Source organism: Hyperoodon ampullatus (genome assembly GCF_949752795.1).
Source record: "Hyperoodon ampullatus genome assembly, chromosome: 18".
Classification (NCBI taxonomy): domain Eukaryota; kingdom Metazoa; phylum Chordata; class Mammalia; order Artiodactyla; family Ziphiidae; genus Hyperoodon; species Hyperoodon ampullatus.
The window spans coordinates 28,015,001-28,075,948 of NC_136931.1; the positions used below are offsets into that span (position 1 = coordinate 28,015,001).

The 60,948-nt window shown below is 49.6% G+C and overlaps 4 protein-coding genes across 6 annotated transcripts; 2 read left to right on the plus strand and 2 right to left on the minus strand.

Annotated features, from left to right (window-relative positions):
* The first annotated feature begins 8,976 nt into the window (after positions 1 to 8,976).
* DOK4 (docking protein 4) lies at positions 8,977 to 16,416 on the plus strand. Of its 2 annotated transcripts, XM_079723887.1 has the most exons (8): positions 8,977 to 9,110; positions 12,680 to 12,787; positions 12,945 to 13,059; positions 13,318 to 13,437; positions 13,532 to 13,721; positions 14,425 to 14,563; positions 14,729 to 14,852; positions 14,970 to 16,416. In XM_079723887.1, the coding sequence occupies exons 1-8, from the start codon at positions 9,045 to 9,047 to the stop codon at positions 15,086 to 15,088; spliced, it is 981 nt and encodes a 326-aa protein (XP_079580013.1). In that variant the 5' UTR covers positions 8,977 to 9,044; the 3' UTR covers positions 15,089 to 16,416. The 2 variants fall into 2 exon arrangements, with proteins under 2 accessions (XP_079580013.1, XP_079580012.1); XM_079723886.1 differs by having other exon boundaries at positions 14,729 to 16,416.
* A 120-nt stretch (positions 16,417 to 16,536) lies between these two features.
* Positions 16,537 to 24,440, minus strand: POLR2C (RNA polymerase II subunit C; the record flags this gene model as incomplete). Its single annotated transcript, XM_079723888.1, has 9 exons — positions 16,537 to 17,293; positions 17,899 to 17,973; positions 18,119 to 18,287; positions 18,413 to 18,464; positions 18,908 to 19,036; positions 21,698 to 21,750; positions 21,893 to 21,961; positions 24,122 to 24,171; positions 24,355 to 24,440. 9 exons carry the CDS (start codon positions 24,438 to 24,440, stop codon positions 17,149 to 17,151), a joined length of 828 nt encoding a protein of 275 aa, XP_079580014.1. The 3' UTR covers positions 16,537 to 17,148.
* A 2,924-nt stretch (positions 24,441 to 27,364) lies between these two features.
* Positions 27,365 to 39,392, minus strand: COQ9 (coenzyme Q9; the record flags this gene model as incomplete). Its single annotated transcript, XM_079722979.1, has 9 exons — positions 27,365 to 27,400; positions 27,708 to 27,761; positions 28,062 to 28,217; positions 29,489 to 29,593; positions 30,659 to 30,743; positions 31,004 to 31,146; positions 35,557 to 35,692; positions 36,863 to 37,031; positions 39,323 to 39,392. 9 exons carry the CDS (start codon positions 39,390 to 39,392, stop codon positions 27,365 to 27,367), a joined length of 954 nt encoding a protein of 317 aa, XP_079579105.1.
* Positions 39,393 to 45,659: 6,267 nt separating this feature from the next.
* Positions 45,660 to 54,249, plus strand: CIAPIN1 (cytokine induced apoptosis inhibitor 1; the record flags this gene model as incomplete). Of its 2 annotated transcripts, XM_079723173.1 has the most annotated exons (8): positions 45,660 to 45,816; positions 46,645 to 46,797; positions 48,196 to 48,272; positions 49,733 to 49,895; positions 51,338 to 51,411; positions 52,297 to 52,412; positions 52,915 to 52,996; positions 53,518 to 54,249. In XM_079723173.1, 8 exons carry the CDS (start codon positions 45,660 to 45,662, stop codon positions 53,626 to 53,628), a joined length of 933 nt encoding a protein of 310 aa, XP_079579299.1. In that variant the 3' UTR covers positions 53,629 to 54,249. The 2 variants fall into 2 exon arrangements, with proteins under 2 accessions (XP_079579299.1, XP_079579300.1); XM_079723174.1 differs by lacking the exon at positions 52,297 to 52,412.
* Positions 54,250 to 60,948: the final 6,699 nt, after the last annotated feature.

Sequence of the window (60,948 nt, forward strand, 5' to 3'; positions counted from 1 at the left end):
TATGTGCTATTAGCCGAGGAATAGACATATAGATCAATGGAACAGAACAGAAAACCCACAATGGATCCAGCTAATTTTTGATAAAGTTGCAAAAGCAATTCAATGGAAGAAAGAGAAGAAGCCTTTTCAAAACACGGTGCTGGAACAATTGGACATCCATAGGCCAAAGCAGGGGGGAAAACACCACATCAACCTGAGTCTCATACATTCTACAAAATTTAACTCAAAATGGTCCTCAGACTTAAATGTAAAACATAAAATGATCTAACTTTTAGAGTAAAACATAAGAAAGAGTCTTTATGATCAAGGTCTAAGCAAAGAGTTCTTAGACTTGGCACTGAAAGCACAATCCATAAAAGGAAAAATAATAATTTGGACTTCATTGAAATTAAATTTTACTTTGTGAAAGACCCTGCTAAGTGGATGAAAAGACAAGCTACAGACTGGGAGAAAATATTTGTAAACCACATATCCACAAAAGGACTAGTATCCAGAATATATAAAGAACTCTCAAAACTGAACAATAAAAAGGCAAATTATCAATTATCAAATTAGAGCATGGGTAAAAGACAGGAGCAAACATTTCACTGAAGAAGATACACAGATGGCAAATAAGCACATGAAAAGATGTTCAACATTAGCCAGCAGGGAAATGTGAATTAAAGCCACAATGAGATATCCCTACACACTTATCAGAATGGCTTGAAAAGAAAAAAAGAAAAGTGATAACAACAACAAATGCTGGCAGGGATGTGAAGAAATGAGGTCATCGTACATTGCTGGTGGGAATGTAAAATGATACAGCCACTCTGGAAAACAGAGTGGCAGTTTTTAAACTAAACATACAATTACCATATGACCCAGTAGTTGCACCCCTAGGCATTTATCCCAGAGCAATAAAGATTTATGTTCACACAAAAACCTGTACGTGAATGATTATAGCAGCTTTATTCATCACAGTCAAAAACTGGAAACAACCCAGACATCCTTCAGTGTGTGTGCAAAATAAACAAACTGTGGCACATACATTCCATGGAATACTATTCGGCAGTGAAAAGAACAAAGTATTGATACATGCAACAGCTTGGATGGATCTCCAAAGAATTATGCTGAGTAACAAAAAAGCCAGTCCCTGAAGATTATGTACTTATGATTCGAATTTTAAAACGTTCTGGATATGACCAAACTATAGAAATGGAGAACAGATTAGTGGTTGCCAGGCGTTAAGGAGGGCTGAGAGGGGGAGGGAAGTGAGTTTGGCTATAAAAGGGCAACAGGAGGGATCTTGTGTGGTGGAAATGCTCTGTATCTTGACTGTTTCAATGTCAAGTGCTCGTTGTGATATTGTACTCAGTTTTGCAAGATGTCACCATTGGGGAAACTGGGTAAAGGCTCATGGATTCTCTCCGTATTATAACTTACAACTGCATGTGAATCTTCAAATATCTCAAAATAAAAAGTTGAATTTAAAAAAATTGGGGTGACAATACTGCAGAGAGTGGATTGGGCAAAAGTTAGGAGAATGAGAGAATGAAGAAGTTTCAGAAACCCCACTCTAGACAAGATGCTTTTTTATTATGAACACTCTTTTGGTGCTTGCTGTTGGCCAAAACTCCTCCAAAGGTTACTGGTGGTGAAAAGACTTTGCTGTGATGGATCAAGTGCTGGGGGCTTTACGAGCTGTGGTTTGAAGCAAAGCAGGTGGGCTCAAATTTGGAAGATGCATGGGGGAGGTCAGAAGGTCAAGACCCAGGCCAGCTTGGCTGGCAGGGACAGGTCAAGCACGGCCACCTCCTCCCCTGGCCGCGTAAGACTGGTTAGCTCAGGCCCACGGCAGAGGCTGCTGGGAGTCCCTGGGACTCCCTTGGTGGCCACCGGCATGACAGTGACCTCTCTGGGAAATATTCAGGGGAAGAGAAACAGCCCCCTAAGAAGTTCCGTGGGCAAGACTAGGCCAGGCTGAGGCCCAGTGTCTAGGAGGCAGGGGCATGGACTCCATGGGTGAGTGCTGTGGTCCTTGGGCCCTAGATAGCTTGGAGGAAGCTTCTCTAGAGTGGGGTTTCCTTTGAGGAAACCTGGACAAGGGTTGGACTGGGAGGCATTTTCATTTTTTAGGATTTCAGTTGCTTAGGTGTGGCCTTTTGTTTAGTTTTGTATATTTGGTGTAACGCAGCGGTTAGGGTGCATTAGAATCACCTAGGGGCTTGTTAAAACGCAGATTTCTGGGCACTACTAGAGATTCTTATTTTGCAGGTCTGGGCTGGGGCGGGGAATTTGCATTTCTAACAAGTTTCAAAGTGATGCTGAGGCTGACCCTTCACTTTGCAAACCACTGGTGTAGAAGGGTGCAGACAAGTAGGGTGACACAGTCCCTCCTGTGGGGAGGCCCTAGGCAAAGTCCTCATCCCTGCCTGGCACAGCTGGGGCCTGTGGTTTGTGATTCCAGCAGGGCCGTGACAAGACACCTGCGCAGGACTGAGGGGCAGTGAGGAGAGTGTGTGTGCTGGGAGGTGATGGAGGGCAACGGGGCTGGCACTTGAGGGCAAAGTCTCGGGGGGAGGTAGGATGGGAGTACGGATGTTTTGAGGGCGGTGAGGAGGCCAGGGGAGGAAGGAGAGGCTGGCAGACTGCTAGGGGAGCTGACAGGCTAGGAGAGAGGCGCACACGAAGCTACTGGATTGTGCGGGGGTGGGTGGGGCGATAAGGAGGTCACTGGGGGTCCTGGCTAGGCTGTGGACGGCCCCGGACGTCCTGTAGGGGATAGGGGAGCAGTGGATGTGTGTATGATTCCTGTAGAAGTTGTCGGGGTGGTGGTTGAGATCTGGGGGCTGGGAGCTGATGTGGTGTTCAGCTTTCAGGGGCTGAGAGGCGAAGTGACATTGGAATCTGGGGCCCAGGGAGGGGCTGTGAGGCTGAGCCGGGGTACCGAGGGCTACCTGAAGGGGCCGCAGAGGCGAGCTGGGGATGGGGACGGGGGTTGGTTGGGGGACGGGGAGGGAAAGGAAGCCGGGACGGAAGTGCGTGTCCCTCGGCTCGGAGGAATACGGCGGGGGCGGGCCGCCGGGGGTGGGGGCGCCGCGCCGGAGGGGCGGGGCGGGGCGGAGTGGCTGGAGCCGGGCTGCTGGGCAGTGCCGCCGAGCCCCAGCCCGAACCGAGCTGGGCGGCTGCACCTCCCTCGCAGTCCCCACCCGGCGCCGGGCGCCGCCGCCGCCGCCCCGCCGCCCCCGCCGGCCGCGCCGTGACGCGGGCATGAGTCTGGCCCGCTGCCCGCCGAGCCAGCGCCCCCAGCAGGGGCCGCGGCGCCCAGGTAACTAGGGGGGCGCGAGGCGGGGAGGGGGCCTTAGGCCGCGCCGGAACTCTCGAGACCCTCGGCGACTCCAGCCTGAGAACTCTCCAAGCCCGTGGGACCTTCCTACCCTGTGGGGGGGCCTCAGGGGTCCACCTCCAAAAGCCAGCCCCGGCCCCTGAAAACTACCCCCTGAGCTCCACCTACCCCCAGCTCTCCTCTCCAGGGGAGCCCAGGTCGGGGCCTGACCTCACGCCTACCCAACACTCACTCATCGGAGGAGCCCAGGCCCCTGTACTCCCTGGCCCTGGGCCTGCCATCCCGAAGGGGCATAACCCAGCGCATCACAGCCCCCATCCTCCTCCCACCCTTCCTGCTCCCATGGCCCCTTGCTCTCTCAAACCCCACCCCCAAATTCCAACAGTTTCTCCATCTGCCCCCCTGCTGCCCACCCTACCTGCAAATGGTTCCTACCCTACAACTTAAAGGAGGAGCCAGCTGCCTCCTTTCCTTGATTCTTCTTACCTGGTTCTGGGGTCCTGTCCACTTTCTCTCCCAGGACACCCAAAGCCCTGCTTCCAGTTAAATGCTTTCTGTCACTGCAGAGGGGCACGAGCGGAGCCTGGGCACCTGGGTAATGTGGGCAGAGCAGGGCCTCTGTGCAGTCTCCCTGTCCCCAGCCGTGGGTGCGTGACAGTTGCCAGGAGACTTGGATGGGGCGTTTCGGGTGTAGGGGGCTGAGAGTCAAGGGCAGTGACAAGCCTGGCAGGATTCACAGCAGCAGTTCGAGGCTGGGCTTATTTATTTAGTGCAGATTCCTTTCTTGCCCCTTTCAGGGGATGTGGCTCCAGTGCAGGCCATTCCTGTCCCCCACCTGGGATGGGTCTCAGGAGCTGTGCCCCCTCCCGCCCAGTTGCCTGCCCCTCTGAGCCTGGGCACTGGCTACTTCTAGCTCTTCCCTCTCAGTCAGGGCAGCAGAGCTGGGCATGACCTCATCCAACAACCGGGGCCAAGGTGGGGCCACCTGGCCAGGCCTGGACACAGTGTCAGCAGTGCTGTCTCCTCCCCGGATCAGCTTTGAACCAAACTGTGGGTCTGGGGCCCAGGGAGATGGGAACCCACTGCTGCTCACACATCTCTGGAAGTTGAGCTGGGTCTGACCAGGTGGATATTGATGGTGGTGGGAGAAAGGATGAGGAGAACAAGTCCTGGAAATAATTATGTTTTCAGTCCCCAAATACCGAGCACCTATGCCACACTAGGCACCATTCTAGCTGCTGGGATGGAGCCATTAACTAGACAGACACGACCTAGCCATCAGGAAGCTGACATTCTAGGGCGCTGTAGGAGACAGGGAGTGGCCGAGTAGCAAATCAGCAGATGAAGAGGCAAACCCTATAGTGATATGTGGGGACAGTGAAACTGGGTGTTGCGATAGAGGCTGACTGGGGAGCTCCTTTGGCCAGCGTGGTCTGGGAAGACCTCTCTGAAGTGACGGTCTTTGAGCTGAAACCTGAATGATGCAGAATGATGCAGTAGAATGAACCTTGGACCATCTGAGGGAACAGAGTTTTAGGCAGGGAACAGCAAGTGCAGTGATCCTGCGTGGGTAGGAGTTAGGCATGTTGAAGAACAGAAAGAAGGCCAACCCCGGGGTAGATGAGGCTGGACGGGTGGGCAGGCATCCTGGAGAGAGCGGAGTGGCATTGGTGTGGAGACAGCACCACTTTCCTAACTGGAGGGCTGTTCAGATGTCCTCTCCTCCCGCCAGTCTTCTCCGCCCAGTTGGTTTTTTTTTTAAATAATTAATTAATTTATTATTTATTTTTGGGTGCATTGGGTCTTCATTGCTGTGTGCGGCTTTCTCTAGTTGCGTTGAGCGGGGGCTACTCTTCGTTGCGGTGCACGGGCTTCTCATTGCGGTGGCTTCTCTTATTGTGGAGCTCGGGCTCTAGAGCACAGGCTCAGTAATTATGGCTCATGGGCTTATTTGCTCCACAGCATGTGGGATCTTCCCGGACCAGGGCTCGAACCCGTTTACCCAGCATTGGCAGGCAGATTCTTAACCACTGCGCCACCAGGGAATCCACCCCCCGCCGTTGGTTTTTGATCTGTCTTTGCCACCCATCTTGGGACCTGCAGTGTTTCACGTGGTGGTTGCTTGTGGGGATTTGCATGGGTGGAGGTCAGGGGTGGGGCCGTCTGGGGAGGGGATGACCTCCTCCTGGCCCCTGATAATAATCACACAGGGGTAGAGAGGACCAGGCAGTTGATGGGAAATGTCCCTCATGCCGGAGAGAGTCCCGCCAATGGGATCTTTGCGGGGGGTGGAGACAGCGAGCCGTCAGTGAGACGGTGTCCAAGTGTCCAGGTAGGGCTGTCCCTGAAGCCCTGATAAGATCCGATCTGTCATGGGGTGGGGAGGCCCAGCCGGGCAGGCAGCCGCTCCCGCTCAGTCATTGGTTGCCAACAGCAGCGGGTAGCGTTTGTTCTGGAGCCAAAGCCTCCAGGCAGAATCGAGGTGCAGGGAGGGGTGTGCTTAGACGGCTGCCGCATGGGGCAGGTGAGCAGGGGGCCGCTCCCCGCCTCTCTGCTGGGCACCAGGGAGTCTCGTGCCCCTCCTCTTTCTGGAGGAGCCAGCGGTGACCTGGGCCAGGGCGGGACGACCTCTGGTTGAGCAGCTGCTTCGATGCCAGGTTGGGAGGAGGAACGGGGGTGCCTGCTCCCTACCGCAGTGCTGAGGGGGCTGCTGGGCGTCCTGTGTAGCCCCTCTGGGTGCTCAGAGCTGACCTTGCACACCTGAGACCACAGGCCCTCTCCAGTTAGCGGGGCCTTTTCCCCTGCTCTAGGCTCGTGAGAGGCAGAATTGGTGGGTGTTGAGGAGTGATGGGGAAAGTGGCCCCAGGTGCCGCAGGGCGGGGGCTGCCTTCCCAGTTCCTGGCCTGCTGAGCTCAGCTGCTCTCCATCCCTTGATGCCTCATTGGGTCCGCACAGGCTCAGCCTGGGGCCACTTCTGTTGCTTAACACAGTGCAGTCCCTTTGGGGCATGGGTTGGCTCGGGGTGCCCCCTCTCACCTGTTCCCATTGCCCATCAAATTTGTGAGTCTACCTGTTGGCTCTTCCCCCTCTCTCCCTCCTCCCCGGCTCCCCTTTGCCCTGCCACTTTGGGCCCCAGCGTGGGTCTTGCTCTTGCATATTCATTAGCGACTGAGTAAGATCAGCACCACCTGTGACTCCAGGCCAGTGTGGGCTGCCAGGCCCTTTGACACCCAGGCTTCCCCTGGAAGGTTGCTCTTCCCAGTGGTTTGTCTCTGTGGGTTTATTTCTAGGGCATGGGGTGTGGGACTGTGGACAGACATGGCACAGGTGCTCCTGAGAGCTTGGTGACGGCAGCCACTCAAGGGGTGCTGCTGAGAAGGTAACTGGTGGAGCCAGGAAGGAGCAGGCCTGCCCTGGGCAGCTGGAAGGTGGGTTAGGGTGCTTTCACAGCCCTCGGCTGGGCAGCAGCTCTCGCAATAAAAACAGCCCTTGGGGTTTTCAAAGCAGAAGCTCTGGGTCCAACGTGGGCAGGCAGGTGCCTCATAGATTCATTTCCTCATTTAAAATAGGTGGATTTATCCTCATTTTTTTTTTTAACTAATGGGGAAATTGAGGCGCTGAGGAGTTAAGTGGCTTACGCAGGACCACCTGCCAGTTCGATTCATGTTCCTGGCTGAGCCACATCTATGGCTGCCTTGGATGAACCCAGGGGCCCCGTGTTTGCTGTAGGTGTGTTCTGAAAGGGGCCTTCCATGCTGTGGACCCTCAGCCAGTAGCCAGCCAGCTGGCATCTTGGAGGGGGCTTTTACGGAGCTGGTCCTCGCTGTGGGGACAAGGCAGCCCCAGGCGGTAGAGACAGAGCTGGGAAAACTTACTCTTCTCTGAGTGCCAGCGCCCAGGTATGGCAAGGATGTTAGGGGTCAGTGCTAGGGAGGGGACCCCACGCTAGACCTTATAGGAGGAAAGCAGACCACTTGGGTGTGGAAGGGTCTTGGCCCCCAGGGAGCTGGGAGAGAGCGAGTGGATGGGCAGGGAGGCCACTGAGGGGTGCTGAAGAGGCTCTTGGGGTACAAGGGGCATAGGGAGCACTACCGTCTCTGTCCCTCTGCCTATTTTCGTGTGCTCACTGGGGTAGTCACATCTATTCCTTGTTAGGGACTCGACAGGCCTCCAGAAGATTAATTAATGCCAGGCTGCTGGCTGCTCCAGCAGGATACTTGCCCCAGGGCCCTGTCCTGGCAGCACAGATGCCCAGCTGACCCCAGAAATGCTGCTCCGTTCCCACCCAGCGATCCTGGAGACACGGGGGGCCATGTTGCTGGCACAGCCCTGCCTCTGAGCCTGGATGGCAGGGAAGGCTTAGGTGGTGGCAGGCAGCCAGAGCCATGTGGCAGGGCATTCCACCCCCAGGCCTGCCTCCATCACCCACTCCGGAACTTATTTGTCCCTGGCTGAACCATGGGCTTGCTGTGTGACCTTGGCCGTGCTGCTCATCCCTTCTGGGCAGCTTTCTTTTCCCCAACTGTAAAATGATGTAGAATGGATGTTGGACTGGGTCATCACTGAGACACCTCCCCACTAAGTCTGAGTCTTCGTTATCTGGTAATCTGCCTGATTCTGAGAGCAGCTGACGGCACCCCTTTTCCCGATGCATATTGACTGCCCCTCGGTGCCCCTCAGTGTGGTCCAGCTTTGTCCTCTGCCCCAAGCCCAGGTGATTGCTAGTTCTCCATGTAATTAACTCCTGCCTGTGCTCAGGATGTGGGGCACCGCAAGTCCTGGCCAGACCCAGTGCCCTCACAGACCAGCCCGACCTTCCCAGCGCCAGGGCGAGGTGACTGCTTCCACAGTGGCCACCTCCAGTCTGCCCAGCACATTCCTCAGGCTTATCTGAGAGCCCGCCCCACTGGACTCTGCCCTCCCACCCAGGAAGCAGCACCCAGACGAGCTGCTGAAGAGTTCCAGGGGCAGAGAGCAGGGCCTGAGTGGGCTTGAGGTGACGATTCTCAGCCTCTTGCCTGGAGCTGAGGAGAACCAGGTATAGAACGGGGTAGGGTAGAGGGATTGGGGAGTCTGCTGAGACTGACAAGGCAAGTTGTCTAACCTCGGGGAGCATGAGTCCCAGAATCTGTGCCATCTCCCAAGAGCCCCATCTCTGGGAAGGCTTTCCCGCATGGAGGCTCCTGTGCACGGGAGGGGGGCTTGCTCTAAGTTTACCCCTAAGTTGTAGCAGGAGATAGGGCCCGACAGCAGCTCGGGGCCACCTCCTTTCCTCTGCCCGCACCTCCACAGCAGGAGCCGGAGCCAGTCCTCCCAGGAAGGGGTTAACCGCCAGCCCCAGCCGTGAGGGAGGGGACTGGGCTGGACCATTTTCCTCGTAGCTGCCTCCACCTCGGTTTTCCTGAATGGTTCTGTCGTCCTGGGGTGGGGAGGGAAGGGAAGGAAGAAGGGCGGGCTGAGGGAGGCAGGGAGGGAGGAGTGTGGGAAGAGGAAGGAAGAAAGAGCGAGACAGCCAGGGGAAGAGAAAGATGTCACTGTGTAATCTCCCTGTCAGTTTTACTTCCAGCAGGCTCCGGGAGAAGGAGCTGCTAGAACAATGCTGAGGCAGCCCCGACGGAGTATCTCGAACAGGTGATCGGAGGAGCCAGGAAACCGAGGCCACCTGGGCATCCCTTCCCTCGCCTGGGCCGGCCAGAGCCTCAAAGACGGTGGAGAAACCATGGCGACCAATTTCAACGACATCGTCAAGCAGGGCTACGTGAAGATGAAGAGCAGGAAGCTTGGGGTGAGCCTCCTCCAGGGGGCCCTGCCAAGGAACTTGGTCTGGCACCTGGTGGCATGTCTGGGGTGCGCGGCTGCCCGCCTGTGGCCCGGCATCGTGCATTGCTGGTCTCGAGGCTCCTGGCCAGCGGGCTGCCCGGCATGTGCCTGGGCCCGGCTCTGCCTGCTGCAGCTCCCGCCCCAGCCGGGCTGGCTGGCTGGCTGGCATCCCAGCGGCTGGGCCAGCGGTGGCAGCCGCTGGGCAGGCGGCTCCCCTGCTGTTGCTGAAGTTGTCGCCAGGGCAGCGGCTGGAAATGCCGGGCTGTGTCCGAGCTGAGACGGGCTTCTCACTTCCCCCTGCCATCACCTCCTCGTTTCCTCCCTCCCCTCTCCTGGCCTCTTTGCTTTTAAGCACCTCATCTCCCCTGCTTCCCATTGCTTTCTGTGTAGGGGCGTTTATTTATTTATCTTTGGTGGTTGCTTTTCCAGTTAAAAAAAGCATTTGAGAAGGAGAGTGGTTGGTTGCTGGGGGGAGGGCAGTGGTGGGAGGGGTGCAGAAGCCGGCGTTTACGTGGTTTATGAGAGAGAACCTGGCTGGGCCGGATGGCCCGTGGCCCTGGGACAGGCTGCTTCCCTCCCAGGTGTTGGAGGTGGCTGGGGGCTTGGAGGGCCTGTGGAGATGAGGCCCCAGACACACCTCTGCTGCGTGTGCACCCTCTCCCCACCCCGTACTGCTGGAAACCCCCCAAAAGGCATGAGCAGGGGCCCCGGGGACCAATTTAATAATCTTGATGGGATTGTCCCGAGAGCGGCCTTTATTCCCGGACCCTCCTCCCTCCTCCAGTGAGGGGCCTCCCCGGGAGAAAGCAAACCCTGGTGACTGAGGTGGCCCAAGTCTCGTGTTTTACCTGGGTCCCCTGCCCTTCCGTTCCCCCCTCCCCCATGGCCTTGATGGGGTGGGGGGATCCCACCGCTCAAGGCTTCCTGGCTCAGCCGAGTGGGGTGGGGGCGGAGCAGGGCTCTGACACTCAGCTTCCCGGCCTGCGAACCAGACAGGGCAGGACTGGCCTTGGAAGAGGGCGGTTCCTGCACCTCCTTCCCCTCCTGTGCCCTCACCCCCAGGGCCCCTGCGGGAGGCTCTTCTGTCCGGGCAGGAGGCGGCCGCTTAGCTGGTGGGCATGTTTGGGATCTGAACTGGATTTGGACTGTATCCCAACCTGGGCCGTGGTGGCCATCGGCCACCTTGTTCTTGCCCTGAGAGAAGGATTGAGCCCACTTTGCGCACAGAACAAGGAGAAGAACTAAGGCTGAGGTGGGGAGGCAAGGGGGTGGGAGCCCAGGTTCTAGTGTGGCGACTCGTTCCTGAGGGTCCAGACCTGTCAGGTCCCCAGGGGCCAGCTGGGCTGCGGCCCTGTCCAGAGCAGAGCTTCCCAGGAAGGCAAGCCACTGGGGGCGGCCGCTTGGGCTCAGAACCAGGCCTGTTCCAGGGGCAGGCCTGGGAACCCATGGTGGGCACAGTCAGGGGGAGGGTTTAGGGGCTGGGGCGTGGCCAGGCCCAGTCTGGAATCGCCCGCACTCAGGGAAGTCAGCTTCCCCCTGCAGACCTGCTGTGAGGGGCTGCGGCCACCCAGCTGCTCTTGTCCCGGGTCAGCCATTCTTGCCTCAGCCCACAGAGGTGAGCGGGGAAGGGCTGGAAGAGATCAGGAGCAGATCGTCCTACCTGCCAGGGCTTTCCTCCCAAGGCAGAGCTCTGGCAGAGTGTTTCTGAAGCGCTGATCAAAGACCTATGAGAAGTGGGGAAGGAGGGCTCTTGAGCGCAGTGGCTCCCTGGGGCTCTGTGTGTGCGTGCTGCGTGTGTGTGTGTGTGTGTGTGTGTGTGTCCTGTAACCAGGCAACCGGAGTGCTCAGGCCCCCAGGACTTCTGCCCCTGCCTCTGCAGACGGCATGGAGCCCATCCTGGCAGGGCATATCTGGGTCGGCAGCATTCGTGCATTCATTCATCCATCCATCCATCCATTCATTCACGGTCCCTTCATATGATCATTCACTTGTTCAGCAGAGATCTGTTAACGAGGCGACTGGGATGTGAGGATTCTGAGAATAAAATATAGTCTCTGCCCTAAAGGAGCTCCCCAGCTGAGAGCTGAGGCCTGCTGGGGTTTAGGTGGATAGACCAGGGGCTGAGCCAGGGTCATGGGGGCAGGGACAGACGTGTCTCCTAGTCTCAGGGGCCAGAAATAGCCTGGTTGTGAGTAGCTTCTTGGGATGGGGACTGCCTGAGCCCACTGCACCCTGGGATCCTGCCTGCTGAGGACCTGGTACCCACACAGCAGGGCAGAGAAGGGGAGGGGGCTTGAGCCTGTGGCCCAGAGGCCCCTTCGCCTCCTCTGCTCTGGGCCCCTCAGTCTCCCCACTGTTTGCCAGTGAGAGGAGCACTGGAGATTCCTGGGGAATGGCTCTGCCAGGCTTCTGGAGTGCTTGCTGAAAGAGTAGGTACATCCCAGCCAGACTTTGGGCTGGAAGAGAGCCTAAGGTGGGAGGGAGGAGGCCATGGGAGGAAGAGTCAGCAGCCCAGGCAGGTGGCTAGGGCCACCCCTTTGTGGGGGGGTTGTCTGACAAGCCAGTTTGCCCCTTAGCCCCGGAGAGTGGTTGGCTTCCTGCTCCCTGGCTTTTGCCTCTTGGATGGAGTCCGTGAAGCTACAGAGAATTTGGGTGGATTTAGGTACGGGCAGCGGTTGGGACAAGGAAGGAACCTTGCCCGGGAAGGCACCGTGCTCTGGGGTAACCCCAGTTTCTTGGTTCTGCCCCTTGACCTCTGAGAGCCTCTGGTTTCCCAGCTGGAACAGGGAACTAACCCTGATTCCCTACACTCCAGGGTTGGTCAGAGAATGAAAAGAGAGGGTCAGTGAAAGGTCCTAGAGACAAGAGGGGGTGTTACCCACATCAAGAGCCCTCCCCCGGCTCTAAGAACAAGGGCCACGGTGCTGTGCTGGCTGGGACCGGGCCAGGGCCTAATCCCTGTCCCCGCAGCGCTCCTCTGTCGTGGCGGGTGCTCCTGGGGCCCTGGACAGAACCTTAGCGCAGCGGGGTCCCAGGACAGCCCTGGTTCTAGGCAGCCTGTTTTAAATACCAGCTCTACCATTCATTAGCTGTTACTCAATTTTTGGGTGCCTCATTCCCTGTCTATAAAGTGGAGATGATAAGAGAAGCGACCTCAAGAGTGACCCTGAGATTAAATGTGAAGAGTGCTAATAACAAAAAGTACAAATAGGAAGCACTCAATAAATGTCGGCTACTTACGTTAAACCCAGAGCTGAGCTCATAGGAAACAGTAACTCAGGAGCACCCTTTATGGAACAGCCTTTCAGAGCCAGCCACGAAATGACTGACTTCAATTCGGGGAGGGGCCTCTTCCCCAGGGCAGGGTGTCATGCTGGTGTCATGCTGGTGTCAGCTGTCCCCAGGTCTCCTGGGCCTGAGCTCCCTGGAAGGCTGTGCGGCCCTGCCCGCTGTGGTAGGCGGGGGTAACTCCAGGGTCACTGGCTGCTTTGGGAGTGGTCCGGGGTCTGATCCCCCTGCCATCTTGTCCCACAGATCTACCGGAGGTGCTGGCTGGTGTTCCGGAAATCCTCCAGCAAGGGGCCCCAGCGGCTGGAGAAGTATCCAGATGAGAAGTCAGTGTGCCTCCGAGGCTGCCCCAAGGTTAGGGGGCCTGGGCCCTAGCTCTCCCAACCTGTAAGCAGTGATGATTTATTCAGAGTCCTGAGGGCCAAGAGACCCTCCTGGGGGTGGCAGAGCCGTGGGGGATGCAGAGGGAGGTGCTTCAACCTGGCCGAGTACCTTGTGGATGCTGTTCCAGGTGACAGAGATCAGCAATGTCAAGTGTGTCACACGGCTCCCCAAGGAGACCAAGAGACAGGCAGTGGCCATCATATTCACCGACGACTCAGCACGCACCTTCACCTGCGACTCAGGTGAGGGGACGCGGCTGCAGGCTGTGGGCCGGTCAAGGTCCAGTTGGTAGGCAGAGCAAAGGCTCTGCCTGGGTATGATGTGTGTGGGTGGAGGGCACCTTTGAGGGAGCAGCCCCAGGATGAGGTGGGGCACGCACGCAGAACCCGCTGGCCTTGCCCTCTCTGCCTGGCGGGCTGGGATAACTCCGGCTGAAGCAGATGGGGTGGGTTGCTGCGGGCCCCTGAGCTGGCAGCACGATGAGGGACTATCTTCTCCAGAGCTGGAGGCAGAGGAGTGGTACAAGACTCTCTCTGTGGAGTGCCTGGGGTCGAGGCTCAACGACATCAGTCTGGGAGAGCCGGACCTCCTGGCCCCAGGAGTGCAGTGTGAGCAGACAGGTGAGGCCTGGCGCTGGCACGGGGTGGGGGTGAGAGGGAGACTCCCCCCCGGCCCCCTACAAAGCTCCAGGCCCACTTGTCCACTCCCATCCAGATCGCTTCAACGTCTTCCTGCTGCCCTGCCCCAACCTGGATGTGTATGGCGAGTGCAAGCTGCAGATCACCCACGAAAACATCTACCTCTGGGACATACACAACCCCCGCGTGAAGCTCGTCTCGTGGCCCCTCTGCTCACTGCGCCGCTATGGCCGGGATGCCACACGCTTTACCTTCGAGGCTGGCCGGTAGGACCCACTCGCCTCCCCGCCGTCCAACCGTGGTCATGATGGTAGCTGCCATTCACTTGTTCCGGGCACTGTGCTGGAAGCTTAAGTTATTTATCAGCATAGCATGCTGAAGGGGAACCCATTTTACAGATGAAGAAATTGAGACTCACAGCAGGTAGGTCAAGTGAAGCTGTTTACCAAGTCAGACTGCTCGGGCCCTAATCAGATGCTGGCACTGGCATTGACTAGCTCTGTGATTGTGGACCTGAGTCTCAGTTTCCTCCTCTGTCAAATAGGGGATAATAAAAGTACCTAACCTCGTAGACTGGGTTATGGTAAGGACTGGGTATAGCTTGAACCCTGGGGCAGCTTGCCTAGACTCAAATTCTGTATAATCCACCGTGTAACTTTCGTTGTTACCTTCTGAATGCCTCAGTTTCCTCATCTGTAAAATGGCTTGAGAAAAATTATAATAAAGAGGAAACTGTAGTAGCTAGCACACAGACCAGAGTGGGGGTGGTGGGGAAAATGGAATGGATTAATCCTTGTAAAGCGTTTAGACCCCCACCTGGCACATGGAAAATGTTCAGCATGTTTGAGCTGGGTGGTCAGACCCTCAGATGACAGCCCTGCCTGTTCCCGGACGAGAGCCTGACTGTGCGTGTGCACACACACGGGGGCATACCCACCGCCTGGCTCTCGGTGCTACTTGTGTCCCCAGGATGTGTGACGCCGGGGAAGGGCTCTACACCTTCCAGACGCAGGAGGGGGAACAGATTTACCAGCGGGTCCACAGTGCCACCCTGGCCATCGCCGAGCAGCACAAGAGGGTCCTGCTGGAAATGGAGAAGAATGTGAGGGTGAGGCAGTGCGTGTCTCGGTCCAGGGTAGGGGGAGGCTGGCGGGTGGGCGGGACGGGGGCCGGGGGAGTGGCAGCTATCTCCAGCTGGTGTGTCCGGGAGAGGCAGGCAGGGTCTTGGGCTGGCTGCTCTGGGCTTGGCCACTGACCCTTCTCTGCCCCACAGTTGCTGAACAAGGGCACGGAACATTACTCATACCCCTGCACGCCCACTACCATGCTGCCCCGCAGTGCCTACTGGCACCACATCACAGGTTCCCAGAACATCGCTGAGACCTCCAGCTATGCCGGTGAGTCACTGCTGGGCCCCACCCCCACCGGCCAGGAGGCTCTGTGGAGGACAAGGCATATTGGGCAGGGGCCTTCTGTCCCAGGCCCAAGGCCTCAGCCTGCCTCTGTGTCCACAGGTGAGGGGTATGGGACGGCCCAGGCCAGCTCAGAAACGGACCTCCTCAACAGATTCATCCTGCTAAAGCCAAAGCCCAGCCAGGGGGACAGCAGTGAGGCCAAGGCCCCTTCCCAGTGACGGCAGAGCTGGCACGCAGATGACCACTGGGGCTGCCTGCAGCGTACCGTGGACGGCATGGAGGGGCTGTGGGCCAAGAGCCTGGGGAAAGGGAGCAAGTGGTCCCTTCTTTGCCCCTGAGGGTGAGACTGGACCAAGGCAAAGGGCTGGCCATGCCACCTGAGCATGTGTGAGGGGCTGGAGCTACCATGGGACTATATACTGTTAATGATTTTAATATATATGGCTTATGATGTATTCTATATTAATAAGATTCCCCCTCTGACCCTCCCTGCCACCACATACACATTTTTTAATCCCATGACCAGGCCACAGTCAAGGCTGTTTTGAATGTGAGGGCAGCGGTTTCCCTGTCCCCCATGGTACCAGCCCTCCTGCTGCCAGGACCTGAGCTGCCAGGGCCAGAGGAGGGAGACACTAAACACTCCCGGTTGCTGCGCTGGCTGCTGGCTTTTCCCAAGCAGCCCAGGGGCGGAGACAGCAGGTGGCTTCTCAGTCCCTCTGGGCCTAGAGTGGCACAGGAAGGATCCGAACTTACACTGTGCCACTTGGTAGCCTTGCACTTGGAGTTTTCAGCAGAGGTGACATCTGGTTGACACCTCAGGTGAAAAATCTGGCTTGAAAATGGTTTCTGCCCAGACTCCTTCGTGCTTAGCAGGCTGAGGAGACGCCCTGGGGGTGGGGGGTGCTGGTAACCTCGGCCCGGGGAGGATAGCCAGTCCCGGGCACTTTCCTGCCCCCGGGCCAGGCCGGCCAAGCAGGAGGACTGCGTGGGCAGTGCTCCCACAGAGGGAGCCCCTCTGCCCTGTCTGGCCTCCCTCCGGCAGCCAATGTGCTCAGAAGCCAAGACAACCCCCACCCCCCATTTCCTCCTCCATATGGTGCTGGGCTCCCTGCTGAAATGCAATTAAAGCAACTGATTTTCTAGTGCTGGTATTTACTGACGACCGTGCAGAAGGGCTATCTTTTTACTCACATCAAACCTTTGGTTGCGTGTGTGTTGGGTTGTTTTTAATATTTTAGGGTTCTGATTTGAGGGAACAGACCTTCTTGTAAATAACCATTATTCAAGTCGTGGCAGGAGGATGATAAAGCAAGAGGCCCCCTCCGACAGAGCACCGGAGCCCGGGAGGTGGCCACAGCCCGCTCAGCTCTGACCCTGACCCAGGGAATGACCACCCAGAGGAATAAGCTAGCCTGAAGAAGGGAGCCCAAAGGCCACGGAGGGGAGGCAGAGCTGGCTGGCTTGGTTAGTGGCACGATGACGCATGAAGGCGATTACGTACGTTTTGCTCTTTATTGCCAAAAATAAAAACTTTAAAAGACAACTACTGTTAATAAATAACCCTTCCTTTTTGTACTAGATCTCTGGTTTTCTCCAGGCTGCCCCTGCCAGGCTGCCCCTGGCCACTGCTGGTGACGTTCAAAACTCATGGGTAGAGAACAAAATACAAGGCTTACTGGCGGGAAGAGGGGGATAGCCTGGGCCTAACACTACTCTCACAGGATTCTCAGATTAGGGACATCTGGGAATTTGAGTGAAGAACCAGTAGGCTGGCCGGGGCAGGGACTGGAAGGGCTGGCAGGAGCCTGAGTGAGGGTTCTAGATTCAGCGCTAACACAGAAGCCTAAGGTACAACAGTGAACATTCCAACTTGTGAACAGAAAGGATCTGAAGTAAAGAACTGAAATACCCAAAAGATGAGAGTTCAGCTCAGTGGTTCTCAACAGGGGAACGCCGTGGCCCCCTGAGGCACACTGAGATACAAGGCAGAAGGGATGTTCCCGGCAGCACTACTGCCCATCAGCAGGCAGGGCCGGGGATGCTAAATGTCTAGGAAGGGACCGTCCTGCCTCCAACAGCAGTGCTGGCCCTGGTAATCTGTGACTGCGCAAGGCTGGGATGGACCTACCCTTCCCCGCTGCTACCTTTCTAATTGGTACTGAAGGCTTGCCAGGAAGCTTGAGCAACAGCTGTCCAGTCCCCAGGAGCCAAAATCTGGAGTCTCAGGAGAGACCTAAAATTCAACTGCTGTGCTGCTGATACAGGTGAGCTGCAGCTAGTTTATGGTCAGGACATCACTCTGGATCTCGTGGCTTAACTGGGTCTGTAAATCACTCAGCTTCTTCTTTAATCCAGACAGGGCTGACAGGACAATGGTTTCAGGGCGCAGAGAGCCACAGGACTCCACGTTGTAGTAAAACCTGAGAGGCAAGAGTCTGGTGAGAGCCCTCCATGAGGCAGGCCGGCCTGAGCCATGGCCACAGGCCCGCCTCGCTCCTGGGTCCTGACTCCTTTCTCCCCATGAACTCGACCTTGCCCTAGGGTTGACCTCCATCCAACCTCTTACAAACAGTGGTCCCAGGGCACTTTGCAGGACCTCGAGGAGGCCACGGCTAACAAAAAAAAATCTCAAAACACCTGTGTATGGATGTATTCTACACTGAGGGGAAAGAGAAAGATAAGCAAGCAGTGTCACCTGCTCCACCATTTTCATGTTCGTCACTAGAAGGCTCTGGTCAGTTTTGGGCCCTAGGTTTGATCCTAGGTTTATCTTTCTTTGGGAGCTGAAAAATCAGACTAGGAACAGTCTGGATAACTGGAGGGCCCCCCTTCCCCCCAGCGACCAAAGGGGGGATGATAATCTGCCTGGATGTGCACATACCGTGGGTTCAGCAGTTACCAGCCCCTCCTCAGCTGAGGGGAACTGGGATGGGCGGGAAAGGGTCTCCCTAACTCAGAGGCTGCATCAGAACTGTACGTCCTTACACACGTTACCTTCAAGTCAAGTGCCAGACCAGGCTCTTACCTCTCTGGCTTGCCGTTGGGGTCGTACGGCGCCTGCGACTCATCCTCGTCCAGCTCTGAGTACTCACTCTTTGGCCTGAGGTCAAACACAGATCAGCCCAGGTTGCTACTGCCGCTTTGAGGGCACCCGTGTCTCATAGTGAGGCTGCCCCATCTCGGTCACCAGGAGCCATTTCCACACCCGCCCACCCTGCCTGCCTTCACTCCCAGCAGGAACATACCACTCCTCCGGCTTGGGGTACACCGTGTGCCTCAGGGCATTGTCGGGATCGTATTCAAAAGCCACGCCTGCAGTCGGGTTCCACTTGGCGTGTTCCTTGCCAAAGCCCTTTTTGGCATAAGCTCGAAGCCTCAGCTCCTGGCCCTTTCTCAGCTTGACGATGAGAATGTCTGTGGGGAGATGTGAGTCAGTCGAGGGCCAGCAGAGGCACGGCTCTCCGCGGTCTGACCTGCAGCGCCACTGGAGGGCCGGGCAGTGCGAGACTGGGTCTGGTCTCCGCCCCTCGGGCCCTTACCATCCTGCTCCACGTAGTCGTTGGGGTCATTATCTCGGCTCCGGGATGTCACCTGTAGGGGCCCAGACGGAGGCACTTATTAGCTGCTGCGCATCTCCCCACGCACCCCTTCTGCCACCCACCTCCCGGCACCTCCAGACCACAACCTGCCGAGCCGAGGAAAGGATACCTGAGGAGGTGGTGGTAGAAGTGCCTACTAGGACCCCGTCTGTGCTGGTTACTGGCCTCTAACCCCTACCTCATGGCTTTGTGACAACCTCCCCAGTCAAAACAGTACCATGGCCTTTAAAAGGGTCCTTAGGGGACAGGGCCCACAGCACCAATGCTTCTGCCCACGCTGGCAAGAGTCCAGAATTATTAGCACTTCTAGGCATCAGGCTTAGGTTAATGCAGAGGGTAACCCAGGGAAAATCGGTGTCTTATAAGAATCCACCCCAATCTGGCCCACTTGGAGCCAGAAGAGCAAAGGTCCTGAGTAGGGAGGGCGTTCCTGACCGGAATGACCCGGGGGCTGTTGGAGATGAGGTCTCGAGACGTGACGTGACGCGTCTGGTCTTCGTTGCACCGCACGTCGAGGGTGAACTCCACCGAGCACTCGGGGCAGAACTCTTCACACGTACAGTCCTGAGGCAGGAAGAGAGGCAGGAGTGAGTCTGCGGAGAGACAGCGAATCCTGGCTTGGCTCCCCACTTCTAATACCCTGTTCCTTAAGGTTCTTCATCTGGGAGAGGGTGGATCACAGCCTCCAGGCTCTCGTGGGCTGTGTCCAGCTGCACACCACTCTCAGGCTGCTCAACGGCAGGTGCGTCCCAGCTCAGAGACCACCTATACGCTGGCATCCACATGTCCTTCCCACCCCTCGCTGCCAGGCCACCACTGGGAGACACACTAACATCTCACCCTGCCCTCGGAGTGCTCTTTCTCAGAGAACCAAGGCGGTAAGAGGGAAGAGGCTTTCACACTGCATAGTTCAGCATCCCCTGAGCTAAGTGGACTAGCCTGGGAATGCAATTACCATTTAAAATAAAATAATCCAGGGAACAAGAGAAAAAAGTACATTTTAAATTCCAGACTACTGACCTTTTCTTAAAAAATTTCATACGGAAATTTTTTCACAAAAGCAGAGAAGAGTGTAAGAGACTGCCACGATGTAAGCATCACTTGGCTTCAGTAATTCTCAAGTTTGCCATTCTTTAAACTGATTCTTGAAACACTCCCGTATTAGAGATTAGCTGCTACCGTTTAACTTCAGGCAAGAAGAGAGTTACTAGAATGTAATCAAGCAAACTGTTCTCCCCCTCAGGCCAGTGAGGAAAATCCAACCTATTTTCGATGTTTTCAAGACAAGGAGGAAGATCTAGGGGCCATACCTGGATAGTCTGCAATCACACACAGGTGAGACGGGAAGGCATCCTAGACCCTTGAGACTGAATCACTCACAAATATGAAATTAAAGAATCAAAATGTAATGGAAGACAAAAATATGAAAAGGTACTTAACCTCAAAAAAAAAAATGAAAAGAGAGGAGTCTGTTCAAGAGATCAAGAGACTAAAGAGGTGTAACAACTGAATGCAATGCATGAATGACAGACGCACAAACAAAAAACAATTAAGGGGAATTCCCTGGCGGTCCAGTGCTTAGGACTCCTTGCTTTCACTGCCACGGGAGCGGGTTCAATCCCTGGTCAGGGAACTAAGATCCCGCAAGCCGCGTGGTGCAGCCAAGCAAAAAAACAGTTAAGGACATTTTGAGGATAACTAGGAAAATCTGAATTTAGACTGTAGATAGATGGTACAAATCACGGCTAATTTTCCTAGGCATGATAAGTGTTGCTATGTAGGAAAATATCCTTATTTTTAGGACATGCATGCTGATGTAGCTAGGGGGAGAAATGTCATGATTTCTGCAACGTTCTTTCAGATGGTTCAGCAAAAATCACATCTATATGAAACACAAAGCAAATATAGCAAAATATCAACAACTGGAAATTACAGGTGAAAAGACAATGAGTATTTATTCTACTTTTCACTTTTCTGAAGATTTTCAGAAAAAAAAACAAACAAAAAATTCCATACCATCTTTGTTCAGTAAATGCAATACTAGAAACAAACTTAATGGAAGGAACTGTTAGATCATGGGGGATGCATATAAGATACTGACTAACTGGTCTTCAACTGGTTGTACAACTGTCTTCACCAATACATGTGATGATTTATTTCTTAAAAACAGACTCTGGGGACTTCCCTGGTGGCACAGTGGTTGGGAGTCTGCCTGCCAATGCAGGGGACACGGGTTCGATCCCTGGTCTGGGAGGATACCACATGCCGCGGAGCAACCAAGCCCGTGCGCCACAACAAAGAGTAGCCCCAGCTCACTGCAACTACAGAAAGCCCGCACGCAGCAGCGAAGATCCACTGCAGCCAACATTAAAAAAAAAAACAAAACCAGACTCTGGAGATGTGAAGCAAAATGGTGAAATGTTAAAATGTGACAACTGGTTTGGCGGGAGCATGCCTATTTGTTATATTAGCTCCACACTTTGCTGTGTGCTTGAATAGTTCTTTTAAAAAACACAGAGAAATTTACAAAATATATCAAATTAGCCACCATAAAAATGATGTGCCCTCGGGAATATTAGAAAATGGACTGATTCAGGATCACCTAAAGCCATCAAGAAGGAACAGTCTCAAGCTGTTACCTAATGCAGCTCTGGTGAAAGGATGCAGGTAACCTAAACCTGTCCTACACTCTCCCTAGTTCTAAGCCTGTTAACATGTCATGGAAGTGCAAACCTGGCCCTAGAGGAAGGGAGCGGTGTTTAACTAGCAGAACTTACGGGGTGAGGCATAAAGCTGCAGACACCAGCACCCCAGTCACTCAGGCGCTGCTCGGTGGGACAGCTCTCACTCCCTCTGCTCCTCGTCCTCACCCCCTAACCTTCTGTTGACTTCCTTTAGCCTCCTAGGCCCCTGTCCCTGGGAAGAGATGCTCTGGAAAGCAGAGTCTGAAGAGGAACAGCCCCACATGTTCCATATAAATGGGCATCCAGGAGTATGCCCCCTCTTATGTGGCTGGCTAATGAGACTCCCCGATGCCCCTTGAGACTAACCGATCTGAGGTCCCATCAGAACCAAAGACCAATCAATGCCTGCTTTGGGCTCTAGATAACATCTCCACATTGTCTTTCTAAAAGCTGAAAGCAAGATGTCGGGAAAAATCCCTGTAAGAACTAAGGTTCCCTGCCTCCCCCCACTTCCGACCTTCCACCCAAGCACACAGCATACCCGCGAGTACTGCAGCTTGTCCACAATGTCGTCACTTGTGAGGGGAATTAATCCTGGAAGACAGAAAAGCGCATTAAAGAAGGCCAAGGGGCCAAGCCAAAAGGAGAACCCCGAAGTCCCCCTGGGAGTGAGGAGGCTTCCTCCTCTGACACCGGCACAGCCCCCTCCCTTTAACTCTCCAAACCCAGCACTCACCAAGCCTGTGAGCAATGAACTCGTCGTGAAGGACTGAGGAATTGGCATCAATCTGAACCCAGTCAATTGCTAAAGAATGAAGGAAGCAGAAAAGGAGACACGTAGTTTAGCCACCACATTCATCTAAAGACAAGAGGAATCGTTCTCCAGATTTAAAAATCATCTAATGCTTATGAAATTGCAGAGGCCTGGCCAGGCTGCCAGAGACTCAGATTCCACAGCTCTGGAGTGGGGACCAGGAAGCTGCGTTTCAACAAGAACCACACACACCCTACTTCCCTGCTCAGGTGGATCTGATGCAGAGAGTTCCCTGTACCACCCAAAAAACACTGACTTATTAGAGAATACCACGGGAGTGGGAACATGTTTCTTTGAGCTGAGTATTTCTGTGGGAAGCACTTAAATCTGCTATTCATGCCAACACCAAATCCAAGAGCACCTGAAAGTCAGACAAACCTCACAGAAGTAACACAGACTTATGGTCCACATCTCATTTTATGATATAGTGACCAGATTACTCAGATTACTCAATTTAATACTTTATTATCACTCAACCAACTAATGCTTACAGAATCCTTTAATGAGCGAGGCATACTAAGTATACAACCCAATCCCTACCAGCAATGAGCTAGTAGGCCGGTAAGAACTATACCTGTCACACACGCCTGACTTAAACACACACTCACTCATTCATTCATAAATAAACACCTGCACATAAACAATTAAATTCATTAATCAAATGGCACTGGAGCCCAATTGCCCAATGAGGGGCATGGACACTAGGTACGGAGGTCAGAAGAGGACCAGACATGACCTAGCCCCAACCTGCTTTGTCCTATGCTTCCTATTGCTTCCTCAACCCAAGCAAACAAGGACCATGAGCCAAGCTTTCCTCCCTCTGCGTCTTTCCTCCCACCGGCACGCCCTTAACCTCTCCCGTGCAGCTGAAAATCCTCTGAGCCTCTTATAAACCAAGGCTTGCCTGCCCTCCATGATACAGAGACGAACACTCTGTCCCTGTAAGCTCCTCCCTCCCAGAACTCTGACCAGACTTCTCTTAAAACACCTGTCATATTTTGCCTTGTGTTATATTTGTGTGTCTTGTCTCTATCTCATGCTTCAAAAATTCCTTGGGGCAGGGTCTTCAGATGTCTTAACTTCTGTATTCCTAGCTGGGGCCTGGAATGCAGCAGGTGCTCAATATTATTTGTGGGAAAAGTGGCACTTAGAATGTCAGGGCTGCATCCTAAAGCACAAGTCCCTCATTTTACTCATGATGGAACTAAGGCCCCGGGACATGAAGTGATTAGGCAGAGAAGGAGGACCAGCCCTCCAAGCTCTGAGTTGAAAAAGTCTCTGGGGGTGGTAATGGTGGAAAAACTATAACGTTCTCTTCTTTACCAATCATTTGGCCTGCTTATTTCCTTAGGAGTTTGCACACTAGATGCAGCAACTATGACTTCCATTTCTTTTTCCTAACCCAAACTCTCTGAGCTGACACTCAGAAGATATTTGTAGTTTATCTGTAAACGTGTAGAACACCTAGTGCGGAGTGGCTGGAACCAAAGCAGAAACAGATTCTCCCTCTTCTAGGCGCCGAGGGCCCGGTAGCTATGCTTCTCCTTAACTGATCCAAAAGTATGTCTTGCATTTGGGTTGTCTGTGAATTCATCTTTCCCCTGCAACTTCACTGTGAGCCTTTGGAGGGCAGGAACCCTGTACTTTACAGCTCTGCGTTCCCAGTGCCTAGCTCCACTGCCTGGGGCTTATATGCTCCCTAAATACAGCTGACGGAACAGATTCACATCTACCGGTACTAGACACTCACTGAACACCATGCACAGAGATTACCTCCTTAATACTTGACATCACCCTGATAACTACTATTAGTGTCCGAACGTTAGAGAGGAAACTGCAGCACACAGTTTAATAACTTGCCCAAATTTCACAGAGACAGTAAGTGAAAACAGGATTCAAACCCAAGTCCACAGACTCCTGAACCCGTGCTCTCCACCAACGCACGTGGAAGAGTGGAACTAAATAGCCCGTGGGAGCCAGGGAGGTGACCAGAGTGGCCAAGGGCAGAGGGACCAATCAAGTCTGCAGCATTACTGTTCTCTCAGCGCCCCCATCCCCGGCCCAAACCAAGGCTGGAGGCAGGAGCGCCAAGGTATGGGGAGGGTTGGGGGGAGATCTGGTGGCCCTGGCAACGAGGCGGGGGTCGCTTACCTATTATGGGCACCTCAGCGATGAAGACCCTCCGGATAGAATTTGCCACCCTGAGGAATGAAAACCAAGCGGCGTGTGGGCACCGCAGCCTCGACAGGCCGGCCCCGCGACCCACGGTTCCCAAAGCAAAAGCCCTGGCCCGGGGGCCAGTTCTGGAAAGATGACCCCCGCCCCACCTAGGCTGGGGCCCGCGGCTCTCCAGAGCCGCCAGCCTCTTCCCTCAGCAGCCTTACGCCAGGTCCGTATTCTCGATTATGAACTTGACATTCTCGTCGGTGAGCTCCGTGATCCGCACAGTAGGCTGGTTGGCATACGGCATCGCGACCCACCACTCGCTCGGCCTCCAGCGTCGGCTGTACTGCGCCTGCGCCAACGCCGCCACCGGAAGTCGGTCGGCGCGGCCTTGCCGCTTCGGCGGAGAGGCGCTCAGAACGCCACCTGCTGCTCGGAGGCCCAACGTTTTTCCCACCCCCGCCCCCTTCTCTAAAGGGCACCAGGTTCAACCATTTGGAGGGCGATTTGGCAAAACATGCACACGCGCTTGACTCAACAGTAACACTTCTAGGAATTCATACTGCAGAAGTACTTGCAGTTGTAAGCAAAGATACATCTACAAGGATGTTCACTGCAGCAGTCTGTAGCAGAAGATAAAACTACTTGCCCATTGACAGAGACCTGATTAAATATACAAACATAGGAATACAGTAACGTTTTTTAAAAGAATGAAGTCTATACATTTATGGAAGAATAAAAGTACAGTCGGTCCTCCGTATCCAAGGGTTTTGAATCCGTGTATTCAACCAACTGATGATCAAAAAAAAAAAAAAATTTCCATAAAGTTCCAAGAAAGCAAATTTGCTGTAGGCCCAGCAACTATTTATATAGCATTTACATTGTATTTACAACTATTTACATAGCATTAAACATTGTATTAGGTATTCTAAGTAATCTAGAAATAATTTAAATTATATGGGAGGACATGTGTAGGTCATATGCAAATACTACACCATTTCACATAAGGGACTTGAGCATTCACAGGTTTTGGTGGGGAGCAGGTGTCCTGGAACCAATCCCCATGGATACCGAGGGATGAACGTACACTTTAGCAAAGTATACTTGAACAATAGGTTTATACCCTTTCCCTTCCACCCCCCAAGTCTGGATCATGCACTTCTGAAACTGCAAGAAGATACAATGCTCTTTAATGTATTGATATCATCTACAGTTCTGTGTAGCTGCAGTGAGTAGGTATGAGTTCTTCGTGCCTGCATCTCCATTGCCTGGCAGTGTGCGTCTCATAGGTTGAACATTCAATAAAGAATTACCAAAGTCCCCTAAACAGCCTAGAGAGAGGTTAGAGTGGGCTTCAAAAAGGTGGCAGCAGCTTTTTTTTTTTTGGCCAAGCCGTGTGGCTTGTGGGATCTTAGTTCCCCAACCAGGGATCGAACCCATGCTCCCTGCAGTGGAAGCGCAGAGTCCTAACCACTGGACCGCCAGGGAATTCCCAGGTGACAGCAGCTTATACAGAGAAGCCCTAAAATAGAACTTGGCAGGGGACAACATTTAGGGGGCAGAAGAAGAGTAATCAGAGGAGATGAGGAGGAGTTTGCCTTAGCAAGGAGTGACACCTCTTCCTGAGACAGGGGGGAAGGGCACTGAGGGGGCCCTTGCTACACAGCCTGTGTCATCTCAGTAAATTAAGAATTAAAGTAGTCTTCTGAGTGTGAGACAGATCCTATAAAGGAGAGAATGGAGTGAAATTTGGAATAGCTACTGCAGGGAACTTGACAGGATGTCGAGGTAAAAGAATTAGAGAGGTGCAGAAAGGGCCCAGAGGAAGGTACACAAAAAGAGACTGGAAATTCCTACTAGCTTGTTACTCCCTCCATCATTCAGTCTACTTGGGTAGGAGACAGCAAAGCAGAAGACAGATGCTGTGGGATGCTGTATGTACCAAAATGTTGAAGCTCTAACCCCTAATGTGAGGATATTTGGAAATGGGGGTCTTTGTGAGGTCATGAGGGTAGGACTCGCATGATGAGATTAGTGCCCTTATAAGAACAGGGAGAGACATCAGAGCTTGTTCTCTCTCTGCCATGTGAGAATATAGGGAGAAGGCGGTCAACTGCAAGTCAGGAAGAAAGTTCTAAGAACCAAGTTGGCTGGCACCTTGATCTTGGACTTCCAGCTTCTAGAACTGTGCCATATTTCATCACAGCAGCCTGAGCAGACTAATAAAACAGAGTTAACCAGACTGAAAAAGGAAGCCCAGACAGTGTAGAGGCTGAGAAAATTAGTAAAGCTAAAGACTGTGTCACTGAAATAGTTAGTGACAGGAATCAAAGGAGCTAATGGTGAGGGGGAAAAGGCCCCTGCCACCCACATTTTACTGATGGGAAGCCTGGGCCCACAGATGCAGAGCTGTCCTAACTGCCCAGTAGTATCAGGCAGCACCAGGACCAGAACTCAGGTCTCCTGGCTGCTAGTTTCAAGCCTTTTCCACAACACTTGTCTCCCTCTGGCATCTTGGATACCTGCCATGGTCTATATGGAAACTACCTACACAACAGGAAATTGCTTCAAACATATTTATTATAATTTTTACAGACTCTAAGTTCATTAATAGTCCTGCAACGCGTGTTGGTGTAACTCGACACAGGGCCTGGAATCACACCTCTGGCCAGGCTGGGCAGCACCGTCCAGCACGCACCTGTCTCAGGTGAGGCAGCTTGCGAGGGCGTTTCCAGTGCAGCATCTCAGGACACCAGAGAAGGAAAGGGCAGCATGGTTCCCTCTGCGTGCACAAGCCTGTGCTGTGCTGTGGATGAGCTGCCACCTGGGGTGGCTTCAGACCCTGACTCTGGCCTGGGAGCCCCAGAGAGCATTTCTAGGCAGGTTAAGACATGATCAAGGTGCCTAAGAGACCAGGACAGGGGCGTGCTGGGTTTCTGTGGCTTGAATGCTTGACTGAGCGCTGCATTTTTAATCACACAGCTGCAATGCAGAAAGGCATCAGGAGGCCTGGCCCAGTGTTAGGAACTGAAAAAGTGGCCCAACCCTGGGCTACAACTGTATCTATCCTCCAGTGCCCTGTGGTTTCCAGGTGGTTGTGGTAGTGTGTAGAGTCCTTCGGTGTTCTCTCGTTAACACCCTGTTTCATGGATGGCACCTCATACGTTTCAAAGCCCTTTAAATATATCCTCAGGTTTTCTTCTGGGCACTCTAGCTTACACCCCTTCTTGCTCACCGGCGCTGGTTTAGACCTGTCAAATTCTTGAGCTGACAAAGGGATGGAAACAGAGTGATGAGACCTTGCCCTGACCCTAGGACTCCAATGGGAAAGATTGAGATTTCCAAGGCAGCATGTGTGGCTATGACGCAGAGATCTGACATACCAGGGTCCCGGGAGTGAGCACTGTTTCCTGATGCCAGTAAAAAATAGAAGTGGGGTACTTGGGATCTAGAGATTGGGACTGAACCACTGTCAGTCTTATTATTGGCTTTCCAGTTTAAGGCTACAAAACTACTTGGGGGTCAGTGACACACATGAGAATGGATGGGCAGGGATGAGCTGGGCAGTACTCACTGTCACCGCTGCGCCCATGAGTCCTTGCACCAGTGCCTCTCCGGTGGACTTTACCTAGAAGGAGTCAGAGTCAGGTTCTCTCAGGCCCCCACCACTAGCTCAAAGGTGAGACACGTAGGACAAATCAGTAGGCCTATTAGCCCCAACAGGTAGAGTCAAGAGGGCTCTGTGTACTGGAGGAAGAGCCTAGGGACAACACAATCACAAATGGGCCAAGTGTGGCTTTCAGGGAAGGCCCTGGGGACTGTCAGCTGAAGTCAAAGGGGAGCAAGAGAACAGACAAGTGACCAGTGTGGCCCAAGGAAGACAGCGTGCCTAGTGAGGAGGCTTCCCAAATGCCTAGCCCCCAGCTACCTGCTTGGCAGCGTGGCCCACGTTCATTGCATCGTTAATTCGGTTTTCCAGGAATTGCCAAGTGTCCTCAAAGTCTGGGGAGGAGTCCTGCAACATCACCAACTCTGTTGTGTTGTAGATTCCAGCCAACACTGCTCGGCGGGTGTACCAGTTAAACTGCAAAGAAACCCATCAGAGAGGTGGGTCACCACTACTGCTGCAGGTTGGGGGAAGTCTAGGTAGTTCCTACCCAAAGCCACTGGCACTCCTGGGCTTCCTCCTGATTTCTTTTCCTCACAGATACACATGGCCCTCTAGACAAGACTGCTGTTCCCAAACTAGGCTGGGTGTCAGAATCACCTGGGAGATTAAACATGCAAGAGCTACTGGGCCCAACCTCTTAGAGTTTAGAGTCAGGAGGTCTGAAATAAGTGCCAGAATCTGGATGTTTAATAAGCACCCCACGTGATTTTGCTACATCCACTCGGCTTTGGAAATGCCAGTGAAAAGCCTAAGTCTCAGGACATCTAAGTTCCAGGGAGGCTCTGTGGTCAGGCAGTTATGACCAAACCTTCGTGTGTTCATCAGTGAAGTGAGGGCTGAGACAGCATCACGGACAGACTGGAATACCTGGGAAGAGCTGAGAGTTCAAGTCCTTCAGCAACTTCTGACTGTCCTGCCGAGCCACTCTTTACAGCACTAGCTCAGCTGCTTTGTGTTTTATCCCTCTGATTTCTTAGCTTTCTAATTTCATTTTCCTATCATCTCTGTTGGTGGTATATTCTCACACGATGGAAGTTTATTAAAGCACTTTGTTAGAACTGTGGTGGGAGCATCTTTTTGCCTCCAATCCTGGATTCCATGAAGTACCATCACACATTAATTTCTTTTATGAAGGTATATATATATATATATATTTAATTTCCTACCAGAAATATGATAGCATTAACAAGTCAGATTCTTTCCTGGTGCCTGTTTAGAGGCTTATTGATCTCTTAGCAAAGCAGGCCAACATGGGCTACAGGGAGAGAGTTTCTTTTTAAAGCAATGAGTGTCTCCATGTCATTCTTTTTTTTTTTTAATCAGTCTCATAAAAGACACACACTGAGAAAGTCTGCTACAGAACCTAAATCATAGAAGACTGAGGGGGAAATGATTATAAAATGGCAATCCAATCACAAGGCCCTCTGATGCCTTGTCACCATTCTAGGGGGGAAAGGAATACCAATGGTTCATGGCTACAGTGCTGGTCCCTGAATGAAGATGACCTAGATCCCACTGTGGCTTGTTGAGGGACCCTCCTCATACCCTAGCCTCTCCTTTCCAAGATGGGAATGACACTGTAGTCCCGTGAAGGGATTTGTTATCAAAGAAATTTCACAAACTTCCTGAGGAAATGCTTAATCCAAGCGTTGCCAGTAGCCCGTGGGCCTGCAGAGAGCACTCACGTCAGTGGACTGGTCCCCGGCGTAATGCCACATGTCATCCACCATGCTGGTGAGCAGGCCCAGGCTGGGCGGGATGTTGTGAGGGAGCAGGAGGATGCTGAGCGCCTGTGGAGAGATGGCAGAGGAGTGGAACTGCACACGGGTGGCAGCGGCGGGCTCAGGTGGCGAGTGCCTCACCTCCCCCTGGAGGTACAGAACGGGGCCTGCCCAGCCCTCATCCTGAGACTCACCATCTCCACCCACACGTGTGAGCTCCTGGCGTCTAACGCTCCCGACTACAGCTCATGGGAGCCGGGGCAGGTCCGACCCTCGGCTGACCCAGTCAGATTCTCAATCCCTAGCATGTGGACTTGGGAATGCAGACAGCCAGCTCTAGACTGGTGGCTTTGAGTACTGAGAGCACCCCATTCTGTAACATGGAGGAAGAAGCAGGGACAGCTGGGGAGTCTGGGGGTGGAATTCGAGGTGGACTGGGTCAAGCTGGAGATCTGAAACCAAGCATGGTGAGCACGGGCAGGGGACGGGACTTGACTCTGGACTGTACTCCCTCACTCCCGGCCCACAACTGAAATTACATGCTCAACCGTCTCCCAGCCGGGCAGAGGACACTAGATGATCCGTGGGCCCTCTCAGTGCTGATGTGCTTTGAGTTTCTTAACTGAGAGAATGGCCTGCACTGTGACACACTTTGAAACAGGAAAAAAGGACCTTTAGAAAAGGGGTGTGGGAAGCCCTTGGAATGAATACTCCAATTCTCTAAGCATCACACTGACATACTGAAAGGAAGTCCCAGTTCCCTGAGATCTAGAACGCGACAGGCCTGTTAATGATGATGGCCAGTAAAATCTTCTGACTTTTCTAATCCCCTTCATGGATTCCTCCTCACTGAAGACCTGGTGGCAGACTCGGGCCACTAAGACCCCACCCAGGACATGATCTAGGACCCACGCCACCCACGTTTCCAGGAACTGAGACACAGATGGCTCAGAGGTCCTCTCTTTGGCTCTCGCAAATCTGAAACCTAGCTCTACCAATTGCACTGTGAATCCCTAGTTTTGTGGAGATTAATGAGCTCACTTCTGAACAGTGTGCCAGACCCTCCAAGTGAAGGTGCTGAGGATGATAATCATGAACACTTTATGCCCTGGGGCCTGGATATGGACTCTGTACCCGAGGCCAATGCTCAATGTACGGGATCAGCATTCTCAGTCTGGTTTCCACAGCGTCCCTCAGGAACTGGTCTGTTTTCCTCTTCCTGGAAGAGGGAAAAGAAAACAGTGTGTCTCTAGATCAAAGGCAAGGGCTCGGTGCTACACTGTTTACTCAGCCCTAGTGGGGAGGGCCCCACCAGCTCTTGATGAGACAGGCAGCTGCGTTTCAGTCCCATCAGAGCAGCAGGGCTGCTCAGTGCTACCCTCTTGGCTCTGCTTGGATTGGCCTCCTGGGGACAGCTGGTGGCGCCTAAGCTCCTTGAACCTCAGCTGCCACCCCGAGCAATGATGCCATGGGACTTACTCTGCCTGGCCCAGCTGTACCAGCTTCTGCTCCTCTTCCAGCACACGGGTGAGCCGGGCGTTGCACTGGGTCACAAAATGCAGTATCAGTTCACTGCCATCATTCCCAAACATGTTGGCAGCCGCACTGGAGAGACCCAGAGACTACAAAGGGGGAGAGGGAAAACAGGAAAGTGGCGGGCAGGTGGAGTGGACATTTGCCGCCTGTTCATCACTAGTGCCTCTTCTTCTAGTAACAGCAGCTTGGTTCTCAGTGGGACACCCCACTCTTCATTCTTGTCCGTGTGATCTGGGAGAAGCTGACCACCAAATCCCTCCACACTCCATCAAGCCCCTGGGTGTGATGCAAAGCAGGGGATCCAGACCTAGATGAGTGGAGTTCACAGCAACTAGTTCAGGAATGTGCACGTGACCAAATCCAGCCCTGCGAGGCCGCCTCCACACTTTTGCTAGTACCGATGGGAAAGAAGTACCCTCTTTCCTCTGGGGCTGCTGAGCCATTTTTAGTCCTGCATGGGAAGCCCCCGCTGAGAATGAAGCTCACAGAGAGGAAAGCAAAGCAGATATGCTGTAGAGACAGTTCCCAGCAGCAACAATCTAAGCCAGAGGTACTTCCAGACTTTTCTGTTATTAAATGAGCCAAACACTCCCTTTCTTGCTTGAGCCAGTTGAGTTCGAGTTCTGACACTTGTAACCTAGAGTTGTAACTATTATAAGAAGGGGCTTGGGAAGAGCGCTCCTCTCTTCCTCACCAACTCACTTAACCTAAGCCTCTTGGAAAGTAGGTCTCTCAGTTGTTTAAAAAAAAAAAAAGTCTCACAAACTTTTTTTTTTTTGCCACACCGCAGCATGTGGGATCTTAGTTCCCCGACCAGGGATCCAACCCACATCCCCTGCATTGGAAACGCGGAGTCTTAACCACTGAACTGCCAGGAAAGTCCCTCACAAACTTTTCCTAATGAGCTGTCAAAGAGTTAACAAAGCCACAGGGATCCTTTACTATTCCTCACATACAGGACTCATTGAGCAGCTACTGGAGGGAGAACCCTGACGGCAGCAGGGACAGAGGGCAGAAAAGGAACCAAAAAAACCATTAACTCTAAATTCCCGCCGTTGGGAAAGTGCCTCTCTTTTGGTGCGAGCACACAGCCTTTCTGGAGGGCAGTTTGGCAATAGTCACCTCAACATCAGAGCCGCAGGAGCATCAGTACTAAGGGTGACTGCGTGCTCCCTGTGTGCCTGGTGCCCGGCTGAGCGCATTATACACACGACCTTGCTGCAGCCCCACAGCAATGCCAGCAGGTGGGCATTACCATCATCCACATTTAACAGAAACTGAGGCTTAAAGCTCTTAACCACCAGGCTATACTGCCTCTAACATGTATGGAATAGGAACCTAGAAAATATACACACTCCCTGGGCCAGTTGTTGAGCTACTGTCTCTCAGCTCCAAACCTACCCTTCCATCCTCAGCTTTGTGATGCAGGGGCTGGGGCTCTGCAAGCCATACTTCTGGCTCCATGTTAGGTCCCCGGATAGGGTCTCTAGAGGGAGACTGCAAGGCTGGAGGAGGAGGAAGGGCCTGGCTCCTCGCGGTTTACTTCCTGTCGGCTAGTGGTCTGTGTGAGCAGCGCCCTCCTTCACCACAGAAGCACTTCTGTCCAGTGGCAGCAGCTGAACCCAGTCTGCAGTATTCTCGACAGGTGCAGACCTAGTTTCATCGAGCCACCATCCTCTCCCTGCCCTCCCAACCGCTCCGCCATTTCCCCAACCCAAGGTCAAGTGCCAGCCCCAAGGGACCCTTCCTCCAAGGTCAGCGACACCAGCACCCGCTGAGGAGCACCACCTCCTGAGAGGTGGGAGTTTCACCTTCACAGGGACTCTCCTTCAAGCTCCTAGCTGTATTCATTCCAACTCTTCCCTTTGTTTCCTTAGCCCCGGGGATGAGAGCTCCTCCCTGCAGGTGCTACCTCTACAATACCTTAGTGTTCTTTTTATCCTTTCAGTTACCTGGTTACCAGTTTCACATCTAGTTAACAATTCTTTGTGTTAAATTCTCTCTATTGGAGTAACTGGTGTGATTTCTTCTGATTGATGCACTCCCTGAAAGACCAACTCCACTTCTCAGAATTTGTCCTAAAGAAACCAACCAGAAATGTACTTAAATCTGTCGTACAAATAGGTTTATAATATTTAAAAAATTGGAAACAACCCAAATGTTTATCTATTAAGTTCAAGTAAATGCAATAGGTATTATGCAGCCGTATGAATGGAGATATGCAGAGTGAAAAAAGCATACGAAAAAGAGTGAAAATTTTAACCATAGAATATTCAGTAGAATCAGATTTTTCCAAACAATCCTGTTACCTTTCTGTCCTCTCCTGGTTCCACACCGTTCTGTAATGATTCTCTCAAACCTTCCCTGCTACCTCCGAACCTCTGTCTCCTCCCACACCTACGTCGCAGAGAAAACAGAAGCCATTCCCTGGGAACTCCTTAAAGGTTCTTCTAGAAACTAAGCCTGCAGCTGTCTTCTCCAACTTTGCCCCTAATACATTGAAGGCTAGTCTTTCCGCCTGTTTTCCGGATTTCATAATCCTTGCCTTCAAGGAACCTCACTTTTTCATTTTGCCACTTTCTCTTGTATCTTCACCGTCACCGGTGTTTCTGTGCCCTCCTGCCAGGACTCAAACATGCTCATCAAACTTCCATCCCACCTCCCCTGCTTAGTATACGAGCTCCCTTCTCCCCCCGCAGCCCAACGCCTCTGCACTTCCTTACCTCTACTCACTCCGCAACCCACCCGTTATTTCGGACCTGTACTCCCTTCAAATGGCTGCCGCTGCAGTCACCGATGTCTAGTTGCCTCATCCACATTCTCCTGCTTTGCCTCCAGCGCAGGCTCCTCTACCTCAGTCTTCTTTGCCACCCCACCCTGTTCCACCCCACCCTTAAATGTCAGTGGTCCCTGAGGACCTAGACTCCTCTCTCTTTTCACATGGCACTCTAGGCACATTCATGCCACCCTAGGCAATCTCACTCACTTCCATGGTTTAATGACCACATACATATGTGGATTATGCCCCAACATATACTCTAGTCCAGGCAGCTCCTCCAGTTTCAGGCCTGTATGCTTGAGGTCCCCCGTTGGCCGACCCAAAGACCCCTCATATTCAACAAAGCTCAAGACTGTACCCATGGGCCTTCCTCAAACCTGGCTCTTCAGTGGCCTTAATCTAAGAAAACGGCACCACCACGTACCCACGCATGCAAACCGACAGGCAGCTCTGATGGCATTTTGTCACTCGGTCCTATGTCATTCTCTCACCAAATCTACCCACTTGTCTCCACATTCACTGCCACTGCTCTAGGTCAGAAAGCCCTCATCTCTCCTGGTGACGAGCAGCAGCTCCCAGTGACTCTCTGACTCCAATACTTTTTCATCCAGCAGCCAAAGTGATGGTTTTGAAATGTTAAATTGAATTCTGTATCTCCAATTATTCTTAGAATAAAAGAAAGCCTAACTCTTCAACATGACCTTTGGACCTTGCCCGATGTGGCCTCAACTGACCCTTCCCCAGCCTCACTCAGCTCAGATCTCTTCCTGACTCTCGGCATGATGGTTTTTTTCTTCGGTTCCTCTAATGTGCAGGCTTCTTTCCACTCTGCGCGTGCTGTGTCTCTGTCTGGACTTGTCCATCCCCCACCCCACCAAATCAGGTAAAGCCTTTTCATTCCTCAGCTCTCAGTTCCAAAGCCTTTCCTCACCACGTTCTCACCCCGAGTTAGATTCTGTCCCTCCACTGCATGTCACAAGAGCACCTTTTCCTGATAGCCCTGACCACATTTTATAAATATGTATTTGTATATATGTGATTAATGTCACCAGACTGGAAGCTCAACAAGGGCAGAACTTTGCCCATCCTGACTACTGTGATGCCCCTAGGACCTAGCACACTCTCTGTTCAATAAATATTTAAAGAGTGAATGATTAATAAATGAAAGGGTTTTTTTCTAATTTGAAAGATCAAAATGTTGATCTTTGTTATCACAGACAATTTTTAAGTTCTTTTTTTTGCGGTACGCAGGCCTCTCACTGTTGTGGCCTCTCCTGTTGCGGAGCACAGGCTCCGGACGCGCAGGCTCAGCGGCCATGGCTCACGGGCCCAGCCGCTCCACGGCATGTGGGATCTTCCCGGACCGGGGCACGAATCCACGTCCCCTGCGTCGGCAGGCGGACTCTCAACCACTGCGCCACCAGGGAAGCCCCTGGCAGTTTTGATCATAGGCAATTCTTGCCTAATGAGCTGCCTTTAGAACCTAACTGCCAAGAACCAACTCCACGGTATATTCTTTTGATATTAAAAAATAATTTAAAAACAAAACCATTTCTACCCTATTGGGGAAAAACAAACAACACAAAACCAGAAAATCTTATAGCAGTGAGGAGCTCTGGGGCTCTGAGCTGGGCTGGAAGAAAGCCCTCTGCTCTGGCTGCTGTGATTCCCTCCTGGCTGATCTTGGTCAGGCTGCCCCGCCCGCACCCATACACACCTTGGCTCCTTCTGCAATGGCCTCTGCTGTCCACCCGAGGGCGGGCACATACTCCAGGGCCGCCGTCAGGATGCGCTGCTGCAGCTGCTCCTCACTCTCGTAGTCCTCCTCCTCCTCACCGCCCTGGTCTGTGTACCTGAGACCCAAATGCAAGAGAGACATGGGGATGGAGCCCAGCACACCTCACCTCACCGCCTGCTGCCTGGCATGCAACATGTGCCTGGCCAGAAACCACAGGCTCTGTGCCTCCTCTCAGCACATGTTGAGAGGACATTTACTTATGTGTCGGTATCAGTGTTTGAATGCCAACAGAGCAAAAATCATATCATCCTTCGCCTCCCATAGAGTCACTGAGAGAAAGGAACCATGAGCAAGGAGGTCAGGTGATAGGAAGGTGCATGCTGTCACAGCACCCTGGATTTCCCAGTTTATTGCCTTACCACATTGTTTCTTTACCTGGATTTGTACCAAACTGTAACTCCATTGAGGACAGGGACAACGGTTACATTATTCACAGGGCCTGGCACAGAGTAGATCCTCAAACAATATTTGTTGAATTGAAATGAAAACTACTTTCATTGGGAGACCAGAAAAATGACTGGGAACACTCTAATTTCAGAGCTAGAGGAACTTCTCAGCGGCAGGATTAAGTTAAGACGAAACATCTAACGGAGATGTAAATTATTATTTCCTTTCTGGAGGGCAATCTGGCCTCACGTGTGTAACGAAATGTAAAATGTGCATATCCTTTGACTCAGTGCTCCCACTGCTGAGAGAATCATCTACTTTATCACATTATTTTTCATACCAGTGATGGAAATCTAAATATCCATCAGTAAAAGATAGGTCAAATAAATTTTGGTACTGCCATTTGCTGGAATACTATGCAACCATTAAAATAATATAGATTGTGAAATGACATTATAAACGTGCTGTTGAGCGAACAAACAGGTTCTGGAACAGCATGTATAGTGTACAGTGTAATTAATCATTTATAATATATACAGGGTTAAATATGAAAAACGTTAGAGAAAAGGATATTCACAAAATGTCAGAGTTATTTCTGGGTTTGCGATTTCTGATAATTTTTTTACTTTTGTGAACTTCTTTGTATTATTTAGAATGTACAGGCACCGTTTTCATAAAACAAACAAACAAACAAACAAACAACAGGTTCCTTTCAAAGATAAGGTTGAAAATGATGAAAGGTGTGAAGGGAACAGAGAGGCTAGAGGAAGGAGAAGCACAGATTCACCCAAGCACGCAAAGTGGTCAGAAATGGGTGGACTGGGGTTCTACTGCCTACCTGGGGGGTGAACGAGAAGACTCCTGATTGGGTTCTTCTGTGCCCTGTGTCTCAGAATGTTGCTGAGAAAAAGAGGGGGGAGGTTGCTGCTTCTGCTGATCTGAAGACCTCAGCTGTGTAGCTGAAGCATGGAAGGCACGTGGCACCAGGGCTGGTCGGCAGCGGGACACTGAAACAAACTGAGCTGGTCAGCCAGAGACACTCACCAGAGAAGACCCTTTGAGACCCAGAGTGGTACAAGGGATGGGGAGGAAGAAAAGCGCAGGAAAACAAGAACCAAGTGTTGGATCCCAGACAAAATTCTCGGGTAAACTGGGAACCTTTCGACATGATGTGGTGGCAAAAGCAGGAACCAGGAAATGGAAGACCTGTCTTCTAGGCATGTTTCCATCATTTGTTAGCTGTCTGTTAATGGGCAAACCATTTCACCCCAATGAGCATGATTTAAAATACACAAATTAAGAGAAATAATCTCTACTTACTCAACGGGAGTGTTGTGAGGCCCAAACAAAAAAATGAAAGTGACTTGAAAACATTATATATTTATATATCATGGCAAGAGCACTGGACTATAAATTAGAAGGGCTGAGTATTGACTCCCTAGTGGTTATGTGGTGTCTCTATCTGTTTTCTCATCTGCAATATTGCAACACCCATTTACTTTAGGAAAGGGCTTTTGAAAAGTACAGTACTGTATTTCCTAAGCAAAGGCTCATACTACTTTTTTCTTTCCCAGCATTTTACTACAAAAAAAAATTCAAACATACAAGCAAGTGGAAAGAATTGTGGCATGAACACCTGTATATCCATCACACTCTTCATACATCAAGCCATCTTATTTATTTTTTTTGGCCACACCACACGGCTTGTGGGATCTTAGTTCCCCAACCATGGATTGAACCTTGGCCTCGGCAGTGAAAGCACCGAGTCCTAACCACTGGACAGCCAGGGAATTACCCAATCCATCTTATTTTTTGATGCATTTGTTGCAGACTTCAGAATTCTTTATCTTTAAACATTTCAACATGCACATCATTAACTAGAGTTCAATATTTATTGAATATTTACGGTTATTTTATTGAGGTGATATTTACATTCAATGAAATGCACAAATCTTAAATGGGCCAATTCTGAGTTTTGACCAATGTATACACCTGCCTAACTTGAACCCCTATCTAGAGATTAACATCACCCCAGAAAGTTCCCTCTTATTCCTTCCCAGTTATTCCCCACCCACACTATTCTGAATTTTTCATTCTAGTCTTGCCTGTCCTACAATTTCATCTAAATAGAATCATACTGTGTATCCTGTGTATGTATAAGACTTCTTCTGCTTAGAATACTTTTTAGATTGATTCATATTTCTGTGAAAATCAGGAAGTTGTTACTTTTTACTGCTGAGTAGCATTCCACTAAGAAACACTATTCTATTGAACACCTGGGCTGTTGGCTATTATAAAGGTGCTACGAATATACTTGTTCAAACCTTTCTGTGGACATTTTGCTTTCATTTCTGTTGAGTAAATACCTCGAAGTCGATTTTCTGGGTCATAGGCATTACTTTTACTGAACATATTTAGTTTGGAGCTTTGTATAAAAACAACACTCATTTTTAAAAAAAATCTATGGACCAACTCAGGAAAAAATGATTTTTAAAAGAAACAGCACCTATGTGTGAAAATATCAATTATTTTAGCATATGTACAGAAAAAACCGGACCAAATATTCATAAAACTTCGAAAAGGACCTGGGAGGTCCCAAAGCAATATTGCAGAACCACTGCAGTCCAAGAGAAGATTTTAGGTGAAATACAGGAGAATATTATTTCATTAGTTATATATTTATGTTAATATGTTAATTCATACGTTCTATTTGTGGAAGGTGACATTGGTTTTCCATTTATGGTAGTGATATAAAGTTTCCTCTTTTAAGTAAACGTCTACATTTTTACGAAATCAGACGTATAAACAAAAATACTGACTATATGGTGGCAAAGGTGGTATGAGGATACTGAAGAATTACTGAAGAGGTGGGGAAATGACCGACTTGGGAAAAAGTAGACTAGGCGCGCAGACTAGGCGCTCTCTGTGTCTGTGTTTCCCGGGATCAGGGCCCAGGGACTTGGCAATGGAGTTGAGACTGGGTACAAGTGTGCCAGTCTGCAACCGACCGAGCTGTGTGACCTTGGGCACCCACAGCCCTCTCTCAGGCTGCGTCAACTCCATGAAATGGGAGTGACAGGCCCTTCCCTGATGCTCTTGCTCCTCACAGGTCGAGAATGGAGTCAGAAGCCAGCCAGACGGCCACTTCAAGCCCGAGGAGCCGGCGCGAGCCGCTATGCCCTTCACCTCACCTTGCTCTCGAGCCGCCACGAGGCTTCTTCCGCCCCTCACCCAGCCCAGATCAGCTTCGCGCCCCCTTCCCTTCCCTCCCCGCTCCCGGGATCGGCCGCCCTCTCACCGGGGAGGCACCGCAGCTGCAGGAGCCTCCACCCCGCCCGGCCGAGCGCGCCAGACACCCTCGCTGCCATCTTGGAAGCGGGCACGCTGCCTACGGCGACGCGCTGTGTAGCACCGAGTCAGCTGCATGGCCACTTCCGCCCTCCCCGCGCAGCGGGAGCTTCGTCCTCTCGCGAGAGGCGCGAGGTGCGGAGCCGGCCGATGCTGAGAAGCCGGGAGCGATCCCCGGGCGGCAGGTGAGCGATCACCAGGTGGTCCGAGAGCCCGATCTTCCCCAACGCCCCCGTTCCGGCCCACCCTCTGCCCCACGTCCTCTCATTTCCCATCCCCAGCCTCGTCCTTCGGCGGAAACGTGGCTATGGCCACCTCCATGAGGACCACAGCGGGCTTTCGCCCTGGGGAAGCCGGTGTGTGGGGTCGGGCCCGCCCTGCCTCGTCCCGGTCTCCTGGCGTGGTGGCTTCTGCTCTTCCCGGGCTGCCTTATCTCCCGCGCTGCCGGACCCGGCCTGAGGCCCCGGGGGACAGCGCTGAGCTGGGGTCCGGGAGACCGGAGTCTGAGATCCGGTTCTGCTAGTAGCCAGCTGTTGTGACCTTGAGTCTCAGTCCCTCTTCGCAAACATCAGGGAAGCTGAAGTTTCCGTCTTTGGGGGTACCTGGACCCCCCAGGTTGTAATTTTGAACCTTTGACTTCCCTGAACCCCCAAAGTGTTGAGTTGATATAATTGAGTATTCCCAAACTTGCCGGATTGGAAAAACCATCAGGACGCTTGTTAATAAATCGGATACCGAGGTCTTTCTCCTGGAGAGTTGATTCAGTACATTTGGATGTAGCCCTGGAATCTTATTTTAACAAATGCCCCCGGGTGATTTGGATGATCTGCAAGTTTGGGAAAGGCTGGTGGCCTTTATTCTGACATTGAGTGCCAAGCGCTGCGTGACTCAGGGAGGTCATGGACTAGTCACTGAGCAGATATGTAAATGCGGAGCGCCTCACTGGGAAACCTATCACCAGGAAAGGCTTCATAATAGTCGGAAGAAGTAAGTGGTTTGGGGATGAGGGATAACCAACAGCTGGAGCTAAGCATGCCATTCTGTAAGTTTCGTGCAGTGAGACCCTTGTCTTTGTGTTTTTGCACACTCCTTATCAACCTTTTCAGAACCTCTTACTCTCTCCTGCGTGAGTGTGGGGGAAGCCTCCCCCTAAGCCAAAACTACTCCCCAAATGTTAAAATTTCAGATCCATATGTCTGGATTTCGGTAAAGCACTACTGATCTCTCCATGAGGTTTTGTTTTCTGAGTTCTGTCCACTCATTTTCGAATGAATCTTTCCTGTGGAAAATCTAGCACTTGGATATCCTTCCTGAAACCCTTAAGTTTGACACACACCTAATTGCCTGGAGACAAAGTCTTCTGTTTCTTTTCCTTTGAGTTTACTGTTTCCTTGCAGATTGTCACCTTTTTTTCTCCGTGTGTGTGTGTGTGTGTGTGTGTGTGTGTGTGTGTGTGTGTGCGCGCGCGCGCGCGCTTCGGTCAGTTCATTTTAATTAAATTTTTCTTTTTTTCTTTTTTTTTTTTTTTTTTTTTTTTACATCTTTATTGGAGTATAATTGCTTTACAATGGCATGTTAGTTTTTGCTGTATAACAAAGTGAATCAGTTATATATATATATATATATATATATATATATATATATATATATGTTCCCATATCTCTTCCCTCTTGCGTCTCCCTCCCTCCCACCCTCCCTATCCCACCCCTCTAGGTGGTCACAAAGCACCGAGCTGATCTCCCTGTGCTATGTGGCTGCTTCCCACTAGCTATCTATTTTACTTTTGGTAGTGTATATATGTCCATGCCACTCTCTCACTTTGTCACAGCTTACCCTTCCCCCTCCCCATATCCTCAAGTACATTCTCTAGTAGGTCTGTGTCTTTATTCCCGTCTTACTCCTAGGTTCTTCATGACATTTTTTTTTCTTAAATTCCATACATTTGTGTTAGCATATGGTATTTGTCTTTCTCTTTCTGACTTACTTCACTCTGTATGACAGACTCTAGGTCCATCCACCTCATTACAAATAGCTCAATTTCGTTTCTTTCTATGGCCGAGTAATATTCCATTGTATATATGTGCCACATCTTCTTTATCCATTCATCTGATGATGGACACTTAGGTTGTTTCCATCTCCTGGCTATTGTAAACAGAGCTGCAAGGAACATTTTGGTACATGACTCTTTTTGAATTATGGTTTTCTCAGGGTATATGCCCAGTACTGGGATTGCTGGGTCATATGGTAGTTCTATTTGTAGTTTTTTAAGGAACCTCCATACTGTTCTCCATAGTGGCTGTACCAATTCACATTCCCACCAACAGTGCAAGAGGGTTCCCTTTTCTCCACATCCTCTCCAGCATTTATTGTTTCTAGATTTTTTGATGATGGCCATTCTGACTGGTGTGAGATGATATCTCATTGTAGTTTTGATTTGCATTTCTCTAATGATTAATGATGTTGAGCATTCTTTCATGTGTTTGTTGGCAGTCTGTATATCTTCTTTAGAGAAATGTCTGTTTAGGTCTTCTGCCCATTTTTGTTTTTTTTTTTTTTTTTTTTTTTTTTTTTTTTTATTTATTTATTTTTTTTTTATCACAAATTTAATCAGTTATATGTATACATATGTTCCCATATCCCCTCCCTTTTGCGTCTCCCTCCCACCCTCCCTATCCCACCCCTCTAGGCGGTCACAAAGCACCGAGCTGATCTCCCTGTGCTATGCGGCTGCTTCCCACTAGCTATCTACCTTACGTTTGGTAGTGTATATATGTCCATGCCGCTCTTTCACTTTGTCACAGCTTACCCTTCCCCCTCCCCATATCCTCAAGTCCATTCTCTAGTAGGTCTGTGTCTTTATTCCTGTCTTACCCCTATGTTCTTCATGACCTTTTTTTTTCTTAAATTCCATATATATGTGTCAGCATACTGTTAACTGTCAGTATTCTTAGAATTTTTTATGCATTTGACTTAAAAGGATTTGATCCTTGGTTTGAACTGATACCCAAACTTCCATCTTATTTTTTTTCTTTTGGCCCTCTTCATCCTTAAAAGGAGCCAAATGCCTCAGGATTTGATGTTTACTGGGTGCCTTAAAAATAAACAAGTACATCTCCAGAAGTTGTTCTCAGACATCTGCTTTCACTGCCTGCCCACAACATTTTAGAAGGGCTGTGGGCATGTGTGTGCAGCAGTCAGAGTTGGAGAGATGCTTAACAAGTCCAGTGACGTGACAATGACTTCTGTTCCACCTCTTTTTATTTATGAAACTGGGCTCTGAGTCACACTTCTAAGTATGTTGACTTAGGTGCCAGTCATTTTTTCCTTGTTTTTTTAGAAGAGACATTGACAACAACATAAAACTCTGATGATGAATAGTATCACACTTTGGCTTTTACATATTTAAAAGAACACTGTGTCCCATTTTATTTGGAAAATGCTGACTGAAAGTGGTGGCTGTGTCTTTTTGAGAGTTAATGTTTAATAAATGTATTTTATGAGCTCCCTGTTGCCCTAGAAGATTAGTTTGGGGGGATATGGAAAACAGGGCACTTTCCATTCTTCTAATTTACGGACACAATCCCACCGGAGTACTGTATAAGATGTCATAAAGTGCAGCTCTTATGTTGTATAATTTTAACAATAAAAAAGGAGCTTTACATTTCTCCCTGGGGGGTCCTCCCAGCAGGTATGGCTGAGGAGGAAGAACAAGATTTTATGGGACTGTTTGAAGCAAAGGCAAATAAACTGGCCACAGAGAAGTGGAGGCTCAGAGTTCTCTTAGAACATTATTTTATTGAGCTCTGTGTGCCAGGTCCTGCTGAGTATATTGCATATTTTTATCTTCTCATTTACTTCTTGCAGCAGCCTTGCAAAATATAAGATTATTCTCCCTACTTTATTAATGAGAAAAGAGGCTAATCTCTGATCCATTGTCATGTAGCTAATAAATAGAAGATCTAGCGATAGGTAGAACCCCAGTTCATCCGTATTCGAAACCTGTGCTCTCTGAAACTCTGCCTGATAAATTGGGAGATTGGGACTGACATATATACACTAATATGTATAAAATGGATAACTAATAAGAACCTGCTGTATTAAAACATAAAATTCAAAAAAATAAAAATGAAAGAATAAAACCCTGTCTCCATTAAGGTTGCTGAAAAGGTCTCGACATCTGGCTTTTTGTGTTTCTCTAGTTAATGAGTAGCCTTTGGCCCCTCGGTTCTTCCATGAAGATTTTTCTGTGAGTACAGTGCAAGGTTGTAGTAGTGGGAAGGGAACTTCTCATCTCTTTCTATTGTCCCAAGGGAGAGCCTGTTCCAACATCATTCTAGAAGGAGATCATTTATTTCTTATAACTTCATACCCAGCAATCCATATTCCTATCTTCCCCAGCTGGTTCTTAAATGTGAGATTGATCCAAAGTTGTTCACTTGAAAGATTTGTAAGGGTTCTTCCTCAATATCATGTTACAGGTGAAAGCTTAAAGTTTCAGTTCTTGATTGTGTGCTTTTTAGGGATTTAAAAACCACAATTCAATGACTAAGGAATCCTGTTTATCTGATAACACTTGGCATCCTTTTACCACGGCATGCAGTCAGGTCAGGATAATAAAGAGGGCATTCCACAAGGAAGGAACCAGATAAAAAGCATGATAGAGTGAAAATGCCAAGATTTTTCATACAACAAGGAAGGATTCACTTTGGGGAGGTGGGAGATACAGGTGGTGCCAGATTACGGAGCACCTGAATCCAGAAGACTGAAGAATTTTGATTTTGCTCTAGAAAATAAAAGCCTTAGGAAATGAGCAGCAAAATCAAAGTACTACAGTATTTAAGGATGACTGGCTGACCTAGGCATGTTTTGTAGGCTAGGGAGCAAGTCATTTGAAGGGAGCTTTTTTTTTTTTTAAGATTCTGCACTCAGATTGCTTCACATGTCTTTTTTCTTTTTTCTTTAAGATTTATTTATTTATTTGGCTGCGCTGGGTCTTTAGTTGCAGCACGTGGGATCTTCGTTGCAGCATGCGGGATCTTTAGTTGTGGCATACGGAGACTTTAGTTGTGGCATGCGGGATCTAGTTCCCTGACCAGGGATCAGACCAGGCCCCCTGCATTGGGAGCACAGAGTCTTAACTGCTGGACCACCAGGGAAGTCCCTGAAGGGAACATTTTTAAAGAAGGAAGAGTGTGTAGGCCTGACTTAAACTTGGTCCCGGAGTGTCTGTGGTGGCATAATTGTCACTGGGTTAGCCACCTCTGCAGAATACAGAAGTATTCGGCTTAAGACCCATCTATGTGTGATCCCTCTCCCACAGCTTTGGTCTCATGTCATTTGGTAGAGCTGTCTGAAGCCGGGGACTTGGAGTCATTAATGTTTAAGAAAGAAATGGGGAACTGAGTAGACTGCTATCTCCTGACCTGATTGCATCGTGAGGACATTCTATACTCATCTGAGTATCAAGTCAAAGGGAAAGTTGACCCCGGCAGGAGGAAATTTCCATAGGTTAAAAGCATGGGTTTTACAGTCATATAGACTTGGATTCAGATCCCAGCTTTTACTTTTTCCACACAACACTTACTAGTTGTGTGACCTGGGCAAAGTCAACAGCCTGTTTCCTGACTTTAAAATGGGAGTAATATCTAGTTTAAGGTTGTACTGAGGTTCAATTGAGATAATGTAGGTAAAATGCTTTGAAGAGTCTGGCTAATATTAATTGTTAGAGATAGTAGATACTATTGATCAATGCAGAGTCAGTAGAATTGAATTTTCATATCTTGATGAATGGGAAAATATCATTATTCAGTTTGCTAAATTTACATATGTTGTCTCTTTTTTAAAAAAAAACACTAAGCTTGTGGTTGGGTTATATCAACCAATTTATTTGCCTCCCTTGCTGAGTCATACTTCTGCCTAGTTAATGTCCTGTGTGTTTTACATTCTGTTCAAGCTGACATTATTTTGTCTCATACCAAAGAGAAAATAGTATTTGTGCCTTCAACCTCCTTACTTGACTGCCCAGTCAGGATTCTCACCAAGGAAGCCACCTGCCATATTTGGGAATGTTGGGGTTATGAAACCTTGGGATAATGGGTTTATTTATTCACACTCTGGTATCTACAGTGAGTTTTTCTAATGTGGCCAGCATTCCCTGGTGGGAGGTCGGAATTAGGTTGCAATTCTAATCACATTTGGTGGTACCCCATGGATTGAATTGCGTTTTGTCTCTGCTCACTCTTGACTCTCCTTTGGCCCATAGCTTTTAGGTCCACAGCACTGCAGGAATGGCAGATTTTGGGATCTCAGCTGGCCAGTTTGTGGCAGTGGTCTGGGATAAGTCATCTCCGGTGGAGGCTCTAAAAGATCTGGTGGATAAGCTTCAAGCCTTAACTGGTGATGAGGGCCGAGTGTCTGTGGAAAACATCAACCAGTTGTTGCAGTGTAAGTACCTACCCAGGTTGTCTTACAGGGAGGGCAGTTTTGATGGCAGTGCTCCATTTCTTGTCGTTCCTTGATAGCTGGGGTTTTTGTTGTTGTTTTTTTAAAAAATAAATTTATTTATTTATTTTTGGCTGTGCTAGGTCTTCGTTGCTGCGCGCAGGCTTTCTCTAGTTGCTGTGAGTGGGGGCTACTCTTCATTGCGATGCACGTGCTTCTCATTGTGGTGGATTCTCTTATCGCGGAGCACGGGCTCTAGGCACACGGGCTTCAGTAGTTGTGGCTTGCGGGCTCTAGAGCACAGGCTCAGTAATTGTGGCGCACGGGCTTAGCTGCTCCACGGCATGTGGGATCTTCCTGGACCAGGGCTCAAACCCATGTCCCCTGCATTGGCAGGCAGAGTCTTAACCACTGCACCACCAGGGAAGCCCAACCCAATAGCTGGGGTTTTTTTTGGGGGGGGGTGGCACATGATAGTAGTTTTTTCAGTTGAGATACAGTGGACTTAGGAGTATAGTTGATGATTTGTATAAGTAAGTTCTTATTTCTTATTAGATGTTCCACATTTTTTTAAAAAGCTTGGTTTTCGTCCACCTTCTTTTTTACTTTTTCCCCTGAGCATACAAAAGGAGATGAAATTAGTAAGACTGAGGGAGAGCAGGGCAGCAGTGTCCTGGCCCCTCTTGCTAGTAATGGTGGTATAATAGCATTTGCTGAACAGGTAGGTGTTTATTCTACTAGGCCACGCGTGTAGCCTTTGTGGGGACTTGGGAGAGACTGGGAGATTCTGGGGCCAAGGTGATTGTTGATTAGAGTCTTCCTTCTTTTCAGCTGCCCACAAAGAATCTAGCTTTGACATTATTTTGTCGGGTATAATTCCTGGAAGCACCACTCTGCACAGTGCTGAGATTTTGGCTGAGATGGCCCGGATCCTTCGGCCTAGTGGATGTCTTTTTCTGAAAGAGCCGGTAGAGACAGCTGTAGGTAAGGAAGTTTTCACTTGAAAGAATAGAGTTTAACAGGGTTGACTCTTTAGGTGTGTTTTCTGCATCTCTCTGAGGAGGAGGTATAATGTGGAGATCAACAGTCCTATACAGAACCTTATCCTTAGGGATAAGGGATGAATTATTGTAAAACTCTGAACCAACACATCTGAATAAATTGTGATATTTGACCCATTAGGTAGTAAAATAGAAGGAAACTGCTCATCTGAAAATGGCTGGATCCTTCAACAGGTGAATGCTTAAACTGGTGCATCCACACCATGGAAAACTATGCAGCAGTTAAAAAAGAACAAACTATTGCCACATGCAACAACTTGGATGAATCTCAGAGGAATCATGCTGAGTGAAAGAAATCCAATCTCAAAAGCTTAGAGGCTGTATGATTCTGTTCATGTAACATTCTTGAAATAACAAAGTTATAGTGACAGAGAACAGGTTGGCCATCGTCGGGGTTAGGAATGGGAGGGAGGGGGTATGTGAGGCTGTAAAGGGGGTGGTGTGAGGGTTCCTTGTGGTGATGAAGACTATGCACACACACAAACAAGTGTATGTAAAACTGGTGAAATCTGGATAAGCTCTGTGGACTGTCAGTGACAACTTCCTGGTCTTCATATTATATGATAGTTGTGTAAGATATTATCGTGGAGAGAAGAGGTGAAGGGTCCTTGAGACCTCCCTGAACAGTTTTTTTTTAAACTTCCTGGGCATCTATAGTTATTTCAAACTAAAAAGTTAAAAAAATAGTGACTAGAAGTCTGAGAGTGATGAGCTAAGTATTGATTCATGTGAAAGTAAAGATAGAATCCAAGAAACAAAAACCTCTTTTTTGCTCAGTGGTAAAGCTGTCAGAATCATTCTAGATTTTTAGCATTTTTAACTAGACTTTCTATCAAAATATGATGACTTATTTCATCAAATAATAGAAATAAAAGTATTTTGAAATGTGTAAAGGCATTTATGTGGAAATATAAGCTTGTGACGTTAATAGCCGCTATAGCCTTCTTTGCTGGGATGTAAACCTTGGGTGACTAAACACAGTGTCTGTCAGAACTATACAGAGATACTTGTATACTTTACAGTTTCTCAGCCTCTTGGTCATTATCCAACAGCCCCTGGAAGGTTAGGTATTTCAAAGAAACAGAGAGTGATATGAAGCAATAATCATGGAATTATTATATGACACTTAAGAGCATCAGGAAGAGCACTTTGACCAACCAAAAGGAGTTGTCCAATTAAAATATTACCACTAAAATATATATACATTGAACAGAATAGGTTATTATTGTTTTAACGCCTGCTGACCTGACTAGGAGAGAGCCTTTACTATTTTTCCTGCTTTGACCTATAAAGCTATTAACTGGGGTTTTCCTCTTAGCAGTTAACAATAGCAAAGTGAAGACGGCATCTAAGCTGTGTTCAGCCCTGACTCTTTCTGGTCTTGTGGAAGTAAAAGAGGTATGTTTGTAGACGACCTTCTTTGCTGGGAATTTAAGCCTTGGGTGACTAAGCCCAGTATCTCTTTTGTCAGACGATACGGAGAGAATCTGGGAGAAATAACAACCCTGAAGGTGAGGCGATCAGTGTCACTCAACTAGGAAACAAGTTGAGAAGGGCTTTGCATGTGAGAAACCTGATGCCTCAAAGGACGAAACCTCTGAAATCAATCTCCTCTGAAGAGACTCAGCTCGGGCCCATGTGGGTTGGGACATATTTTGGTCTCAGTACTAGTGACCACTGAGGCATGGAGAGAGCGACACACCTCTTAGTGGACACGAATCTTAGGCCTAAGTGTAGGGCAGTTGCCTGTATTTCCCTCAGCTTTTGGGTGGGAGGCTAGAACACGTTGGAGGGGGAAGTCCTTTTCTGACAATTCATTAGAAATATTAACATTAAATAGAGGTATTTATGGTTCTACATTCTTCTCCAACGCTGAAATTTTCTTGTGTGAGAGGTGTTAATACCACGATAGCTGTTATACCATTGATCTGTACGTGACCTAGGGCCTCAGTTTCTTCATGCCTACCCTTTCTTATTTTTCTTTTTAGTTAAAGTTCTTCCATTTTTTATTCCAAAATATGGGATGTTCATAAAAATTCAGTTAAGACTGAAGAATATAAAGTGACATCTCAGGCCTTGCTTACACTTTCCTCCCCAGAGGGAGCCACCAATACATTTCTTGGTGTGGCTGTTCGGACTTCTTTTTATGTATTTACAAGTGTGTTTTGTGTGTGTGTATATACACATTTTTTAATGTAAATAAGGTCGTATGTATACAGTGTTCAGTCACTAGCTCTTTTCCCCACCTTTAGCTGTCTTTGACATTATCCACCTCAGTGTATTGACCCACTTTCTTACTAATGATGGAACGGCATTCAGTGCTTTAGATGGACTGTGGTTTATGTAGCAGTTCCATAATTGTCGGACATAGAGGTGGCACCCCCAGCTTCTTCCCGATCTTTCCTGTCTGCTGCTTCTTCCCAAGGAACATTGAAAGCATTTCCCTCCCGCTGTGGTTCTCTTTCTCTACTGCGTATTTCATTTCTAGCATCTTTACTGTGGGCATGCTCCCCCACCACAGGCTTCGATTCCATTCAACAGCCTCTTCAACATGTCTGATTCATCTTGATAATCATAATCATTACAATCTCCACAATGCCTCGCACAGTGCCTTGTACCTAATAGATATTTGATAAAACTCTCCAAGGGGCAGGCCCAACATAAACATGTAGACAGAAGTTACACTCCAGGGTCCTGATCAGTGAGAAACTGAACGTGAGGCACGAGGCAATGTCTGTGATCTCCTGCTGTCATGTACTTACTACAGATGTGAGCATTTGACACCTGTGAGGGGGACATAGTACACCATCATACTGTAGAAGAAGTGTGGCCTAATCCTCTGATATCTTGAATTTCAGCTGCAGCGTGAGTTCTTGAGCCCCGAGGAGATTCAGTCTGTCCGAGAACACCTGGGTTACCACAGTGACAGCCTGCTCTCTGTGCAGATCACAGGAAAAAAGCCCAATTTTGAAGTGGGTTCTTCTAGTCAACTTAAGCTTTCTACTACCAAGAAGTCTTCCGGTGAGACTGGCCTAGGGACATTGTTCTGTCTGGGTGGGCCTGAAAGGCCCTATTAAAAACTGAGCCAGAGATCTGAGTGAGGTGGTGATATCTTTAGAGGATCATTCCCTTCCTTAATTTCCCTCATTTCCAAATGGAAGAATGCTTAAGGTACTGTTGTTCTGGGCATATTCGGATCCAAAACTGAAATGATGCATAGATATTACCTAGTTCAGCCCCTTCTTCTGCACCAGAGGACACTGAGGTCTCCAGATTCTAGAGGTCAGACTCCCATAGCTTCATTAGTTAATGAAGTCTTTCCAGACCCCAGAATTATGACATGTACCCTCAGAAGACCTCACAGCGACGGTCATGGCAAGTAAGAGTGTGCTGTTCCTCTTCCCATGTGTCCTTTTCTCTGTGCCACTGAAGTCAGCTTTTCTTTGAGGATCTTAAGACACTTGTAAAAATATCTCCTCTCAGAAGATTGCACTCCACCCTTTGTCACCATTCTCACCCTTCCTATCACTATTTTTTAATGCCTGAGTTGAGAAAAATTGTCCTAGCTGTGAGGTATGCAAAAATTTACAGGTACATTCACACTGCTCTGTTTTGACTGTCCAGCCTAAATCTTCAAGAAATCCTTTAGCGTCCTAACCTTTGGAGTCACAGTTCCAGAATGGGTAGGAGCAGCTTAGGTGACCGGCCCTGTGGGAGAGCTGAGCATCCAGTTGTGTCAGTGATCTCTGGGGGGTGCACTTACCCCCCAAGGCCCACTCGTGGACTGGCCCACACTGAACCCTCAGCTATTTCAGGCCCAGACAGAGAATCAGGAGGTGTGATTTGCTACTGATTTGTTGTTACGCCGCCGCCATCAGCTCTCGAGCCCATTTTCTTGTCTGTAACAGGTCTACATGAGACCGGAGCTTTGCTATTTATAATGCTTTTTGGCACAGTTTCTTGTTTAATATTCAAATCTCCTGCAGTGGGTACAGGGAATCCTATTAGCCCCATGTTCTAGGGATAGGAACCAAGAGAAGGAGGAGAAAGCAATATGGAGTGGGAGTTAAAAGCGTTAGGTAGACTCTGTCTGTACTCGTGTATTTGTGGCTGTGTGTAACTGGCCTAAGTATCTAAACCTCTTTCCTCATTTATAAAATTAGGATGACGAGAACTTTCCTCATAAGGTGATGAGCAGGACTAAATTAGATCATGTATGTAAAATGTTCAATGTAGTATCTGGCACAAAGCAAGTGCTTAACAAATGATGCCTTTTATTGCCATAAAGTGATGGGTCCCTCTCATGCCTTTATAAGTGGTAGAGCTGGGCCTTGAACCCAGGTCTTTTGACCGCCGGTCCAGTGTGTTCCCTGCACAGCCTCAGTAGAAAGCACTTACATGTGCTTGGAGTTTGTTTCCAGCTGCTTTTCTGGAGCTTGTTTTCTTTCATTGGTTGGATTCAGGGAAGCCTGCTGTGGACCCTGCAGCTGCCAAGCTCTGGACCCTCTCGGCCAATGATATGGAGGATGAGAGCGTGGTGAGTCAGCACTGTGGTCACCTGATTGTTTTCTTTTAGGCCCCACTTTGGGTGGGAATGTTGTTGTTTGGAGTGGCCTCTCTGGGTTTGTAGGTGTGAAAGCATTTAAAGCCCAGCCTTGTGGCTGTGCCTGCCATTGGCATTTTTTGACTCAGAAGGAAACTCCACATTAGTGGCATTTTAAATTTATTTTTCAGCATCTTTCCCCCCACAGATTTTCTTGTTCTCACTTCATGTGATATATTAAAGACTCTTGTGGGCATGCATAAACCTGAAAAGAGTTTGTCAGCTAAAATATTTTTTGGCTCCTTCGTCTGGGCAAGTCACCACATGCTCACTGTCTTAACAGTAATGCTCTTCCATCTCAGCTCAATGCTTTCTGTAATAAAGTTCTTCATTCCTACAACTATTGAAGTTAGAGTGGTAAGCAAACTAGGCGACGGTTTGTGCCCTCACAGAGCTTATAGATTAACTATCTACACCTTTATCGAAGAATTACACAAGTGTATAAATCATTATCTGCCTTTTCCTCTGGAATTATGTAGAAAATACTCCATTCCCTTTTCTCACACGACCGCCCTGTATGTATTCACATAAATATAACGCTTCTCTCTTTGTTCTTCCTGCCCCCCTCCCTCCCTGCCCTCCACACACATACTCTCTGCACATCGTAAATGAGTTCCCAGCCCCCTCACAGCCTAACACAGCTTCTGTGCGCATAGTGTACTCACTATGTGGTCAGCTTGGGCGTGATGATCAAGCCCAGGTAGGATGATGGGTGCCTTCTACATAGATGGGCGAACTGCTGCTGTGGACTGTGACCACTTCACCTGTTCATTAGCAGAGACCATGACTGTGTCATTAATGGCTTCAAACATTCTCCAGGATCTCATTGACTCAGATGAACTGCTGGATCCAGAAGATATGAAGAAGCCAGACCCAGCTTCCTTGCGGGCTGCTTCCTGTGGGGAAGGGAAAAAGAGGAAGGCCTGCAAGAACTGGTAAGCCTTGGGGTGAGGGGGAGCTGCCAGGCTGTTTCCAGCGGCTGCTGATTATCAAGGAATCGCTGTACCTTACAATTACTAAAACATGTTTTATTGTAAAATGTATCAGACGGTTAGAAGAGCATGCTAAATAAGTACATTTCAAAGAACAATAAAATGAACACCCATGTACTGCTCACCCAGCTTAAGAACCAGGAAGATGACTTGTTCCTTAGAAGTCGCCTCTGCGTGCTCCCTCAGCTGCATCTCCCTCCCTCTCCTTACAGGAGGCTACCATTCTCCCAAATTTGTGCTAATCTTTCCTGGCTTTTTCGATAGTTTACTGTCTATGTGTGAATCTCCAAATAATACATCATTGAATGGTGGAGCCCAAACCTGACTAGGCCAGGAAAGGTCAATACGCCATATCTGTGAAGGCTCCCAGGGAAAAGGTCTGTCAAGGATTTGGAGTTTCTGGGTGGTGGTAGGTCCCACTCATCAGCTGCTAACTTTCCCCCAGCACCTGTGGCCTCGCAGAAGAACTGGAAAAAGAGAAGTTGAGGGACCCGATAAGCTCCCTGCCCAAGTCGGCTTGTGGAAACGTGAGTATCTGGTTGATTACTCAGTATTCACAAAGGCCTAAACTAAACACAGACCAGCTCGAGCTCTACAGAGTTCACTGCCCAAGTATTTTAATAATAGGTGAACATGCGAGAACGTGTCTCTAGGTAGTAATGGGAAGAGGGGTTATTTCCTGAGAGTGGGTAGCACACTCATGCCCCTAGGGGAGGCACTTGTCATTTCTTATTTTTGGCCCCTTTCTTTCTGCTTCACATCGGGCCTGATGCTACTCAGCCATTTGCTGAGTGTGGCTATGGTTTGAACTGCTGAGAATATAGAAGTATGTCCACCTAAGGAACTTCTCTAGACTTTTGTCTTTCATGAAATCAGAGATCTTAAAGACTGTTAGTATTTGGATCCCAGTTGGACCTACAAATGTACCCAGTCGTTCTCTTCAGGCCGCTGTGGCCATACTGTGAAATTTGGGATCCCTTTCTTCTGGCCTGTATCTCGGGAGAGCTGACACTTGGCTTCCCTGTATGATGGTCTCTTCTTTCAACAGTGTTACCTGGGCGATGCTTTCCGCTGCGCCAGCTGCCCCTACCTCGGGATGCCGGCCTTCAGACCTGGGGAGAAGGTGCTCCTGAGCGACAGCAGCCTCAATGATGCCTAGGGAGGGGCCCGGCCTGGGACACACCTGCTCCTCCGCCAGCTCCTGCCCCTCCCATCCCACCACGTGGTTCCTCCCGTCTCCTCTCGATTGGCTCACTCCAGCTTAGGTCCGCTGCGGAGAGGGTGCTCATTGGACAGAGTGGAGCTGGCTGGGTGCAATGGTGTGGAGTGCTGCTGCAGATCAACACCACGGTATCCCGGGGCCCTGTTACCCTGAGTGGGGACCTCCTTCACCCAGTGTTAGGTAAACGGGGTACATCCCAAATAGGCCCCTCTCCCCAGGTCAAAATGCTGACATTTCGTAACACTCTCCGAGCCCGCCATCCTTGAGTATTAACACTGTGACAGAGAGGGCCCCGCCCCATTCTAAGCTCCGCAGTAGTGCCACGGCTTATCTTCCAGAGTTGGTGGTTTATTCACCGTGCAGTTTTCTTGGTGACAAGACGCAAGTGTGTCATGACCTCAGAGCACCAATCGAGTCACTCCTTGGTTGCTGTGATCACATCCAGTGTCCCTCCGCCCCCTCCAGTCCTGCCCCCATCCCTGTTTTACTGTGTTGCATCTGTGCCCTATTGTCATTTCTGTTAATCTCCAGGTATTAAACTTACATGCTAATGTATATTTGCTGTGAAGAGGGGATATGTCTGTGTGTGTGTGTGTGTGTGTACGCGTGATGTCTGACACAGCCATCCAAGCTCACCTGGGACCACAAAACTCTTTTCTGGAGAGACTGAGTCACACCACATGGGGCCAGTCCTACACTTATAGATCAGGGCCTCTCTCCATCTACTTTAGAAGGGTCCAGGTTGGTGAGCATTTAGAGAGAAGCAGGACAGAAGTCTGACCCAACAATAAATCTCTGAGGAGACCCTTTGTTCTTCTTGTTCTCCACCAACACAGACTTGGAATTGATCTTGCCAAATAGCGAGAGAGATCATGTGGATTTAAGAGACCTGGGTTTTTCTATTTTGACAATAAAGAAGAGTGTTCATTGGTATTTGTCCTTGAAACTTGGCTTGATCCTCTAAGTTTGCTTTTGCTTATCCTGGTCCCTACTGGTGGATTTTAGTTATGGGTGTGGCTTGACTCTGAAGCCCCGTGGTAGGCTGAGTTCTAAGTTGACACCCTAGTGCCTCACACTTTTGTGTAATGCCCTGCCCTTGGGTTTGAGCAGGACCTGTGAGTATGATGGGACATCACTACTGTGATTAGATTACCTTGTGTGGCAGACATGAAGGGATTTGCAGATGTAGTTAAAAGTCCCTCATGGAACCCTCGAACACTGTTGGCAGGGATATAAATTGGTGCAGCCACTGTGGAAAACAGTGTGGAGGTTTCTCAAAAAACTAAAAATATAATTACCGTATGACCCAGCAATTCTACTCCTGGGTATATATCCAAAAAACCAAAAACACTAATTCAAAGAGATACATGCACCCCAGTGTTCATAGTAGCTCTCTTTACAATTGCCAAGAAACAGAAGCAACCTAAGTGTCCCTCAACAGATGACTGGATAAAGAAGATGTGGTATATATATATAATGGAATACTACTCATCCATAAAAAAGAATGAAACGGTGTCATTTGCAGCAACATGGATGAACTTGGAGGGCATTATCCTAAGTGAAATAAGTCAGAGAAACACAGATACTGTATGATATCACTTATATGTGATATCTAAAAAATACAGCAAACAGTGAATATAACAAAAAAGAAGCATACACACATATAGAGAAAAGCTAGTGGTTACCAGTTGTGGGGGGGCAATATAGGAGCAGGGGAGTAAGAGGCACAAACCATTAGGTATAAAATAAGCTGCAAAGGGGGCTTCCCTGGTGGCGCAGTGGTTGAGAGTCTGCTTGCCGATGCAGCGGACGGGTTTGTGCCCTGGTCCGGGAAGATCCCACATGCCGCGGAGCAGCTGGGCCCGTGAGCCATGGCCACTGAGCCTGCGTGTCCAGAGCCTGTGCTCCGCAACAGGAGAGGCCACAGTAGTGAGAGGCCCGCGTACCTCAAAAAAAAAAAAAAAAAAAAGCTGCAAGGATATATTGTACAACATGAAGAGTATAGCCAATATTTTATAATAACTATAAATAGAGTATAGCCTTGAAAAATTGTGACTCACTATACTGTACACCTGTAACATTTTGTATAGTGACTATACTTCAATAAAAATAATAATTAGGGGAAAAAAATCCGTCATGGACCTTCAGCCTTTTAAAAGGGAGATTATCCTGAGTGGGCCTGACCTAGTCAGTTGATCCTTTGTAAGAACTGGAGGACAAGGTTCTCTTGCTGGCCTTGAGTTGCCGTGGTGCGAGAGGTCCCACAGGCAAGGCACTGCAACCTCTGGGACCCGGGAGCAGACCCCACTGACTGTCAAAGAGAAAACAGGCCCTTGGCCCTACAATCACGTGAGAACAGAAATCTGAACTGAATAACCACGTGAGCTCGGAAGAGGGCCCGGGTTCCAGATGAGACACAGCTGGTGGGAGCCTACATGAGGGCCCAGCCTCACTGCACCTGGACTCCTCACCCACAGAGTCTGAGACCAGAAATGTGTGTGGTGTTAAGCCGCTAGATTTGGAGTGGTTTGTTACACAGCAGTAGGAAACCGTTCCAGCCCCCCGACTAGGCTTAATGGTAACGGATATTTATCGAGTCGAGCTGCCAGACGGGATGCCCTTAGTTGCTTCCGCTGCAGTTGCCAAGGTGTCCTCCACCTGCAGGTTGAGGGCAGGAGATCCTGAGCCAAAGAGCTTCCTGGGCTGGGTTTAGCAGAGCCCTGGGCAAGTTTCACAAGCTCTTGCTGAACTGATTCTTGTTCTGTGTCCCCGCTGCTGCTGGCAAAGTGGGTGACACTACCTCCTGTCTGCTGCACCTGGCAGTTAAGGGCCCCAGGCTGGCAGCTGCTGGGTCGCTCCACATGAGGGCTCAGAGCAGGGCTGGCCAGCTCAGAGTCGGGGCCAGCATGTGGCAGAGCGGCCTGGCCGGCCAGCAGCGCACACATGGCCTTGGTGCCTAGCTGCCACTCAGCACAGCAAGACCACGGGAGGGACACGGGTCCTCACACCTGCTGACTTTGGAAGACAGCAGCTCTGAGGGGAGGTTTTGGAGCCCAAACCGTCTCAGATACCATTGAAAACAACCTCAATTTACATGTGGGGACACGGTGAAACCCAGAGAGTGACCTGCCTCCACCAATCACCTGACGACCTTTAAAGGTACAGGTGGCTGAGGTCCTTAGGTGGGCCTAGGTGGGGCTTGGGAATCTTAATTTTTTGGTCACCTCTCTAAGGTCATTTCCAAAACCTGATAGCAAGCAGTTGGGACATCCCCTTTTCTCTGAAGTCACTCCAAAGCACCAGGTGGAGTGGGCAGCCGAGCAAACCACACCTTCCTCGGGTTTAGCCGAAACGGAACCACAGGATAGTTGGAAGGGGGCCAAATTTGGGGGCTTTGGAGCTGACATGTGGGAGGAAGACAAGGAGGACAAGTGAGAACACAAACCTGCTCCAAGCCGAGGGCTTCTCTTGAGTTGTAAAATCAAGCAGGGGGTTCCATGTACCCAGAGAAGCAGCGGGGCTGAAGAAAGCATCCCACAGAGCAGCCGGGGGCAGAACTCTGGTTGTTGGGCAGGAGATCAGAGGCTTGGCTTTGGGATCATCCTACAGCCACCTGCTTCTTGTGGGGTGGGGGGCAGAGGGAAAGCTAGTATTGATGAAGGCATGACCCGGCAGGCACTCTTCCACAAGGCCGCTGGGATTGGTTTGGACAATTACCCCCCAGAGTGTCGGTTTCAACGCTGGCCATGTATTAGAATCACCTGGATAGCTTTCCCCTCCCAAAAAAACAACAGAAACACCATTGCCTGGGATCCCTCCTTCCCAAAGACCAATTAAGTCAATCTTTTGAAATAGGGCTGCAGGTGTCAGCATTTTGGCAAAGCTTTCCCAGGTAAGTGCCTCCAAAGTTGAGAGCCACTGCCCTGGAGAAATTCTTCGACGCATGCACCAGAAGACAAGCTAAAAAATGTTTAAAGCAGCAGTGTTTGTAATAGCAAGAATCTGGAAATAATCCAACTGGCCATTACCAAGAGGATGGGTGAAGGAGTTGGTCGTCACGGCTGGGGGAAATGATGAGTTGTAGCTGTCTGTGCACATCAGCGAGGAAGAATCTCAGAGAACAGGGAGCCACAAAAGCTAGTCACGGGAGAGCATGTGTATGAGATATGTTACATTTACATAAAGTTCAAGAGTTTAAAAACATACAAGATGCATCAATATATTGTTAGGGATATACGCATACATGCATATGTAGTATGTATATACACACACGTGACAAATGAAAGAAAATCAAGGAGAATGATAAACACTAAATTCAGGAACGTAGATGTCTCCAGAGGCTGATGGCAGGAGGACAACAGGGAGGTGGAGGGGGATGGGGACTTCAGAGCAGCAGGAAGGTTCTATTTAGTAAGCTGGATGGTGGGTATACAGGTGTTTATTTTTATTGGTTTGTCTACCTTACATATACATTATGTATTTTGTACTGATAAGAAATTTCATTTTTAAAAAACCAGGGAGGGACTGCCCTGCTGGTGCAGTGGTTAAGGATCTGCCTGCCAATGCAGGGGACACGGGTTTGAGCCCTGGTCCGGGAAGATCCCACATGCCACGGAGCAACTAAGCCCATGCGCCACAACTACTGAGCCAGCACTCTAGAGCCCAGAAGCCACAACTACTGAGCCCACGTGCCACAACTATTGAAGCCCGCGTGCCTAGAGCCCGTGCTCTGCAACAAGGAAGCCACCGCAATGAGAAGCCCATGCACTGCAACGAAGAGTAGTCCCCGCTCGCCGCAACTAGAGAAAGCCTGAGTGCAGCAACAAAGACCCAATGCAGCCAAAAAATAAATAAAATAAATAAATAAAGTTATATATAAAAAAAAAAAAACAGGGAAACCCACACATAAAACTCTGGGTCTTAAGGAAAATGCCCACTAGCCTGGAACAAAGTACCGTGCCTCCCCGACAGGAACCTCCAGGAAATATTTGGCCCAGTTAACATCTCATTCAAAATGATAAAACTGGAACCAACACAAATGATAATAATAACAACAACAGTAACAGCAACAGAGAACATTGCCACTGAGCAGATAAATATTGCCTGTGACCAAAATTTTTACTACAAATTACACAAATGTATAAAATATATCAAAGAGATACAAGAGCTCAAGGAAATGATTAATGAGGCAGAGAGAGAGCCGTGCTGGAAACGTGAACTGGCAGAGCCGAGGCAAGAAGTGAAAAAAATAACATCCCAGATATGAAGTCAATATTGGAAATAACACTAGGAGAATGGACAGGGCTAAAAACAGGGACAGGAATAAAAGAACCAACCGTATGAAATGGAAATAAAGAGGGAGACAGGATCAGTGGGAAAATGATTAGGCACAGAAGGTAGAAGAAACACCAATAAGGAATCAGAATGAATTACTTAAAGACATAATTCAAGACCTTTTCCAGAAATAAAGCAAGAGTTGATCCATAGAGTGATGAAAAAAAAGAAGATACAGAACATTCAATACTAAACGTAATAGTTTTGTTTGATAGCATTTCAAGTCCCAGAACCCGTGCATGCAGAGGGCTGAGCATCGCAAGGGGGCCTTGTTAATGCTTAGGATCTCTTACCATGAAAGCCGTGTGATACTCTCTGTAAACGAGCAGAACAAACATGTTTGTTTGGAGTCCAGAAATGTTTCTAGTTTGTGCTTGTTTGTGTTATCCTCTCCTCTCCCTCAGTCTTTCTCTGCTTCCTTGCTGTCCCGTCGCAGTGACAGACTTGCGGGGTAGGGACAGTGCAGCTCTGCAGGCAGCCCTTCACCCCGCTCGCTACACAGTGGGGACTGAACGCTCCACTCCAACCTTAGTAGCCTAAGACCTCGCCTTCTTTTGTCACTTCTGGGTGGTCAACTTGTGGTCTGGTCACCACCATCCAGCATAAGAGGACTTTACCTCTGCAAAGCCTGATCTGGAAGCTGCATTTAGACTCAGCTGGGCTCAGAAGTGCTCAGAAGCCCCTCCCTCCCTTCCTTTTCTCTTTCTCTCTTTTTTTTTTAACAATTAATTAAACGTTTCTTTCTTTTATATTATGACAAATTTCAGATACAGAGAACTACAGATACAATACAACAGACAACCGGGTTTACCATATTTTGATCCAGATCACTCTATTTAATAGGTGAAATGTCACAGCTGTGTCATTCCTTTCCCCTCCCTGCCCTCCTCAGAGGTGTTCTCCATCCGGAGGTCATATATCACACCTGTGCCTACGTTTATATTGTTACTCTGCAGAAAAGAGGTTGTATGAAATGTGTCCCTTTTTTTTTTTTGAGGTGAAATTTGCTTAACATAAAATTAACCATTTTAAAGTGAAAAATTCAGTGGCATTCAGTGCATTCACAAGGTTCTTCAACCACTGATTCTGTCTAGTTCCAAACATTTTCATCACCCCCAGAGGAAACCGTGTACCCTTTTAGCAGGCTGCCCTATGCCCCTGCCTCTGGTGACAGCCGATCTGCATTCTGCCTCTATGGATTTGCCTATTCTGAGCATTCCATGTAAATGGAATCACACAACATGTGACCTTTTGTGTCTGGCTTCTCTCAGCATGTTCAAAGCTCATCCACATTGTAGCAAGTACCAGTACTTCACTCTTTTCTATGGTAGAATAATATTCTGTTGTGTGGATATACACTATTTATCCATCCATCACTGATAGACATTTGGGCTGTTTCCACCTTTGGCTTTGGTGAATAGCACTGCTATAAACCTGTGTGTCCAGGTGCTGAACACGTCCTTTTAAGGCTTACTTCTCAAAAAGGCCCCAGCCCCTTTGCTTGTCTGAGTGTCTCATCCCTGCAGTGTGCGTGGTGGTTTTGGAGAAGGGGTCATGGCAATTCAATTATGGGGAAACTGCATGTTTTTGAAGACCCTGTTCCCCTAAGGGCAATGTGAGAGGCAGGATGGCAGCAGACTAAGCCCCATTCTCTTGACTGGCTACACCCTAAAGCAGGTTAGAGAAGGGCTCAATTTCATCATTCCATGGAGAAACAGGCCCAGGAAGGTGAAGCGATCGTGTCAAAAACCCACAGCCAGTCAGTGGCAAAGCCGAGACAGAACAGGTCCCTGACCCTCTTCTGTTAAAATGTACCCATGGTGCACCCACTATGGAAGACAGTATGGAGGCTCCTCAGAAAACTGAAAATAGAATTACCATATGATCCAGCAATCCTACTCCTGGGCATGTATCTGGAAAAAA

Excerpts from the sequence above, each read along its gene's own strand:
- DOK4 (XM_079723886.1), top strand. The coding sequence starts at position 9,045 with ATGGCGACCAATTTCAACGACATCGTCAAGCAGGGCTACGTGAAGATG. Across the intron at positions 12,788-12,944 it reads GCCTCCGAGGCTGCCCCAAG|GTGACAGAGATCAGCAATGT; the intron begins GTTAGGGGGCCT and ends ATGCTGTTCCAG. Across the intron at positions 13,060-13,317 it reads CACCTTCACCTGCGACTCAG|AGCTGGAGGCAGAGGAGTGG; the intron begins GTGAGGGGACGC and ends TATCTTCTCCAG.